At 32.9% G+C, this 65,742-nt stretch overlaps 3 protein-coding genes across 3 annotated transcripts; all 3 read left to right on the forward strand.

Moving 5' to 3' along the window:
- Nucleotides 1–24,277: 24,277 nt before the first annotated feature.
- On the forward strand, nucleotides 24,278–27,342 carry LOC106422172 (pectin acetylesterase 8-like). Its single transcript, XM_048773745.1, has 13 exons — nucleotides 24,278–24,369; nucleotides 24,798–24,913; nucleotides 25,006–25,088; nucleotides 25,549–25,678; nucleotides 25,773–25,852; nucleotides 25,923–26,009; nucleotides 26,099–26,223; nucleotides 26,334–26,394; nucleotides 26,491–26,544; nucleotides 26,619–26,696; nucleotides 26,762–26,867; nucleotides 26,961–27,106; nucleotides 27,214–27,342. Exons 2-13 carry the CDS (start codon nucleotides 24,799–24,801, stop codon nucleotides 27,340–27,342), a joined length of 1,194 nt encoding a protein of 397 aa, XP_048629702.1. The 5' UTR covers nucleotides 24,278–24,369; nucleotide 24,798.
- A 3,117-nt stretch (nucleotides 27,343–30,459) lies between these two features.
- On the forward strand, nucleotides 30,460–31,117 carry LOC125601697 (cytidine deaminase 1-like). The gene has a single exon (XM_048773741.1). It carries the CDS (start codon nucleotides 30,674–30,676, stop codon nucleotides 31,115–31,117), a length of 444 nt encoding a protein of 147 aa, XP_048629698.1. The 5' UTR covers nucleotides 30,460–30,673.
- A 12,800-nt stretch (nucleotides 31,118–43,917) lies between these two features.
- LOC106422256 (pectin acetylesterase 7) lies at nucleotides 43,918–49,310 on the forward strand. Its single transcript, XM_013863069.3, has 13 exons — nucleotides 43,918–44,046; nucleotides 46,419–46,531; nucleotides 46,656–46,738; nucleotides 46,982–47,111; nucleotides 47,221–47,300; nucleotides 47,422–47,508; nucleotides 47,592–47,716; nucleotides 47,898–47,958; nucleotides 48,060–48,113; nucleotides 48,216–48,293; nucleotides 48,374–48,479; nucleotides 48,728–48,873; nucleotides 49,000–49,310. The coding sequence occupies exons 2-13, from the start codon at nucleotides 46,420–46,422 to the stop codon at nucleotides 49,111–49,113; spliced, it is 1,176 nt and encodes a 391-aa protein (XP_013718523.3). The 5' UTR covers nucleotides 43,918–44,046; nucleotide 46,419; the 3' UTR covers nucleotides 49,114–49,310.
- Nucleotides 49,311–65,742: the final 16,432 nt, after the last annotated feature.

Consider the following 65,742-nt stretch of genomic DNA (forward strand, 5'->3'; position numbering starts at 1 on the left):
TACTATGTAGTCTCTGCTCTGATGTTTTCCTCTACATAAGAGTTATTATTCAGCATCAAAATCAGGTTCTGGAGGCTTTTGCAGATTCAACAACCTCTTTGAACTCTCTGTGCTCCTTAGTCTAGGAGAAGACTATGTTCTTGTAAAGACTGGAGTCATGTCGTCTTCCTCTTCAGCATCATCATACTCATTTTCATAACCCATCTTGTCTTCCTCTTCTTTAATTCGTCTCAGCTCAGCGTTTTTCCTTTTTAAATGTTCCAAGCAGCTTGGATGAAGGAAGAAGCCCAAGTTCTCCATTGCTGAGAGTAAAACCTAAAAGTATGTTCAACCTGTCGGCTATGAAGTCTCCTAAACTGACTTGCTACAAACTTGAGCTCTTCAGCTTCAAGGGCAAAAGCCTCTACTTCAGACAAAGCCTTGACTGTTCTTGTGGAAAAAGGTAATTTTGAGCCTGCTTTGCGTCTCCAATTTGCTTCTCATGAACTTGATCACTATGGAAACTCGTCAAAACCTTGAGAGATTGATACGCCATTAGAAAACTCGTACTCGTTTTTTTTAATATGCAAACTTGGAAAGTCTTTTTCTTTTAAAAGCCGGTTTTAGGTGATGGTGCGCGTCATCTTTCGCGCGACACATATCATAAAAACAGAGAGAACGAACGAATCTCAAGTAGTTACTTATAAGATTTTGTCTCTTCTTCTTCCTCCATGGCTCTGCTTTTCACTTTCACTATCTTCTTTAGCTCACCATCTCCATGATCCTCTGCTCCATCGCCGCATCCAATTCCCAAACTGCCGAGTTCTCATCGCCGGAAACTACTGCCATGACGTCCTGATCCAAAACGGATCCATCGTAGCTGAAACCCTCGGCGGAGCCGCCTCTTTCATCTCCAACGTCCTGGACTCCTCCACCATCTCCTGCCATCTCATTTCCAAAGTTTTAACCGACTTCAGATACGACATAACCCACTCCCCGATCGTGTCTCCGGAGAGAAAGACCACATCTTTCGAGAAGGGATGATGAGTTCACGTAATGTCCTAAAGTGATTTTAAGTAATGTCCTAAGTTGTAAGAATAAAAGGAAACAAATTTTTTAGAAGCTATATGAAAGCGACAGGTCAGCGAATTTTTTTTTTTAAGTTATTGTGAGAACGCCACGTGGCAAAGATAGTGTGAATGCATTAAAGCTAATGCTTCTCTTTTAATATATAGGGGATAATTAATTAATATCTCCAAGTATGCGTGATTAAGTTGGATTAGCAGCTTCGTTGTGTTGTAATGTGTTAAAAGTCCACATATGTGTATTTGGAAACGTCCATTTATTTATGTGGTGATTGGAAAAAAGAAATTTGTTGAATCCTAAATCCAGTAATGGAAGTTTAGAATACTTAAACAAGTGTTTAGAAGAGATTAAAGGGGCCAAATGTTTCTTTTATTGAAAAGTAAGCAAAAGACCGAACATAGATACAAAGAAAGAACTCGTCGTCTTAAAGACAAACTCGTTAGCTAAATGATTTCTCTCTCTCTAGTCTCTCGTGGTATGATTTTCTATCCCTTTTCTTCATTGACGGCTCTTCTATTTATACTCTCGGAGATGTGCTTCGCTGATTTCGTAGTTGTTGTGTGTCAGAGAGTTGGTTCGGCCATCATCATTGCAGTATTGCTTATTTGCTTACGTAGGTTTACATCTATCATCGGTGGTCGGTACAGCCTACGTCCTTAGGTATATGTTCCTTGCGTGCGCTGAGGGTTCATCGATTCGGTTGGGCCGTTCATCTGCTTTGGGCTTTTTCCTCTCATGTCTGACTCGCGAGTGGGCCGAAGGCCATCCTCCAACAAATTTGTTCAAAAAAATAACATCCATTTATGTAACTAATGTTGTATTAAATTAATTCCACATAGTTTTTAACCCAAAGCGGATTTAATCCCGCAAAGTGTTGTGTTTCCAATAGAAACTAGATAAATTAATACTCGATAAATTAATGAACATGCTAAATTAATTAAAAAAATTTGGTCCCGAATTGTGCCGGTTCAGAATAAGAGTTAAATCAATAAAATAATAAGATAATATTTTTGAGAAAATTCTATGTACATATATAGTCCCATTAAAATGATAAATTAATAATTTATATAAAGGTTTATATAAGTACAAACAAAATATTATACTATTATTTTTATATTCATAATGAAGTTCATTTCTATTTTTCTGAACACTTCAATATATTTTGATAATATTTAGTAAAATTATATCTATAACTATGATTAAATTCTATGAAACATATTTTGTATACACCAAATAGTATAACAAAAATAATATAAGAGTCGAGTTTCTAAAATTTAATTAATATATATATATATATGTGACAAGATTAACTATTTTCTTATTTTATAAAAATACAGAAATCTATAAACATTTTTTTTAAATAATAACTATATAAATTAATAAAAACTTATAGTGTCAACATTATTAATTTATAGAGTTTTTACAGTATCAAATAAACTAGAGCTAATTACCAAAAAAAAAAGAATTATAATATTAACATATATTGTGATCATCTAATTTACAGTATTTTATCATAACACATTACATTAAATCTGATTATTGACCAAAAACATTGACAAATACATATGGAATTCTGAAATACTACTGAGCCTTGTATATAGAAGTTTTCCAGTATATTCTACTATCATAGTTTAAAACCAAGCTCTGTAACTATTATCGTTGCAGGTTGTTAATTACTGTTGCATACTGAAAGATAAAGAGAGAGGCCAGTTAATTATGTTGTACACTGAGTGTGTATTAGTTTATATAATACGTATCAATAGTAGCAGAACTGTCCATGCATGCAGAATCACATCATATGCAGAACGTTGTCACTATATTTTTAAAATTTCATGAGGACCACAAATTACGAATTCTTTAGAGCATGATTAATGGAGGATTCTTAGGATGGGGTTCTTAGCGGAATATACACTACAAGAAAACAGAGGGATTCTGATGGCCGAAATCGTCAGAAATTCGTCGGAATAGACCGATTCCAACGAATTCCAACGAATTTCCGACGAACCAATTCGTCGGTATCTTTTTGTCGGAAAAAAAGTATTCGTCGGAATTTCGTCAGACCTTCCGACGACTTTCTGACGAATACCGAGAAACGTCATTCTCACGAACTTCCGACGATATTCCGATGCGGACACACGAGACCAGAGTTCATCGGAAAAACTATATACCGACAGAGAACGTTCCTCGGACTATTCCGACGAACGTAGTCCTCGGAAAATACCGACAGACAATGGTTCGTCGGAAAATACAGACGGACAATGGTTCGTCGGAATTTTTCGAGGAATCCTCTCCGTCGGTATTTTCCGACGAACCATAGTCCGTCGGTATATTCCGACGCCCACAATTCGTCGGAAAATATCAATTTTAAAAACGAATTAATTTTGTATTTTTATATATTTTTTATATTAAAAATTAATTAATAAATAAATAAAATCTGAAATTTAAATTTAATAATATTATAGAATTTAAATTCATACAAACCGAAATAGAAAAAAAACATTCAGAAAGTTTAAAATTCATACAAACCGAAATAGAAAAAAAACATTCAGAAAGTTTTAAAAAGCAGAAAAAAGTAAGAACTCGAAGACATCAAACGATCTAGCTTCTGCATTATCTCGGTGTTGAACTTCTTCTGGGATGCCAGCTCAGCAAGGATAGTGGCATTCTCCGAACGGATAGTGGCATTCTCAGAAAGGATAGTGGTGTTCTGCTCCTCCAATGCCCCAATCCGTTCAGCTTTGTCATGTAGCTCCTCGAGAATCATGGGATCGGCATACGGAGCTTGCGAAGAAGATGCCGGATATGAAGAAGCACGGCGGGCCAACCCAACTAAACGGCCTCCTTTCCTTTTAGGAACCGCCTACAAAAATATTTAAAGTTAGTAAATAGGGACAAGTTAGTAATCGAAATTATAAAAAAAAAATATTAATAAAAAAATTACCTTTTCAACCATCTCATTTATTTGCAATAGAGACAAGTTGGTTGAAGCTCCCGTAGAATCGACGTCATCAGAGAGAGGCTGAGATTGAGATGCTATTTCAGCTTCCACCAAATTAATGACACCTTTGATCACGAGGTCCTGAATTTGACATGTCTTCTTGTTAGTGTGAGCCACCTTAATGAGTTGGAGACGATCAACGGGATTACCGTCATTTGCTTCGATCTAAAAAATCGCCATTATTAGCCAAGGAATATATAAAATATTTATTTAAAAAATATAAAGATAAATAATAATAAAAAACTTACAAGTTCATCCTCCTTAGTAGACATAGAGCAAGCGCCGAGGTTGTGCACATACATACCTTTCCCGCCACGATCGCTCTTCCGGTTCTTGGAGTTCCTAGAAGACGTCTCTGTAGTTTCTTCCTTCTCCCAATGAGCTATCAACGACTCTCACACCGTCCCGTTGATGAACCATGGCCTCTTGTTCTTCTGCCAAACCGTCTTCCACGCGTTCATCTGCTTCGTATAAGAGTCCATGGCCTTTTCGTTCAATTTCTTACGGACTGTTTCCGTGAGATCGGAGTGCCAGTTGAACTCTTGCTACAAAACAAACATAATTTAATAAGTAAATATATTTTAAAAAATGTAAATACTTTACAAAATTGAAGAGTTACTACCGCAAACTGACGAAACCACAACTCTCGTTCGTTGGAAGGGATCACGCTCCACTTTGAATATCCAAAACGGAGCATGGAGTACATCATCTGGTTGATGCTCCTGCTAATGCCATTTCTCGACTTGGTGAACCTTTAAGAAAATACAAGTTAGCAAGTTAACTAATGGAAAAAAACATAATGCTACAAATAAAAAAAATACTAACCAAGTGCTATGTCCTCGTCGTGGGTTGGGTTGGAGAACCGGGAGATGCTCTCGACCTGGTTGTTGAACCAATAGTTCAACTGGCATGACCCCTGGATCCTGTTGAGCAGCAGCGGGAGGGGCAGCGGGAGCTGGAGCGGGAGCTGGAGCGGGAGCTGGAGCGGGAGCTGGAGCGGGAGCTGGAGTGGGAATATATGCGGGAACCGAGTTTTGTTCGTGAGACGATCCCGATGCACGGGAACTGCTCACCGAACTACGTCGAAGACGGGCTGCGGGGCGGGGTTCATCCTCGGACCTAAAAAAAAATTAATACATCAAAAATCTTTTCAAATCATTTCTATTTTTAATGCTTTCATTTATATATTTACAAAAGGTTTTATAAACGTTTTAAAAAAAAAACTATTAGACCTTTTATTATACATAGTTTATTACTGGAAACTTATAAAATATATATATATATATATATATGTATACACAATTATAAAAAATTTATAAATGTAGAAAAATGTTGTTAAATATTTTTAAAATTTTTTAAAAATGTTTTATTATCCATAGTTTATTGCTGGAAACTTATAAAAAAATTATTAAAAATTTAGAAAATTCTATTATACATGATTTATATATATGTATATATGTGTATACAAAATTATAAAAAAATTATAAATATAGAAAAATGTTGTTAAATATTTTTAAAAAATTTTAAAAACGTTTTATTATACATAGTTTATTACTGGAAACTTGAAAAATGTTTTTAAAAATCAAAAAACGTTTTAAAAATAGTAAAACGTTTTGAATTTTAACAAAAACAAAAAATAATTCCAAAAAAAACAAAAACAACAATCCTAACTTATATATCCTAAACTATCCATTCAATCCTAAAATTTTCAATCAAACAACCTAAAATCCGAGATCTAACTTCCAAAACCCTAAACAATTGAGATAAAACAATGTTTGGGATGATTCTTACATGATTTGGGGTTTGGGGAAGAGATATGAGGGTGAGAAGAGGATTCGCCGGTGATGGGAGCTCGAGAATGGCCGGAATCGCCGTGAGAGAGAGAGAAATCGCAGAGAGGATTGAGAGAGAGGCGGAAATAACGAAGAAAGAAGAAGAATGGTTATTATATTTAACGTTTCCGACGGACACGGGTTCGTCAGTATTCCGTCGGTATAATTAAATATATACCAATTGGCATTTCGCGAAAATTTTCACGCGGTTTGGTTCTCCCGGGCAAATTGAAATTCCGACGGAATTGGTGTCCGTCAGTATATTCCGACGGAATACTGACGACCTTTTCCGGCGGAATTCCGATGACTTAGTGTTTAGGGTGTTGATTACAAGTTTCTAAATGCAAAATCCAAATCTTTGATAATATATATAGTATTTGCATAAAGATTTAACAATAAAAATGTTTTTATAACACGATTTTACACAACAACATTTTTTGTAGTGTAAGATTAGATGAATATGATTGTATAAGTATATGAGTGTTAAGATGAGATGTTATGAAAACAATGATATGCATACATAAATATTTTAATGAGTTGTTATATTTGAACGGTTGTGATCTAATACTATACTAAACACTTATTATGTGTTATTTTCATAGTTTTGGCATCTAAATTTATAGATTTTCATGTTTGAAATTTTTTAGAAACACATGTCGTCGGTATATTCCGACGAATTACCGACGACATTTCCAAACTTCAATGAAACCCTTGGTCGTCGCTACGTCGTCGGTATGTTGCGAGGGATTTCCGACGGACCAATAAAAAAAAAACTAATCAGAATCTTCTGAATCTTCATCAAACTCCCCAACCTTAGCTTCTGGCTCTGAATGTACAACAGCATCAAGTCCAAACACAGTCAAATTCTCAACGAGTTCAACATTTGCCAAATCTTCAACTGCCTGGGCGTTGCTGGTAGACTCTGGTTGCAATGGTTCATCATCATCAGAAGTTTCATCCACTCGTCCTCTTGGGTTGATTTGCGTTACAGTCACTCATGGATCGTCTCTGTACGTCACCCGAGGGTAACTGATGTAGCACACCTATACAAATCAATTATACAAGTATTAGTAAAATATATAACATTAATTAATTATATTGGTAAAAAATTATGAATAGATTGACATACCTGATCAGCTTGCGAACCAAGAATGAAGGGATCATAATATTGAAGTTTCCGCCGCGAATGAACTGATGTAACACCAAACGCATCAATCTTCACTCCTCTATCTGGGGTGGTGTCATACCAATCACAATAGAATACTACACAACGCAATCCAACAATTCCAGGAAATTGGATTTCCAATATTTCTTTTATGTTGCCGTAGTAGACATCGTCACCGGAAGAAGATGAAACACCAGCATCATATGTTGTCTTAGAATGACCTTTCCTTGTGAATGCATATCCTCGCGTACAAAATTTTGGATATGATTTGACCACATAGTTTGGTTCCTGCACAAATTCGCGTATCCAATCATCGAACACAAGACCTCTGGCCAAACCATCATTCACCTATAAATTAAAAACATATATGATTGAAAAGTTAATTAGTTTATATTAAATTTAAACTACCCATTTGCATAGGGTAATATGATATATGACTCACATAACTACGAAGCCACGTAGCAAATCCGTTATCTCTAAGTTGTTGAAGCTCATCTTCTGTTGCATGCCTGTGAGTCATACGCAACTCCGCCATATATACACTATATACAAAAATATTATCAATATGAAATAAATTTATTGAATATTAATCTAACAATAAATGAATAAATATTTTTACCTCTCATATTGTAGAACATCTTTACAGTTGGTGAGCAAATATGTTTGCAAATGAGCGTGCTCAGTGTCCGTAAGTCTCCGCTTCATGAATTTTTCACTAAGTAGTCCTATTTCCTTGAACATGCTTGGGACAGTAACATGATATGTTGCTCTCTCCCCTCTGTCATCATGCCGAGCAGGTCTTCGGTGTTTTGTATGCACTTCTGGTGGAAAATAATTTTCAGCAAAGATTGCAGTTTCTTCATTGATCACCTGTGCCACTATAGATCCTTCCACCCTGCTTTGATTTTTGACCATCTTCTTCAGATGATGCATATAACGCTCAAAAATATACATCCATCTGTATTGCACAGGACCACCAAGTTCCAATTCTCTTGCGAGATGAATAGCAAGATGTTCCATTACATCAAAGAATGATGGAGGAAATATCTTCTCAAGGTTGCACATGCTGACTGGTGCGTTTGTCTTCAAATTATTAATACCCTCTACAGTCACTACTCTGCTGCATAAGTCGCGGAAGAAAACACTTATCCCTACATAGATAAAAGACATAATTTTCATAAGTATTAAGTTTATATAAGCATAATTGTTAAATATAAAAATAAATTAAATTGTAAAAATATAAGATACCTGCAATTGCTTCATGAACATTACGTGCCAATAATTCTGAAAAAGCAAACGGAAGGAGGCGCTGCATAATTACATGACAATCATGACTCTTCAAGCCAGTAAACTTTCCTTCGCTTCTATCAACGCAGTTCCCCAAATTTGATGCATATCCGTCAGAAAATTTCACTTTATCTGTAATCCAATCAAAGAACTCTTCTTTTCTAGCACCATCCAGCCGATAAATGGGAAAATGGGCCGTACCGTTCTCATCAACGTGAAGTTCAGAACGATCACAGATATGGACTAAATTCAACATTGACTTCAAATTATCCTTCGTTTTGCCTTGGATGTTAAGGACTGTGTTCATCAGATTGTCGAAGAAGTTCTTCTCAATATGCATGACATCTAAAGTATGCCGCAATAGATGACTCTCCCAATATGGCAGATCCCAGAAAATACTCTTTTTGTGCCAGTTATGTAGCTCTCCAACCGCACTGACTCGAATGTTTTCATGTCCACCTACATCTGGCGTCCTTTCTGCATCAAAATACCTAAACTGCTTCAACAAATCTTTCCCACTAACTTCCTCAGGTGGACCATCAAACACCTGCTTGTTCTTCGTAAACGAAGTCTTACTCATGCGGTATGGATGATCAGGTGGTAGAAATCGTCTGTGACAATCAAACCAACACGTTTTCTTTCCGTTCTTTAGTTGGAAAGCATATGTGTCATCTTGACAATATGGACATGATAGCCTCCCATGTGTTGTCCATCCAGATAACATACCATATGCTGGAAAGTCACTTATTGTCCACATAAGTACTGTCCGCATCTGAAAGTTTTCTTTGCACGAAACATCGTATGTCTCAAAACCATGCGCCCATAGTTGTTGCAACTCATATATCAGTGGTTGAAGAAACACATCTAGTGATCTTTGGTTCTTCCCCTTTATAATGATCATGTACCATCTGCTCAGTACCTACACCATAATCTATATCCGTTCTAGATTCTTCTAACCTAATATCAGGCTGAATTTCACTAACAGGCTGAGGTTCGCTAGTACTACCATATTCATAACTAGTTTCCCCATGAAGGTACCAAACTTTATAATTACGTGAAAACCCTTTCATATACAAATGAGTCCAAACATCAAATTCTTTTATAACCTTATTATTATTGCAAGTAGAGCAGAGACATCTTAACATACCACTTTTTGCTTCCGGTTGCTGTTGAACAAGCCTCATGAATTCTCCAATCCCTTGAACGTATTCTTTCGTAAGAAAATTGGTGTTGGGATTCAAATGAGGTTTATCCATCCACGAACGATAATAAACTCCTGAAAACATGATTTTCACGGAATTGTTATGACTAAAGAGAATGAAGTGTGAATGAGTTGAATGAGGAAGGGTTGTATTTATAGAAAATTGCTTACGGCCATCCGACGACTTTTCGACGAAATTCCGACGGATGTAAAGCAGTCCGTCGGAATACCGTCGGTATTTTCCAATCTCAAACGGCTATACAACGGTCATATATATTTGTCGGCAACGGTCACATGGTTTGTCGGAAATTCGTCAGAAAATTCCGACGGAATACCGACGACGGTAACAGTTATATCTGTTAATCGGAATGTCGTCGGAAGTTCGTCGGTATATTCCGACGAGTTTCTGACGACTACAATGGTTACATGTTTTATCGTAATGTCGTCGAAAAGTCGTCGGAAAATTCCGACGAGCCATGTTACGTCGGAATTCAGTCGGAAATGGCCGACGGAATTCCGACGACTTCAAATTTTTGGTTTTCGTCGGAAATTGGTTGGAAATCCGTCACAAACGTCCGACGACATTGAATTCCGTCGGAACCTCCGTTGGAATTCGGCGTGTTTTCTTGTAGTGATAAGAAACTGTCTCTTAACTTTTAACTAAAAAAGCTAAGAACCGGCTCTTGAATATCTTATTTAAGAGCCGGTTCTTAGCTTTTTTAGTTAAAAATTAAGAGACGGCTTTTTATATTCCGCTAAGAACCCCACCTTAATAATCCCCCATTAATCATGCTCTTACGTATGGTCCTCCGCACGAGTCATAAATGATATTGCGGTAACTGTTGACTCTTACAGTCTTACATGTCTCTTTTTTTTATTATTATCACGATGAGATACAAAGATAAATTTTACGAATCTTACGAATCAGCGAAAGCCGAGTTGCGAATGTCAATCCACCGTGGCACACACGTGTTAACATATGAGAAAACACGCTTTCTTGTTCGAATTTGTTTTGCCAAGAAGTCTGCTTGGGTGTTACTGGATCTTTCCTTATAAACCACTTGTCTATCTTGATAGTACGCCCGTAAAGTTTTAAACTCATTAAGTTCAGCTGTAAAAACTGGCTAGTCTTGGTGTAGCGATCATTTTGACTAACTCTTACCTGTCTCATTCAATGCGAATTATATATGGTCTTATTTGATACTTCTAGAACGATAAACGATGATGTTGATAGACTGATAATGGGTGACAAAGAAACTGATATAATGATGGTCGGAAAATGATCATATGATCTCTCTTTTTTTGGTCTAAGATCATATATTGCTCACCAGAGTTTAGCTACTAATCTACTAGCTAATAATTGTTATACGGTGCTGTAAATGATGATGAGTCAGAGTCTTGGTCATGTTGTTAAATTTTTATTCGATGATAACGATTATAAAATGATGATCAGTCTTCGTCATGTTGTTGTTATTGCGAGAACGATATTTGGTTGTTATTACCAAATCAACTACTACGGCTAAAAAGAAAAATAATACTATGTCTAGTTATGTGTGATTTGATTTCACAAATTTATGCTGAATTTTTCTATGTTATAACTTTAAGTAAGAAACTGACCTTTAAAGTAAAGTTTGTACGTATATAATTTTTTTTTCAATACTTGATAAAACATTACATCATCATATAATCTCTAATTTTATTACATATGATGATTAACTATCTGTAACATATGCGATACTGACAAATAACTCTACGGATAAAGATTCCATAATAAAGTTTTTCCTGAAACACTTAGATCGACAGACAATTCTGCGTGTATGAAATTCTCGATGGACAGGTTCTCTCCGTAACAGACGTCCACAACGAACGACTTTGCCTATAGTATTCTGAAACCCTCTATAAACTTCACATCATATAATCTGCAAGAAATTGCATAGTCTGAGAATCAAATTCCAGACCTGGGTATAGAAACTTTTAAACATTAACCAAAAAGTAGGCTATGGTGTTTCCACCGAGTACAATAAAGTGGAGATTCAAGAAAACGAACATAGTTATTAACCGAATTGAAAAATGGCTGTTTAACTTTTGATGTAAAAGCATTTAATGGACTTGAAAATGGGAAGAAGGAGATAATTTATTAGAACAGAAAAGAGTATTTTCCTAAAGCCCAATCGGAATTTTCTTTTACAAACTTTTAAACCGGGCTCATCAGCCCATGTTCAAGTTAACAGATAAATCAAAAGAGTGGAAACTCAAGAGTAGGACTGCAAAAAATCTGGAACCAAAGATCCAAATCAGAAATTCAACAAAAAAACATCTGAAAACATCCTTATCGTCTTCTCTCCCAAGCCCACAAATCGAGGCAACCGCTTCATCCATGGATTCCGACGTCGGCAGTTCCTTAGCTCTCCGGCGTCACCGTCCCTTCTCTCCGTTTCTCTATCTTAGCTCTCCCTTTGTCCCTTTTATAGATTTGCTCCAAGTTTGTCTCTTGTTCTTAGGTTTCTTAAGTTCTTCTTTTGTTCATGGTTGTGCAAGCTGTCATTACTGCCATATCCAAACCTGTTGGCTCTTGTTTCTCACTTGTAGTCCAGCTCCGTCCGTCACAGCTGCACTGGTACCAGATCTGACTTTTGAGGGTTGCGTTTGTATTGCATTATCTCGTTCTCCAAAGACCGCCGTACTGTCAGATCTGTTCTTCTCTTCGTCCTCGTGGGCGAAGATCTTTCTCCCTATGGGGAAGACATGTTCTAATTTATCTTGTTGTGAACGAAGCTTCTGTGTTGGTGTTTTCTGATGTTCATTCGCCAGATCTACAAGCCTTGGTTGCTCTGAGCTCTACTCCGCATCCTCCGAAGCGAATCGACTCTTGTCAGAAGACCCAAAGACCAATCACCTTTCAACGCCATTACCGTTCACAGTTGCTAAGCCCGATGCTTGCTCTCCTTTCCATAGCAAGACAGATTCAGGTGACAAAAGGCTTAACTTTGGTTTCATCGATACTCTTTGGCTCCGATACGGTAATATTGGTGTCCAGAGTCTTTTGTTGGGCACAGCTTCCGCCATTCCGCCAAATCTCGTCAAGCGTTTTTATTGTTACGCCGGTGTAAAGGTGGCTCGTGCTTCATCGTCAAATTCACTCTCCACCGTCAATTATTCAGTGAGGCACTATATCCAAGCGCTTTAGTTCATATGTCTTGAGCTTGTCAACCGAAGCTTGCTAGTTTGAGCTCAAGTCAATGCTCAGTATCATCTTCTAACTTGAGACTTCTAAAGCTTCAATCAAGCAGTCTTATAAATTTATCTTTTGTGGGTAAGTTTATTAAAACTTCCTCTTGACAGGGCCGAGAGAGATCGTCATCCCCTTCCTCCTTCTCACAGGAGAGAATCTTTCCACCACAGTCCCTCCTGTTAAGAGGTGATCTTCTTCCAGTGTTGAAAATCCGGAAAATTTACCTTTATCCTAGCCGTTTGCTATCTTATGTGAAGGTCCGCTTGGGACCGGTAGATGCAACGATCCTCATCGGATTAAGAGTCGAGGTTTTGGGATAGTGTTGTGACGTCACATGTTACTGTGACTAATCGTTCGTTATTTGCAGAGTTTGAAGTGCGGTATCAGTCTCTTATAGATCGGATCTCAAGTGGCAACTTTGATATCTTGCATAACGCCTTATCAAACTTTCACAAGTTTGTGTCTGTATCCTTGTTCTATGTTGGTTTATATGCTTGGAAGTTAGCCTGTTGGCTTGCACATCGTGTCTTGTACGATGATGCTTTTAATCTTGTAATCACTTAAACTATGAATGAAGAATTTGGTGCACAAAAAAAAGATCCAAATCAGAACAAAACCAAAATATCTGAAACCAGAACGGGAGTAATATCTTTACATACTAAATGGTTCTTATATTTCTATATTAGGAATAACTGAATCGAAGCGGAACCGAATGGATACTCGAATATATAAAGATATTAATTATATATACATATAACATAACTAAATATATATATATATATATATATATTTAAATTTAAAATTTTATTAAAAGTATTCAAATTTTTTGAAAAACTAAATTATTATAAAGTATCTGAAAGTATCCGAATGTTTTTATCCAAAATAATTCGAAATATTCGAGATTTTATCTAAATCATCAAAGTTATTTGATATTTTACCCAAATTAAAATACCCTATTTAACTCAAATTACCTAAATGGGAACAAAACAATTTCCAGGTCTTTCATGTTCCTATCAGATACTCGAGATACCCAAACCAATCTGAGCTAGTGCCCGAAATGTCCATACTTATTTAAGAGAGAAAGGAAAAGGGAAAGTACATTATTTGAGGTGTAATTTAAATTCAAAGTAATTGTTAATACTGGATAATGCCCTACATATTATGATCTAATAATGCTTGATCTTTTAAGTCCTAAGCCCTATAAACTTGCAAGTTGCCACACGACTGCCTAATATTCCTCCCTAAACATGATTAATACCTATAGGTGCAACCATGATTAAAAATATATATATGTATAACTTGTCTTTAAGTCAAACCTATCTATGATTAGGAATTTACTCTATGGAATAACTCAATTGCTAATCAATAGAACATAATAATCGTTATGCAACTCTAACTTTTTATCAGTTTTGCAACCAATAAAAATATGTTTTTCTAACCACTGAAATTAAAATTCAGACACCATCTAGAGGAAACAGCTTCTTTTTCTTTAGGTGTCTAGAATCTTAATTTGGTAAAACCATAATTTATCATTATATGAGTTAATCCTATATAATTGAATAAATGGCCCGGGGGGCGGGTGGAGGGAGAAAATAATCAAACTCGTGTAACAGTTGGATCATAAAGTATATGTTTTGGTTAATTATGTAATAATCATGTGATTAGCTTAACTGGCTTTTACATAATAATTTAGTTGACGGTGTTTCTTGGAACAACCCTAATGGAATGTTTATATATATTCACAGATTTTTACCTGTTGCGGATATCTTTGGAACAACGATTAATTATTGTTTTTGTTAGATTTCCATATATATAAATATATATTGTATTCTCAGTTAACCCTTAAAGTTTTGATTTAAACCACAAGCTCTATAAAGCATAAGTTACTCTTCAATCTTCCTTGCTCCATTAATCACCGCCATCAACAAATTTCTTACTCTTTTTAACTAAGTTATGGTAGAGTTAGAGTTAGTCGCCTTCAAATTAAAATTTTGATATATATATATATATATATAACAACCCAAAATTATTAATTTAAGATCGATGCTTATAACTAATTGGATAATCATCCATTCATGAGAGGCTGATTAATAACAACCAATCGCTGTTGAGCATGGACCAATCTACTAGAAAAAAATTAATTTCCATGTATAATAAACCCAATCAATTAGCAAAACATGTCTAATTCTTTTGTTGAACATTATTAAACTAATAGTGTAACGATTAAACATTGGTTTATAGTTCGCCAGCTAATGTCTGGTAAATGCGAACATGGTCTTGTTCATATTAATGCTAATGCTATTGTATTTACATGTTTTTAATGCTCCATAGTTTTTAAAAACTCGGCAAACTATATACGACTAAAATTTCAAATATTCCTCTTTAATAAGGTTCGAACTCTCGATTATGATATTGTATTTGTTTCAACTTAAATTTACTATTCTATTATAGTATAACATTATTGAATAAATCATAAATTATACTTAAGAAACTGTACTTTATGTCTATGATAATTTAAATCGACCAACTACAAGTGTTGTTTATTTTGCTTAAAACGACAGGTTGTTGCAAATTTGCTACACATTAATACATTATACCGATATGTAGAGATAATACAATTAACATTATTTGTCAACCTATTACGCTCGATAGTGGGTTTATAAATTATAACCAGTCATTGGAGTTAGAAGTATCATCAATATAGACTAGTTAATATTTTATAAAACAATAATCATGCAGGTGGAACCAAAATAACTAGTAAACTATAAGATCACTATTTGTCATAATACCCCCAATTAAGCTCAAACAAGTATAATGTATCCAACCATGTCGAATTTTAGAATTTATTTTAAAAATAAGAATTTAGAAAAGTTACTTTCAGATTCTAACTGAGTAGGACTTGGCTCAATAGCTGTGTGGGACACATGGACGAAGAATCCCACCGTCAATTACGTGTTTCATAAATTCATTTACAACGCTTATTCTCCAATCATATGCGTCGGTCCTCCCCCCAAATAAATTATAAAATGGTAATTAATATGTTAGTCTCAGGCTTCGAATGCTTTAATCCGTTCGCACCGCACCGCAGTTAACAATAACAAAAATCTTTACATATACGATATATCTATACGTTTTTATAACGGTTAGAATCGCACCGCAGTTGAACCGCTTGTCCCGTACCGTTCAATCCGATGTTACCATTCAGTGCCTCAATTGATTAATGTTTTTTGGGTTCTTGACAATTTGAGCAACATTTACAAGTCAGTGGAATCTTGTTTTAGGGGAAACAAAACTGAAAATGCTACAGTTACTACCGTGCTCTATCTGAAATGGCAAACTTAGTAAAAACATAACTGTTGTCCCCAGAAAAACATAACAAATTCGTTACAAATTATATCCAGATAGTAGGGAACATTTTTGAATTTGGGCACATTGCTTCCACTAAATCATTGATAAATGATACATGAACCATACTCATATGGCATGTTACTGAGTTTACCTTCGTAATGTCAGCAGATATTATTAAGGTGTTGGTGTTCTACTAGTATGCAAAGCAGTGTTTTGAAACTCGAACTGAACTCTGCCGTCGAACAAGTAAACCCGATGATCCGATATGTAATCTGGTTTGGGTTTAAAAAAATAGAATTATTTAAAAACCTGATAAAATCCGCATATGGATTTTTTAGTCTTATATTTTCAATTAAAACAAAATTAATTAATTTATTTATTAACCTGCAGTTCGTCTGCGGTCAATCCAATAACTCATTTATCCGAGAATTTGTTTGGTTTAAACATTCGAGTCGGGTTTAAAAACGTTGATGCAAATAAGTTAGCACTTTTTTTATTGGGTTCAAACAACTTGTATTACAAAATATTAATTTATATCTGAATTTCTAGAGATTGAGTTCGAATCTGTGAAATAAAAGTATTATAACTCTTAACTCCAAAACTTCTATGATAATGAAAAATGTTATACTATATTAATTCTTGAGAAATTAGGCCCAATATACCTAGAAAAATCCATAATTAGGTAAATACCCTAAACACTATTGATATTTCGTATCCCCAATATTGTCCATGTTTTTGCCCGTGCCCTTGGCTATGCCCCTGCCCAAATTTCTTCCTTCTCCCTCTCGTATCTCCCTAAAATCTCTTACCAAATAATAATATTATTTTTCTCTTTCATCTTTCCTAATCCTTTATCAAAATATTTTTTTAGTAATATAATTTTCTTCTCTTTTTTCTTTCTACCGTTTTGGATCCAATAAAATTATCTCATCGACAAATTCATCTAGAATAGCCTCTTTGTCAGTTTTTTCCAATGTTGACCATGATTTTAAAGGTTCCAAGCGAGTCCATGGCACATACATGAGAGATCTCTTCAATTCACATGTTGACGCATACATGTTGGTAAAAGCACATGGCCGTATGGATGGACCGTAAAATCAAGAATGAGTTGGTTCTTCCTGAAATTATTGACGACGACATGAATTTCACATTTCAATTGCGATTACCCTTGTCGCTATATAATATGTTTTGCTAATTTTTCGATTAAGACTTGTCAGTAGATACACGTTGGGATAATTGTTACCAACCGATGGTCCATATAATTTAAAAATTATCCGACCGATGTTACAAAATAGGTGTGGTTATATATATGATTTGTAAACTTTTACATAATATATTTTCATTGGCTGATACATGTTTCTTTAACTTAGTTATATGATTTGTAAACTTTTACATAATATATTTTCATTAGCTGATACATGTTTCTTTAACTGTTACAAAAAATGTTGACGCTTTTTAAATTTATGGGTAAGATTTTATAAATAGCTTGTGTTAGCTGATACATATTTGGTTAAATGCTACAAGATTGGTTATTAGACTAACTTAATCACTATCTATTTAATTTCTATATTTTTTACGGTTAATCATTATAGTATTATATGCAAAACCAATGAATTACATCTAACCTATGGTTTACATTGTAAATAACATACTACATTGTGATTATTGGTTTCGGTACATGATAAGTGTTTTTCTAATAAACAAGTCATCCACTAACAATCTATATAACATTTTACAGTAAAATTTAGCGTAACTTATTTCGCTACAAAATAATTTTTTTTTTCATACGATACGTGGTTGTTAGATGGTACATAATAGGTTACCATGATAACTTAATCATTAACTTGTACAGGTCTGGTTAGTTGTTATCTAACTAGTAATACGCTTTTTACAATGGTTGGTGAGTTGTCGAGAGGTAACTGACGTTAGCTAGCTGATACATGATTTGTAAGTGCTACTAAATAGGCTATTGTTCTAAGTTAATCGCTATCTTTGTAACTGTTATCACAGTCCATAATTTAACCATCGATTTTCAGTTTTAAAAGTTTTACTCAAAGATACATAAACTGAGGAAAACGTTATAGTAGTTGCGTTTTGGAATTGATATCCAAGAGAACATGTTTGAATATTTGCTTTCTTTGAATCCATGATTCACTAGTATCCATGGCGTTCCAAACATCAATTTATTGATGTGATGGTGACACATACGGATTGAGGAAGAGGAAGAGGTTACCATATGATTTGGTGTCGAAAACAGAGTAAGTGATGATTTGAAGATTTTGGAAGAAGATCGATTGATTTAAGAAGAAACTTTAATCTTAATAGAAGTTGACAAAATTAAAAGAGAAATAGATAAATGAGAGAGATGTGAGTTTGGAAAAAAAAAAGAGAAACAAGATGAAATTTTAGGACAGGGATAAGACAAGAAACGAAGACGTAAATGTCTGCAACGGACATCAGTTTCTTTTTATGGTTTAAGGTAGTTTCTTAATTTCTCATTGATTTGTTTATATTGACCCAATTGTCTTTTAATTCTTTGTGTTTTAAACTTTTAATAGAATTATATACAAAAAAAAAAACAAATGAATGATTTACGTAGTATTTTTTTTTTACTGTGTCGACCATTTTCATTAGATCTATATTTGTAAGATAATCAAATATGAAAAATGAAATTTAACTTTCTTTTAGAAAAAGAAGAAAAATGAAATTTAACTTTGAACCTAAAGCGTCTTTATGAAAGTTACTATAGTTAGAAGTGGAATTATGTTTCATTATTGATCATTTCAAACGATTATATTTCATGATTGTTCATTTCAAACATTAATATGGCTGGCAGAGGACTCGGAACACATAGTCTCAGCTATATCAAGTTTCGGTTTAAAATGTTTTTATTGGTTTACTACCAATTAGTACACATAGTTTCAGTTATATATATACTTGTTTAATTAATTAAAGTATGTATTAAAATGTTTCAAAATTTAAAAAAAAATTCTAATTAAAACATGTCCACCAAATCTTATAACAATTTTCTAATAATTTTCATTCTCTAAAATTTGCTAACAGCTGTGTTTTCTTAAAGTCCACCTTTTACTAATCATTCATTGTATCGAATAACATTTTCGAACCAAACGAGATGCTTCTGCTTTCTTTTTCCCATTATCTTTTCTTGATTTGTTTTTTTATTCATTTTAGGGTATAAATCTTTTTCGGAACAAATAGTCAACCGTTGGTTGGCTGCGGAATGCGTAATTTGGAAGCTAATAAGATTCGTTACATTTCAACAACACCATTACTGGTTTAGCAAAAAATAATTCTTTGGTGTCATGAACCCAGTAGTTACAGGGGCGTATGTAAAACATATGGAGACATATTTTAACAAATATAAAATAATACAGACTACAATATAAATTTATGAAATTAAAGGACATGTTTAAAAAATCAGTGGCTGCACTAATGTTTTGGCTGAAACTTTGACAATTTTTCTCTAATATATATATATATATAAACGAAACTTCTTTATTTCTCATAATTGTAATATTATAATAAATCAGCGTTAAAAAAAAAAAAAATTTCTTATGAAAAGTTTTGGGTACACTACGGTTCAAAAAAAAAATTGGGTACACTTGTAGGCTGAGAGTGGGAGGCAGATAATTGACGGAGGAACTGCATTGTGTGTATCATCCACTATACTCTTACCATTCAGCAAAAATGTACACTTGTAGGCTGAGAATGGGAGGCAGATAATTGATGGAGGAACTGCATTGTGTATCATCCAATATACTCTTACCATTCAGCAAAAATGTGATCAATTTATGTGTAAAGTGGCTCGACCGCTTTAAAAAAACGTTTATTTTTTTGTTCTTGTTTTAAGAACCACAAGTCGTTCATTTCATCAACTCCCATCTAGGAGTAGTTCAAATTTTATCCACCTATAATAAATACACAGTATTGTTTTTTTTTTTTTTAACTTCAACATATTTTATTAACTTGATAAAGAAGTTACATAATCTCTATGCAGTAAGTCTGTTATTATTACAGGAGGATAAAAATGAAAGTGAAAAAGATTTCCATATGGAATCGTATCTTTAGCAAGCTTGTCTGCAACCTTGTTTCCTTCTCTTCCAATCCATATGATTCTTATAGCTTCAAATTGTCGACTCTACCATCTTATTTCTCTTATCCAATTATATGCTTGGAAAGTCAGACTTTGGTCATCCAATATGTTGATGAGTTTCTTGCAATCACTTTCAAAAACCATCTTCCTGTATCCCCGGCTCCAACAATGTTGCATGGAAATTATTAATGCTTGACACTCCGCTTCAAAAGAATTGTTGACCACCTCTCCTACTGCCTGTCCTGCTCCTCTAAAGCACCGTGATCATCTCTTACCACCCATCCTGCTTTACCTATTCTAGTAGAACTAGAAAAGGAACCATCAAGATTGCATTTTATCCATCCATCTCCTGGTTTCTTCCATTTGCGATTTGAACTATTAGTTGCATAGCTTCCTTCTCTGTGGGTCTGCATCTCTTTATTAGCTTCCACATTTCTCCATTCAGCCGCATCTGATTTCGTTTGACGTAGTAGAACCCACCATTGTTTGTGTTTTTGAGAGAACACCAACGTATTACGACTTTTCCATAGTCTCCAAAGTATACTTATGGGCAAATTCTTCAAATGCCGTAGGGTAGAAGATGTGTTATAGGTAATACAAGCGTCTAATTTTTCTTCCAGAGTAGCAATCGGATTGTTTATGATTGTATTTGACACTTCAAATACACAGTATTGTTTAATAAGTGATATATGCAACTTATTTTAACTAATGCCCTTTTTCAAAAAATCAAAACTTATTTTAACTATTAATTTCTAGAATTAGCTTTATTATATACATAGGATCATTATATTTCATAATATTATTTTGCCTATATATCTTATTATTTAAAATATTTTTTTTGATAATGTAATACTTACTTTGATTTAAAAAAAAGTATTTTTAAATTGATGAGTTGGTTAAATATTAATTTACAGTATACTACTTATTCATATCATATATAATTTATAGTTTATTAAATTGTATAGTATCAAATAAATAGCCCGTACATATTTATTTTAAAATTAATTAATTTATAAAAAATTAATTATACAAAATACATATTAATTTAAATCTTATATAGATTATCCACTTTCATAATTCAACCTATGTTTTGAACCACTACATCCGCTTGATCCACTTTTGTTTCGCTCGATCCGCTTGATCCGCAACATTGGATCCATTTTTTCCATTCAGAGTCTTAATTTAATTTAATTAAAAATAATAATTATTGTTTGTGTGTTTTTGGGATAACTTTATTTTTGTGCCTTTAGAGTTTATTTTAAGTACTATAAGTACTTTATATATAAATTATATTAAATGTGTACAGTATTTTGAACTGTTTTTTATTCACTTTCACCATTCAGACATATGTTTGGATCGCTAGATCCACACTTGATCCACTAGATCCGCTAGAACCACTTTTGTTTCATTTGATCCACTTGATCCGCCAGATCCGCAACGCTTGATCCGCTTTCTCCATTCAAAGCCATAGTTGTATCCATTGTTCATATACATAGCTTTGCCCTTGGCTGGCTATAACATTTTCAAACTGAAGTCTTCTTCAAAGCTCAACTCAAGACCCCATTTTGTGTCAAGCTTTGATAAACAACCCATTATATTTTATTTTATCTGAGTCAACCCCACAATCATGTTGTTCGAACACAAAAAAAATACCACAAAATCATCAAAGCCATTTTCCATTTTGACCAAGTATCAATAAAACCAGATGTCATAATCTGTCAGGATGTAAATTTGCCAATTTGAGTAATAAGTTAAATTCATAATATATGTATACAAGAATAATGTATATATATATATATATAGGAACCTTATATTAACTATTTTAAATTCATTGGAAAGCATATTATGTCCCTGACAAAAAGTTATTTTTTCAAAAAAAAAAAAAATTAAAAAATCTATATAAGCAACATAAATTTTTAAATTCTATAAATATATTCAAAAATTGCACTTTATAAATTATTATCGCTATTATTGTTTAATGTAAAATATTTTTCACAGTTACTACATGTGTGTTACAATTTGAAAATCCTATGGAAACAAACAAATCATGAAAATTTTCATAAAGTTATTTTGGTCTACAATTTTTTACATTGTCACTGTAGACAAAACTTTTGTCAGTTAAGCAGTTTTTTTTTTATCGAAAGACTATTCTATTACTCAAATTTGAGGCGGTCTGAGTAACCATACCGGAATAGAACAACCAATGAAATAAAATACTCTATGGAAAGACCTCGCAGTCCTAGTTAAGAAATCTGAAATCTGATTCTGCGCTCGTGGAATATAAGTAATCCTGAAATCCAAGAAGCATATCTTCAGAGTCTCTATCCTCTCCAATTTTGTCGCAAAGCTCGGCCAAACATGCGGCTCGTTGATCATTGCAATCAAATCCTTGCGTCTGTTCCAAAGCTTTGACAAGTCGAATGTTGGAGCATACTCTCCATCGCCCATCTCAGTGCTTTCATCTCTAAATGTATAAGGCAAACTCTCTTCGAATATGATTCCATGTCCCCATAAATTGAACCTTCCCCAAACTATCTAGCCACACCCATCCATATCCATTAAACTGTGCAGTAGATGTCCATGACCCATCTATCATGCAGATATTCTCCAAGCTTAAGACTCGAAGTTTTTCAATATTAAGGTCTTGTGGAGCTGTTGGTATTATCTCATTTGCGTTAAACCAGGCTTGAGATTCACTCTCCGCATAGCGAACTAGGTCCAAAGGATCTATGTCTATTCCCCTAAAGAGTTTATCATTTATGGCCTTCCAAAGTTACCAAATTATCCAGGGATATGGATCCTTGTCTAATTTTGGTTCAACAATGCTGTTCTTTCTCCAAAAGAGATAATCCATATTAGCATAGATGCTCGAAAGGGGGAAGACATCTTGACTCATTGGTGTCGCTGAGAGAGACCAAGCTTGTAAAGCTGGTGGACATTCAAAAATTGCATGAGTTACAGATTCTTCTGGCTCTCCACATTGTGGATAGTAGTTATCACATCTAATGTTACGCCGTACCAGATTCCTCGTCACTACCACATAACCAGCTATCAGTTGCCGTATAAGATGACAAATATTTTGTGGAGCTTTTATCTTCCAACAAAAGGCTTGACGCTTTGTTATACTAGGTTCCAGAACCTCATTCTCTTCATCAACCTCTAGTAAGTTCCGAGCTATCCAATATCCTGATTTGACTGTGTATTGTCCATTTTTAGTATAGTTTCAGCAGAATGTATCCCGGCGATGAGTGGTGCTTATAGCCTGACTCGTTACGTAGGGTATATCAGCATGGTCAACATAGTTCTCCAGTAGCCCAACATCCCATTCCTTCATATCCTGGTTAATGAGATCACTGACTCTCATGTTCGGATGCAGCGCTGGGCCAAGAGCCGTGCTGGTCTAGCTGATATTGTCGGGATCCAAGGATTTTTCTACACCTTAACCCCATATCGAATATACCTTATGTCTGATTTCCAATAATAGTAACTTTTGTGCTGCTAAGATACTGGCCCACATATATGATGGACTATTTACGGAGACTGTTCAAGCAGTTCTTCTTGTTTAATATCCATACAAAACCAAATTAAATATATTTGATATGAACTGAATTAATTATTTGCTTATGATACTTAATGAAGCACATCCGAAAATAATCGATCTGAAATCGAATAGGATCCAGAATGTCCAATATAGTAGATACTATATATATGTGAGTATATAAGAGAAAGTAAACAAAGGTTAAGTTTGTAATGAAGTAATAATTCAGGGTATAATCTGAAAACATATTATGTATATAAGCACATGATCTTCTCGACACACCACCAATTCTTTGTTTTATTATACTCTGTTTTTATCTAAAACCAAAAAGGAACGAATCAGTGTCGGCTCTTGGTTCTAAAACCAAAAAGGTACAGACCTGAATACACACCCAAAAAAGGTTATACGTTGGATCCAAAACGCGCGTTATACAAAGCTTTACTACTCCGTAACTCCTCCTCCCGCCATTTGCTTGGAAACTCTTCTTCGGGCAATGTGCTGAAACTGAGTCAACGTCCGAGTAAACGAAGTGAAACTTGGTGGTTTAGACTAATCGCAAGTTGGGTTTTGAAAGAAACCGCGTTTCCAAGTAAGTATGTTTGGGACAAAAACTTTCTTTCCAAGAAAGTCTGATTCTTTTCCCGGTATGCAAAACTAATTCTTCGTTGGTTTCTTCTAAGGAAAAGACTTGAATTTTTCTCTTCTTCACTTCCTGTCTGGAAAAATATGATCGGAAAAATTTCCGGGGATTTTTTTTTCTTTAGATTTAACAAACTGGAAAACATTCTTTGGATAGGAAATAATGTAAATAGATAGTTCGTATCCAAACTATGAGTTTTGTTTACTACGTATTGTTTTTTTTTTCTTTTAGCGGTACTATAATGCCACTTTTTGTTAGCTAGTCACTTTTTACATGTTACTTCTTTTTTTTTTTTTTTTTTTGTCAACACATGTTACTTCTATTTATATACTCTTGAATTTATTTTATTTTTTTCATTTCTTGTTTTCTTTCGCCAGAATGATCAACTTCAACCAATGGTTGGTTCTTGTGGTATGCTCATTAGCAATCTTGAAAGCAGAAGGATTGCTCGTCAATATTACATTTGTTCGAAACGCCGTCGCAAAAGGAGCCGGTGAGTTTATATTTATGCTTTTCCTTTTCTAAATGAATGTTTCAAAAAAAAAATTAATTCATGCTTTTTTCTATTTGAGATTTTTATTGCAGTATGTTTGGATGGTAGTCCACCAGCTTATCATTTAGACAGAGGTTCGGGAACTGGAATCAATAGCTGGTTGATACAGCTTGAGGTTTTGTTTTGCTTTTCTCCCTCTCTTATGTTCTGTTTATTCCTGGTTCTGCTCATATGGAATAATGTTGTGAACAAATGCTAAATCAAACTCAAAAATGTAAGAATACTAGAAAGTGAAACTCAATCGAAGCAAATATCCATTTTAGAGTATTTGTATACTGATTGTGTGAATAAATAATTTACAACCAATCGCACTTGTATTTGTACAACCTTAAAACCGAATCCATTTTTTCTTTTAGGAAACTACCTTTATTTGCTAAAAGTGGGTTTTTAATCCTAAAAACAATAATCCAGCCTGTATCATTTTACTAGTGCGCCTAGATTTAATCACTTTCAAAATCAACAAATAGTTTACCGCATTTATTGGTTACTATATGATCTATTGAAACTTGGGAGATGATTTTAAATGAAAATTTTGTGAAAGTCAACTGATTGTTTTCGGAAATGCTCGATTCTAGGGAGGAGGATGGTGTCATAATGTAACAAACTGCATTAGTCGGATGCATACTAAATTAGGTTCATCGAAGAAAATGGTGGAGAATCTTGCTTTCTCAGCTATTCTTAGCAACAAGGAACAACGTAATCCTGGTATGGATGCAACTACCATTTTTACTGACTGTTGATCAAACATAAGTTTGGTTTCCTTATGGGTTTTTTTGTGTGGTTTTGTTGGAAATGGCAGATTTTTACAATTGGAACAGAGTGAAAGTTAGATATTGTGATGGTTCATCATTCACAGGAGATGTGAAAACAGTGAACCCTGTGAGTATTAAAAAGAAAAAAATGAGTTTTATTTTAGTGTTATCAATGATTTTAACGGTGATTTGATCAGGCTACTAATCTTCACTTCAGAGGTGCTCGAGTTTGGCTAGCCGTTATGCGGGAGCTGCTAGCTAAAGGCATGAGAAACGCCGAGAATGTTAGCTTATTTTTTTCCTCCATTAAACTAAACTCTTGCAAATTAAGATCCTTAAAAGTGGTCTAAAAGCGTTGATGAAACTATGGCAGGCTGTTTTGTCTGGGTGTTCTGCTGGTGGGTTAGCTTCACTGATGCATTGTGACAGTTTCCGAGCTCTATTACCAATGGGTACCAATGTAAAATGTCTTTCAGATGCTGGTTTCTTTCTCAACACGTAAGACATTTGCTCCATTGTGAACATTTTTAAATTATACGGTTTAGCTGTATATAATATACTTCTATACGGTCTAACAAAAAAGACATTTTCGTCGGTATGTTTTTCAGAAGAGATGTTTCAGGAGCTCAATACATTAAATCATACTTCAACGATGTGGTTACACTACATGTAAGCGTTGTTTTATTTCCTTCTTCCTCTCTAGTGACAGTAGATAGAGTTTCTCATTCTTGTTATTGGAAGTTAATAAGTGAAATGCTTTTGCAGGGATCAGCAAAGAATTTACCGAGGTCATGCACGTCAAGATTGACCCCTGCAATGGTGAATTAGCATTCATGTATCCCTTTTGGTTTTTCTTCAGCTTTTCTCATATAATCATTTTTGAAAAATTGCAGTGTTTCTTTCCACAATACGTAGCTCGCCAGATTAGAACTCCTGTTTTCGTTCTTAATGCTGCCTACGACTCTTGGCAGGTACGTTATCTCTTTATACTATTTCTCTTAAAAACGGATCTTTAAATATCACATTTCTTTCTCAGATTAAGAACATTTTGGCTCCTCGTGCTGCTGATCCTGATGGTAAGTGGCAGAGTTGTCAGCTTGACATCAAGAATTGCCAACGAAGCCAGCTCAAAGTTATGCAAGGTTAGCCTCACAACCAAAAGCCATTCAAGAATATGATTTGCTGTTGGTCTTTTCTTAACATCATTTGCATAAACCGGGTTGTATGTTCTTTAGATTTCAGGTTAGAGTTCTTGAGCGCAGTGATAGGTTTAGGAAGATCTGCATCAAGAGGGATGTTTATAGACTCATGCTACACTCACTGCCAAACCGAGACACAAACTTCTTGGTTCTGGCAAGATTCTCCAATTCTAAACCGAACGGTAAACTCTTGTCCAAATTCTTGTGAAACAAAAGGTCATATTAAAAAGATCAGTATACATTTGTGTTGTCTGCTCACTTTTCCTCTTAATTTTGTTTATGGGAGCAGACAATAGCAAAAGCTGTTGGAGATTGGGTTTATGATAAAAATTTGTTTCGGAAGATAGATTGTCCTTACCCTTGTAACCCTACTTGCCACCACAGGGTTTTCACTCCTCAAGATGCTCCTCCAATTTAAGAGATTCTGCTATAGATTTGTTATTTTTTTTAAAAAAAAAATCTTATAAAATATTCATTTATCACACACATATAGTAAGATATTCTTACGGTTTAGCTATAGAAGAGAAAAAAAAGAGAATGTGAGTGATTCTTGAAGGTTGAGGATAAGCTTTATTCAGCACAAATGTTCAAAAAAAAAGCTTTGTTCAGCACCTGTTTTGTGTGCTGGTTGAGTTTCTCTGTTTCTCTTCCATTCTTATGTAAAATGGGAAATTGTTACTTTTTATTTTAATAAAATAAAGTATAGCTCTTTTCTTTAGGCCTGGAACGGATCTGGTATCCGGGCAATTTTAAGATATGTGGATTCTTATCCGGCGGATCCATTATTTTACAATCCTTATCTGGATCCGGGGTTCGCGGATATCCGGGTGTCGGATATCCTTCTAAAAATTATAATATCCGGATCCGGATTTGGATCTTTAAAATAAATAAAATATTACTAATATATATAAAATATTAACAATAATTTAAAAATTAAAAATATATAATGTTTTTAATTATTGCAATGTATAATATTACAAAATTTACATAAAATTTATATATACTATTATAAAAATAAAAATATATTAAATAAAATTAGTTTTTATATATAGATATTACTATTTTTGAAATAGTTATTAATAAAATTTACGGATCCAGATATCCGGACTAAAAAATCAAGATATCCGGATCCGGATTCGACTTTGACGGATCCAATATTTTACTATCCGGATCCGGATTCGGCCTCTCCGGATATCCGGATCCGGATTCGGCCTCTCCGGATATCCGGATTTTCGGATCGGATCACATATCGAATCCGGATCTCGGATAAAAGTCTCGGGCCTACTTTTCTTAACTCAAGTTTGACGCCATTTTATGTATAATCCAATCAATATGTACATATTCTTTTCAACTTTTAAATAATAGGAAATTGGACGGTATACCAATCAAAAAATTAATAATTTAACATTGATCGAATTTATCCAAATAGCTAAGATACACCAGGTTTATATATATAACTAGGATAAGACCCGCACTTTGCACATGATGAGTTTATTTGTATATATTATCGACAATTTTTTTATATATTTGATCATTTTATTTATACATATACAATGTTTGTTGTTGTTATTATATAATTTATTTCTGATGGATTGGATCAATTTTTATTAAAAATTCTGGAACTAAACTATAATTAATATATCATGGGTTGATCGGATTGGACATTAAACGAATTATGACACAAAAATATTTTTTTCCACCGAACACATTCTTGAAAAAAAGTGACAGGATTGTTTCCACAATTGAATTATTTTGACATTTATCTGCTATATGGTTTTGAAAGGTTTCAGATCAACCATCGAATTGATACATGTTATTTTAATTTTTTTAGTCGTATGCTTAAGGAAAACTTACATTTTTGTAATTTAAAGTCATTTAAAAAAAATTAAAATATAACATATAAGAAAAAATCTAACATATAAAAAAAATATAACATATAAGGTTTCCTTATTTTTGTAATTTAAAGTCGTTTTAAAAAATTTAAAATATACCATATAAGGTTTCTTCATTTTTGTAATTTAAAGTCATTTTAAAAAATTCAAAATATAACATATAAAAAAATCTAATTTTTTATTATATGGTTAACGTGATTGTTTAAAATTTTTAATAATATAAAATTAAACAAATATGAAGAAGGATGAAAAAATTGTTATCAAATTTTTATTATTTATATTTATTAATTGTCATATATATGTTAATCATATTAGGTAATTCAGTAGCTTTTATTTAAGGAAAGAATAAATGCTTCTTATATTTTGGGTTAATATAATGTTTCCTAATAATTGGATTTAGACCAACAATTTTTTCAATTGATTCTTAAGCTGCCACGTAAAGTAAATTGACAACCTAATTAAGTGACACTTAAGCATGATCTCTTTTTAATTAATACAAACTTAAGATTACAACTTTTTAAATGATCCTCAATTAATATATAGGGGATGGCGATTGTTCCTTAAGAAAGACCGACATGGCCGAATTAAGTGACACCTAAGCATGATCACATAGTATAACAATCAATAGTAAAGGGCAATCGATCTCTTCTCAAGGACATCTCTAACAATGACACCAAATTTGGTGTTTTGGTGTCATAATCTTTTTGTCATCTCCAACAATGACACCAAATTTTACACCAAATGTAATATTATATATTATTTAATATTTTCAATTTTTAAAGGTTTACATTTTTATTATTTATAATTGATAAATAACTATTTTGTCACAATTAGATTATTATTTATTATTTATTATTTGTAAATGATAAATAATAATAGTTATTTAGTGATTTATTTTGAAAATAAAAATAAAAATAAAAAGGTTATTTTTTTTAATTATGTAAAGATAAATTAAAAATACAAATAACATAATATATTTATTTTTTAATTACAAATTTAATAACAATGAAACTATATTATTAAATGAAACATAATAAAATATGTATTTTAAAAATTTGGTGTGATTACACTAAATTTGGTGGAATGGTGTTAAATTTGGTGTTTTGTTAGACAAATTTGGTGTTTTGGTATCTTGTTGGAGATGAAATTGGTGTCTTGTTGGAGATGGCGGGAGAAAAGCTTATGTTTTAGTTTAAAGAACAAGGGAGCGAAGAATCAACGTCAAAAAAAATACGAGGGAGACAAAGAAGGCAAAACAACAAACCATGAAATTGCAGACTCCCAAAGGAAGGAGACACAAATTGACATCAATGGTACAATATATAGGAGAAGAAACCTGACAACGACGTCGAGGTAAGAAGTGTTGTTCTGTTCAAAGATAATATGATTTACGAACACAATTTCGTAGTGATGACCACTACGGAATTGACGATCAGAATCTAATAGAGGCTTTTCAGTAGATATGGTGGTGTGGATTAACGAAAGTGGGCCAATGAATGTGTGTCGCCATCTGAGGTAAAAATAAGAGATGTGAACGATAACTCACTGATTATATTATAGAGTCAATTGGGTAGATACCCGAAAACAATATGAAAATTAACAAACTACCCAAAAAAAAAAAAAAGAGGTGTACAGTTTACAAAAAGAAGTTCAAATGACTTTTCTATCATTCAGTTTTATCTGTTTTCGAGGGGATCCAGTGGAAGAGAGCTTCAAGCGGCATGAGAGAGGACCAACGCGGCGGTGGATCGGGAGGATGACGGAAACGCGCCGGCGGACGAAGACGCGCCAGAGGCGAGTGCGGTGGAGACGCTCGGCGGTGGAGGCAGAGAATCCGGAGGCGAGTGCGGCAGAGGAATGGGGAGATGGTGGGTTCGTAGCCGTCGGACTCGGATCATCTCCGCCACTCCGCAGGTTCCGCGACGTCGCCGTATCCGCCGCACGGTGTGGCATTGCCTTCGATGCCTCCAAGAGATCTGCGACGCGTCGGAGATCAAACTCATAATCACCTATCCGAACGCTACCGCAGATTCCGACGCCGATTCAGACGGATTCCTCCGCCTCGGGAGCAACTTGCCGCACAGATTCAGTCCCGAGGATCTTCTCGATAAAGACTTCCCTCTCATCCTCGAGCATCGCGATAACAACCTCACGATCTCGGATCGCGATCCAATCTCCAACGGAAACACCGATTCCGCCGTGGAATTGAAACATGCGGCTCTAGCGGCGGCAAACAGATTGTGTCCGTCGGGTGCTTCGGTTGTGGTGGTGAAGAAGAAGATGGTTGTGGGATACGGGTAGGAGATAGGGGTTCTTAGAGTTAGGCCTGGGACGGGTGGGGGACGGATCGGGTATCCGGGCAATTTTAAAATATCCGGATCCGGATCCTTATCCGGCGGATCCATAATTTTACTATCCTTATCCGGATTCGGGGTTCGCGGATATCCGGGTGTCGGATATCCTTCTAAATATTATAATATCTGGTGGATATCCGGATCCGGATTTGGATCATTCAAATAAATAAAAAATAATATTAATATATATAAAATATTAACAATAATTTAAAAATAAAAATATATATAATGTTTTTAATTATTTCTATGTATAATATTACAAAATTTACATAAAATTTATATATACTATTATAAAAATAAAAATATATTAAATAAAATTAGTTTATATATATATATATATATTACTATTTTTGAAATAGTAATTAATAAAATTTACGAATCCGGATATCCGGACTAAAAAATCAAGATATCCGGATCCAGATTCGGCTTTGACGGATCCAACATTTTACTATCCGGATCCGGATTCGGTCTCTTCGGATATTCGGATTTTTGGATCGGATCCGGATCGGATCACGGATCGGATCACGGATCGAATCCGGATCTCGGATAAAAGTTCCATGCCTACTTAGAGTCATTAAATTTTAAGCATAGGGTCTAATGGTAAATCCTTAATTATGAGATATGTTTGTGTATACAATGCAAATACTCTATATTATATCCAGCAAAACAAATTTATAGTATAGTACTCCCTCCGTTTCTAAATGCAAGTAGTTTTAGCAAAAAAAGTTTGTTTCACAATATAAGTAGTTTACATATTTCAATGCATCTTTTTCATTTATTTGATATTGTTTGACCAATGAAATAATGTTAAGTTTTTAATAATTGGTTGAATTAATTGGTTAAATGATATATTCTTTTAAATAACAATTTTCTAAATATTCGTGCTTTTAAGCAAAACTACTTACAATTAGAAACGGAGGGAGTATATGTTAATTTTTTTTTTTTTGCAACAAACGGTTATTTTATTACTCAAACATGAAGTGGTCTGGGTAACCAGGCCGGAATAGAACAACCAATAAAACAAAGAGATCTATGAAAAGATCGAGCATTCCTAGTTAAAGAATCAGCAATTTCATTCTGCGTTCTTGGCACGTAGGTGATCTTGAAATCCGAATAACACATGAGGATGATTTGAATGACTTCCAGCTCCGTTGAAAAGTTTGGCCATGCTTGGGGGTTCTTTATCATCGCAATCAGGTCCTTGCAATCTGTTCCAAAGTGTTGGCAGTTTGAATGCTGAAGCATGCTTTCCAGTGCCCATTTCAATGCTTCCAGTTTCGAGTGTAATGTTGTCTCCCGCCTCTTTAAGTTCCGTGTTTCCATAAGTTGGATCTTCCCCATGTTATCCTTCCAAACCCATCCGATTCCACTGAATTGATCTGTGGATGTCTATGAACAATCAACCATCCACATATTATTCAAGATTAAAGCTTGTACCTCTTCAGTGATTGGTGTCTGTGGGGAAGTAGGTATAGACTCCTTAGCATTATACCAAGCCTGACATTCACTCTCTGCATACCTGACCAGTTCCAAAGAGTCCCTATCTATCTCCCTGAATAGCTTATCATTCCTCGCCTTCCATATGTACCAGATTATCCAGGGATAAGAGTTTCTATCATCTTCTGGCCTCCTAATTGTATTCTTCCTCGAGAAAAAATAATCCATATTGACGTACATACTTGATATAGGGAAAATTTGGGAACTTAACGGCGTTGATGATAGTATATGTTAATTAATGTAGCTATTTGTGTAAAATTAATAATATATTTAAGATATATATCATCTTTCTGTATACTATTTCCCTTATATGGAACAATATGTTGTGTTTTTGAAATTTAATACTTCTCTTTTTCGCGGTGTTCATTAGTATATACTACTATAGTTTGTAATTTTCTTATAAACTAATAATTGTTTCATGTTTATAAACATTAAAATTATAAAATGAAAGAAAGTTAAACATTAATATTCTTAGACTTTTCGGACCAGATTTGTGTGCTCGCTTGTAATAGCCTTTGTTCCCTTTGTATGTTAGAAAAAGTTCATTACATATTTATTTATTGAAATGAAGTTATCATTCTATCGTAACAATGTTCTAAATTAATACTCCCTCTGTTTCGACAGATAAGTAGTTTTAACAAAAAATATTTGTTTCACAATGTAAGATGTTTACATAATCCAAATCATCTTTTACATTTATTACATGTTGTGTGACCAATCAAATAATTCATACCTTTTTGTTATTGGTTGAATTTATGTATTAAATGCTATTTTTTCAAAAGTAAAAGTTTTCTTAATAATCACACTTTTAACTAAAACTACTTACAAATAAAAATAGAGGGAGTAATTTTTATACTATTTGTTTATCAATTCATTATCAGTTTCATATTATTTTTCATCTAATGCTCACCTTTTATACTATAATTTTTATACCAGATTTTTCCTATAGCTGCTATTGTCTTGTACATGGAAAACAACATCATCAATAGTGTTTTTATTGTTCCTCGTCTTTCTTTTCAGTGAATTGTGTCTGCATTTCATCTTCCTCGTAAAAGACGCCTCCTTTCATTCGAAGACATTTTTGTCTTTTTATTACACAGCAGGTCACATACAGCTACTGAGGTAGTTTTTTGCTGTCAATTACTTAGTTGTCCCTGAAAAAGTGAAACCAGAGAATACTTTCTAGTTACTTTCTTTGTTCAGTTGAATTTTTTTAAAATTTGAAATAATTTAAATTGGTGGACACGAAAAGGAAATTAGATTGAAATTTATCTTTTTACCTATTTGCTTCATTTATCCCATATAACTTGTAGGGTCCACTCAATAGTTTCCATTTCCTTAAACATTTTTTACTAGTAGAAATGATGATGACTTGTCCTTGCAAAAATCGTGCATGCGTTTTGGATTGCGGCAGAAGCGACAGTGTCGAGATCCCAGCTCACCGATTCTGTTTCCTTTACTATCAAATTGAACCCTAAAATCTTAACGAACCTTTTCTTCTGCCACAATAGCACCACTGCCATCCGCAGCCACGTCTCGTCATTATCTGCCGCCACTCCTCTCCGTCGCAACATGGTCAGATTGACGCAATCTTCCTCGCCGTGGTGGTCATGTTCGGGATCGGAGTTACAAGCTTTCACCGGTAACCAACTGGTCTGGCTATCGGGGATGGAGAGATTCAGTGGCCAATTTACTACATTTCACATCTGGTCCCTTATATTTGCAAGTTTTTAGTTTTGACCACAAAATTTTCAAATGTGCATAATTAACCTTTTGAATTTGCACCATATTTCTCATTGTGTAATCAAAATGTAATATTAGCAATTAAATGCAATCTAATAATTATTATAGACTAAAATCAGATGTTAAAAACCACTAAATAGTAACATATCAATGAATATTTAGCTAATCATCAATCCACCTATTTGTGTACAACTTCACCATTAAAAATTGATGGATTTGTCGGTTATAATATACAATCAATATTTTTTAGATTCAATTTTGATGTACATGTGTACGCGACACATGGTGTATACTTGGTTGTGTCATCATATTTTTATGTTTTTTTTGGACTTATGTTTTTGGTAAATCCCTTAAGTTTGGTAGTGGAAAAAATTGTTTTTGTAGACTTTTGTACAAGAGGTAAAACATTTTGGGAGATACTTAAGTAATAGACTGGACAAATCACTTAAGTAAACATACTTATACTGCTATGTTTTTGTGGACTTATGTACATATTCTTTTGTGTACATGATGGTGTGTACACAAGGTGTAAAAAGTGGTGTATGTACATAGCAGTATAAGTAAGTAGACAATGAAAAAATGTCAAATATGACGCAATATAAAATTTTGACTAGTGTAATCACCTAATAGATATAAATATAAGCTATAGTGTCTATAAATTTGAAACAAAATAAGCCAAAGGCAGGTGGTTATGTTGATGGTGTACATATGTACAAATGAAAATTTGTGTACACTTAAAAATTGGTGTACATATGGATAAAAAGAACACATGAACAGCGAAAACTTAATAGTGTAAAACATGTTAGTGCAATGTAAAGATGGTAACATATGCATTACAATATGACTACATGAGATGTAGGTGTGTAAGCACTTGTTATATTTATGTAAATGTGAAAGAGTCATAGAGCTACTCTAAAAAGAGCACATCAATAAACTAAAATGAGGTGTACAAATGTACATATGACTTTGAGAACACATAGACACATTATTGAAATAAAATTCATCTTAAAACACATGTACAGAGAAGTAAACTATCTACATGTACTCCAAAGTTCAATATCCACATGTACACCAAAAATCGTTAGTGCATTCCTTGACTTAAAACTCTTCCTCAGTCTCCTCTCAGATATCTTGGGAGAAATGTGGATTTTACAACTTAAAACATCGGCTTATGGGTCATACACACCTCAATAACATCTCTCTCATTCTTAATGCTTATAGATATCTATCCTCCCATGAGAATTTAAAAAAAGAAGAAAAGAATGTAAATCATAACGGAAAATGGTGACGGAGAAGCCATAGATCGATAGCATAAGCTCATAAGACGTCGGAGAACAGTGGTTTACGAGCTTAGCGGGCCAGCCCGAATTGACACCCCTTAGTAGAGAATGGCGATATGCCAAATCTGACACAATATATAAAAATTTGACTAGTGTAATCACATGTAAGGTAAATGTAAGCTATAGTGTCTATAAATTTGAAGCAAAATAAGCCAAAAGACATGTGCTTATGTTGATGGTGTACATATGTACAAATGAACATGTGTGTACACGTGAAAATTAGTGTACACATGGATAACAAGAACACATGAACAAACAACAAAAACTTAAATGGCGTAAAACAAGTTAGTGCTATTCAAAGTTGGTAACATATGCATTACAATATGACTACATGAGATTTCGGGGTGTAAGCTATTGTTATATTTATGTAAGTGTGAAGGAATCATAGAGCTACTCTTAAAAGGAGTACATCAATAAATTAAAATGAGGTGTATAAATGTACATATGAGTTTGAGCACACATAGAATTATTATAGAAATACATTTCATCTCAAAACACATGTACATTGAAGTACACTATCTACATGTACACGAAAGTTCAGTATCCACATGTACACCTGAAACCGATGGCCAAATGTACACCGGAATACTAGTATCCACATGTACATGAGACTCATCGTTAGTGCATTCCTTGACTTCAAACTCTTCCTCAGTCTCCTCTTCAGATATCTTAGGAGCAATGTGAATTTTACCACTTGAAACATCGATTTATCAGTCCATACACACCTCAACAACATCTCTCTCATTCTCACTGCTTAGAGATATCTATCATCCACACAAACACAAAGCAAAATCTCATCTTTACAAAGACCAAACTATTGAAAGATCTCAAAAATATATATGTGAGTACTTTAACCTCCTCTACACCTTTATCTCCTCCTTCAGATGACCCGTGAGAATTTAAAAAGGAACAAAAGGATGTAAATATAAAGGGAAATGGTGGCGGAGACGCCATAGAACGATTCCATAATCTTATAAGAGGTCAGAGAACAATGGTTGAGACCACAAAGAATGGTATTGGAGACTGCAACGAACGGTGGAGGAGATACTGGAAAGGATACCAGAGAAGAGAGCATAATATACATACGGAGGGGAAGGCGTATAGCATTTACTATATTTCTGATGCCGTCTACATCGATGTCGCCACCGTCTCCGGCGTCATACATCATCTTCGTTTATACTGTCATCTCCATCATGTTCGCCTACGTATACGTCACCGTTGTCGTTGTGAATGGAGTTGGTGTGCCACGACCAAAAGAAGCTTCACAATGGTGGCTATGAAGCATCACCACCATATTCATCACTCTCTCCGGAGGTAGATAGAGTTGGATATCCTTGTCGAGCCGGAGCCATCGCGAAATTTCGTCATCTTTAATGATTGTATCCGAGACTGCGGAGAAGAGACAATCATAACTTAAGTTGTGGTATTGCGTCCCCACACCATCACCATCACCGGCACAACTCTTCACCTCCGCTTTCACCAGCTACCACGGCTCACCACCCGGAGTTGTCGCAGTCCATTGGAATGAGAAAATAATGAAGACAATGTGAGATGAGAAAGAAATAAAATTAATTGATCTGAATTGTTGATTAAATCTGGGCCATCAGATCATTTTTATTTTAATATATCTAATGGTCACTATGTAGTAGTAGATATGTGTCATATCAAGTTTTGTCTGTAGAATCTTAGCCATTAGATAAGCAAATGTAATCAAGGGCTGTGCTTGAATCCCGCCAAAACTGATATCAATTGTAATTTAGTTAGCATAAAAGACAACTAGAAACCTATTTGTTGATTTGGTTTATGGGCTTCCCCGTAGTCTTAGTTAATAAAAGTGTCTGAGTAGCTATAAGTGTCTTATGATGTAATAACAAACATGAAAAGCGACTCATACTGTAAATCTTTCTAAACATTACTAGACCAACACATATATAGCCAATGACCCACTACACTTATTCCAACAATCTATTTTTATATTTCAGCGAGGTAAAACCTGAATCCGTTGTTTGTAGAAGAAGCGGTAGGAGAAAAAAGTCTAAAATTTATCAAAATTGGTATTAATTATGTTACTGATTTGGCTATCAAAAGTCCCACTTATATCCTGTCTATACGTGCTTCACCATCGACGTCATCTCTATCTCTTTTTTCTTTTCTTTTTTGACTAAAGGCTTATCTCTATCTCTTCTTTCACCGGCAATTTGTTAGCGCAAAAGGTAACACCAAAAGAATCTGCCCAATATGTCATAGATTTAAGGGTTTTCTGCAAAAAAACCCTCAATGTGATTTTTTTTTGCAAATTAATCCGCGAACTCAAAAACTCACGGGTCAACCCTCCAAGTGCCAGTCAAACCGCAATATAACCCTCGGCCATATTTATGTGTATTTGACTGTGTATAATTTTAACATTTTTTCAATACTAGGTCGTTTTGGCGCTAATTTTTTAATGAAAAAAATTTGTTGAACCCCACCTTCATTGTGCATTTACGCAAGCTCCCATGTCCGAGAAAAACAAGGTCATTTCGTTTTAGAAATCTATATAATTGCGTTTGTTAAGTAAACAAATATATTTGTTGGCCGAGATGGTTATATAGCATGCACATGGTATTTAAGGTTCAAATTTCAAACCACGAGTTCAACAAATTTTTTTCATTAAAAAATTAGCGCCAAAACGACCTAGTATTGAAAAAATGTTAAAATTATACACAGTCAAATACACATAAATACGGCCGAGGGTTATATTGCGGTTTGACTGGCACTTGGAGGGTTGACCCGTGGATTTTTGAGTTCGCGGATTAATTTGCAAAAAAAAACCACATTGAGGTTTTTTTGCAGAAAACCCTAGATTTAATTATGTAAAAAGGTTTTAGTGTTTATTGACAACTTGGTCATTTTACAAACTTTCCCTTTATAATATGTTTGTTTATTATGCATGTATTTTTTTTTTTGAACTGTTGCCATGACATGTTACACTAAACACCAAAAAGTAAAATCGTCCAAGATTTCTCTCAGTTTGCACATGCTCCAACTTGTTAAGTTCTTGACAAATTTTCTTGCTTCTTTTTGCAATCCTATCTCAAAATGATCGGTAAGTGTATAATTTTTCTTATTGCTACGAATTTCAGTTTTGTGTTGTTTATGCTTCATGCGAAACCCATATGCTATTATGGTGTTAGTTTGCACCTTGCACACAGTCTCGTTCGATCATTTTCCCAAAAACAGAAGAGAAGTACTCGATAACGAAGAGTTCAACAGAGATCTTAGGTAGGTTAATTAAAAACTATTTGGTGATGATTCTCGCCGTGCGCGGAATAATGGAGTACATGAAATTATAAATTTTAATCTATAGATATTGAAAAAATAAAAGAAAAAGTCACATATTATAATGGTATAGATTAGCAAAAGCAACGTTTGATATACAGATTAATGCAAAGAAAACCAGTTTGGAATTGGTGATTTACTTAAGTTTTTAATCAAAAAAAAGTTTACTGGAATATCTGGGTAACGATAATATTATTATGGTAAAAAATAGTAATTGTCTTATTATCGAAGTTGTATAGTTATATTTTATTGAAATTATACTGGTTCTGGAGTACATACAATTGTAAAAGAATAAAATGAATTGAAGTAAGTAATATTAGTTTGGAAAAAAGAAAATGAAGTAAATAATATGACTTTTCAAATTTAGTGGGCTGATTAGAATTCGAAATTGTAAAAAATGCTCATTATCGAACCTTAATATCCATTATGACTCAAAATACATAAGGACCTCTTTTAATTTATCTTTTATTTTAAAAATCGTGTATTTACTAAAAAGTCTCTAGGAGACAAAAGATAAGAGACTATGGTTCGGTTGTTGGATTTGATATCTCTTTTCATCACCTGAAATATTTAGAAAGTATTATATGCATATAGCAAAAATTAAGGAAGCTCACATTAAAAATGATATTCTCCTTAAACTTAATCGGAAAGAATTAGATAAATTTTCAAATTTTATGCATGTCACCATTTATGATAATTTCGTAATCAAAAATTCTTGTTTCGAAAATTAAGGAATTGCAAGAAATTTAATATGGTATTCCTTTTTGAATGTATTTTATAATTTTTCAAGAATGCTCATAAATTTCTTATATACGGCATTTTGAATTTACAATATAAAACAGTTTATATTGTCCAGTCCCAAAATAAATGTCACTTATCTAATAAAACATATAAAAAAATATTAAACAAAATAAATGTCATGTAATCAAATTTTTATAGAAAAACATAATTATGAATTGTTTATATTACCCACTAAAGATATATTATCTCACAACGCCAGAACCATGACCAGTATTTATTATATATAGGGAATAAACTATACCCTATAACGATCTTATATATGTGAGGTTGATATCAACAATTTTAACATATTATATATCATGTGTTGTCATAACCATGGCTTCCTATATATCATGTTCTATATGGGTTTTATTATATGGGTTAGCTTTATAATAAGTACAGTCACTAAAACCGACAAGTCAACTCGCGAAAAAATCTGTAATGTATGCCGCATGTGTGTAATCGATTATATAGATATGAATCATATAGTGCTAAAGGTCGAAACAACGCAGAGCCGCCGCCGTAAAGAAAAAAAAGAGCGATCTTGAAGAAGAAACATTGAGCACCGGCGTTCGGTCTTTCTGGTCGCCGCTGATCGCTTCTCTTCTCTTTTCTCCTTTTATTTTTGCTCTCTTCCTCCTCCTCTTAGTTGATGGCGTCACTATGTATGGTGTCTCTGGTTGGTGTCTGTTCGGCGTTGGATTCTAGATCTGGTCCGGGAGAGCTAGATTCGGCGGTTTGGGGCTCCTTGTTGGAGCATCGACGAGACGTCTTCGGTTTGAAGGGTAAGGGAGTCGGCTTTTAAGATGTATCTGTGTCAGATCTCGTTTTTCTCTTTATAGATGTGGGTTCTGTTTGTTTCGATGTCGGCGTGGATGATTTGGAAACAGGCTATATCCTATGTTTCTTCTCTGTGACAAGCAGCATTGGTCTTTGTGGAGGGGTTTGTAAGCTTTAGATGCGGTTGTGGGTTGGCGACTTACCTAGGCTTGGGAATGTCTCTCCTTTCTCTGGAGTTATCTCTGGTGGTTGTTGATCTTTATTGGCCAGAGCCTTGTTGCGAGCTCAGTTCTAGTTTTGTGAGGATAGGATGGAGATACCTGTGTTTTGGAGTTAATGCTTCTTTGCTGGTCGATTTCCGCCGTTCTGTTAGTAATAGTCCCGGTGTTGGAGTGGTTTTCATCCAGTTACCGGCTGTGTGAATAAGACGTGTGTTTGGAAAGCTTTTATAGGCTTCGCCATGGGATGTTGGTGCGTATGAGGCGCGTAGAGAACTTACTCAAGGTCCAATGGCAAGTCTTAGTTGGGATTGAAGGGTGTTTATAGCGACGGTTAAGGATTCAAACCTCTCTCGACCCAGTTTATGTTTTGGTGATGTTCGTGTGCTTCCAGGTTATCTCGCTGCTCTTCTTATCTTGAAGTTATTGTTGATGAGTTCTCGCTAGGTAACCTCGTCTTTGGGTACAAGGTTGAAGCCTCCTCTCCTGTTGTTCTGTTCTATTATTCTGCCTCTCGACATCTTTCTTTTTCTTTGTTGTTGTTAGCTTTGGGGGTTTGTGTTTTGTTCATCTGTTGGCTTTGGGAGGTATATATTACCTCGCCGGCTCTTGGGTTCAGACAATGTCTTTATTGTATGTGTGTAACCGAATGTTTGATCTAATCTTAATCTACCAGATGACAAAAAAAAAGAAAAAGATAAGAAGCATATAGTATATTAATAATAATATATGTAGGCTACATTGTAATGAATAATGACAATATATGTAATTAGTCTAGTGAAAAGAAGACTTTTAAATATAGGATGTGAGAATAATTCTAGTGTTGACACTTAAGAGTATCTCCAATAAGGAACTTAATTTTAAGGGCCAATGACCCTCAAAATGAGGGTTTGAGAGTGGATTACTCAAACAAAGATCCTCAAATTTATCTTTAAAGTTTTATGTAATTTGCATTTCAGTCCTCAACTTTAATATAAGTTAACTATCATCATTATATTTTTCATAGATAGATAGTACATACACATTGAAATTATTAAACACAATATTTATAAATACAATTTATTATAACACAAAGTTACATAAAATAATAATAAAACACACATTAATTCATAAAAATATATAAAAATACAAATTACTCATTATTGTCATTTCCATAGTATTCCCTTATATCATCAATCAGCGCATTTCGAAGTAAGAAATGAACCTCTTGATTTATTTATCTGAAGATTACGAGTTAAAAATTGTTGGAATCGAGCATTTTCGTTTATCACCATTTCAACGGTTGTTTGTGGTGCCGTTCTTGCATCTCTAACAGGTGCATTGATATCACGTTCATCTTCAATTATCATGTTATGCATTGCAAGCATGCTGTCATTATATCATGCAATACTTCTTTTTCCAATAACGTGATGATCCCACCACGATAGCAAATTTTGATCTTTAATCTTGTAATTCTGATCTTAAATTTGTAATATAATGTTCAATATGATATAATTGTTATGTGAAATAATAATTATATTTTATGTAATATTATTTTTATTAATTTTATTTTAGTTTTAACATCTTAATATATATATATATCAGTATATATAAGATATATTTGAAAATTTAAGTGAAATATAGTTATAAGGACTAAAGTGATAAGAAAAATTAATACTAGTACAAATATATGTGAATTACAAATTTATAAGGACTAAACTGAAAATTAGATAGTGTTTTGAAGGTATGAATACTGGAATCTCAAATTTCAGGTGTCACTGTTCAGGCCCTCAAAATTTAAGGGTTTGAGGGTCTGTTGGAGAGTCAAAAACTTTAAAATGTGAGGGTTTGAGGGTTTAAGAGCATCTCCAACCCACCTCAAATCCTCAAATTTTGAGGTTTTGTGTCATTCCAACCCAATCTCAAATTCTCAAATTTTGAGGTTGTGAATACTGAAACCTCAAATTTTAGGTTTTACTAGTCACAACCTCAAAACTATCTTGTATTTTATTTTTGGTCCTTTATAGCTATTTTTTTCATAAATATTAGTAACTTTTGTTAATATTAAGGATTATAATGCAAATAAATAATTTTTTAAAGATTTTTTTAAGTATTCATGGTTGGAGTAACCAACCCTCTGTATCCTTATTTTAAAGTCTTACTCTCTTTAAAATGAGGTCTTGAGTTGGAGATACTCTGAATAATAGCAATTTGGTTAATAACTGAGTTCAAAGTTAGTCTATAAAGAGGATTAATTCTTATACTTATCTTCACTACACTCGTTACTTTACATATGATACTCGTATATAATAGAGAAAGGTCTGACTTTTAAATTTTGTTACTTTACCAAAAAAGCTCTAAAGTATTTTGGCTGTTGCGCAGCTACTAGCTCGGTGCACCGACAGTTTTAGTAATAGTACCCGTGCCAAACCATATTTTCTATCTAATTTAATTGTGTTCAGCGATATATAACCTACAAAGTTAAAATATTTGTAATTAAATATGAAAAGTTTAGGTGAAAAAGACGCATACAATAATTACCTTACATAACTTTTACCCAACAATACAATTGATAATATACATTTTTGATATTTAAAATTGATACCTTAGAAAGCTGAATATCTAAATATGTATGAATAATAAGTATTTCAAGGTCTAACAAGAAATAAAATCGAGAACTGTCTCCTTTTCCTTGTTAGCTTGTTATTGTATCGAATTTAGAACAAACCAAATTTTCTACAAAATATAGTTGTAATAAAAAAACTATTCCAGATACAATTAAACTTAACAAGTTATGTAAGTGAATCTTCACATATTCTCTGAATTTACTTAGAAATTAAACTGATCTATCAATTCTGATAATATTAAAATAATAATAGTAAAAGATGATTAGCCATTAATTTTAATATACAAGGTAGTTTCTTGACGCTGGATTAACCTGGCGAATCTACTGACACGCACGCTATGCCATTCACAAGTGTATCATACAAAGAAAAACCTTTATGCAAATTAAAGCAAAAGTATAAAGAAAAGCAAATTAAAAAGTTGTAACATGTGGATCTACTTATATAATGAAAACGACAACAATGGCTGGCTTCCATGGACTTTTAAATCTATCTCTTTCATCCTCCTCTGTATCCATTCATAAACCAAAGAGCTTTTTTTTTATGAAAAAAACTCTCTCTAATCAAAGAAGAAGTTGAAGGACTCCATTTCATAAGGTAAGCTTCATATTTGTGGATTCCTTTTTTATTTGAATTTATTTTATCCTTCTTTGGTTTTATAGTGCTGCAATTTGATCTGTTCACAGACCATTATCATTTCATGGAATTAATTACGGTGTTATAAATATAAATAAAGTTGATATATTTGGTTCTAGTCTTGTTAGTTATCACATAACCCATTTATGCATCAAGAAGCCTGCAAATTAAACAAAGTTTCTTATCACTTGATGTGATCGGAAGTTATTTTGGTAGTTGATGTGATCGAGGTTCTCTAATGTTTAATTATCTTCCGCAGTGAGAGACAATATGGTTTGAAATCTCAAAATGACAACACGTAATAGGCTAATACTAGCAACAACAAAAGGGACTAAAGCAATACAATGGTCACCAATGGTTTATGTATAGTCTCTAGAATAAAATTTGAAATAATGGTTTAAACTCTGATCAAAGATAATAATTACCGATAACTACTATAAAGTTTTTCTGAGAAAAAAGGCAGAACGTCTATTTAATAAAATATGCACATGAATGTTGGATGTATAAAAGTGTGGATTAGTGGAATATTAAAACAAGTGGGATATATTATTGGTTTTTTCAAACAGAATTTTATTTTCTATGGTAAATGACAATGTAGTTTATTTCCATTTAGATTGTGGAATAGTAGAATAATTGAACACATATCGCATTACCACATAATATATATGATCAATACAAATTTATTGATTATATAAATCCAAATGTTTTTTCGAATGGAATGTAAAATTAATTCAAACCCAAAAAAAAAAATCCTTTTCTGTACAGCTAGTAGCTAATAATTGAATCAAATAAATATAAAACAGCGATTGAACTTGTCTTTTTGGTTTAAGCTGCTAGCTAACGGTCTAGTGGCAAACCATTCTGTGAGCACAAGATCATAGCTATAATCTATTTTTTTCTGATTGCACTGAGTTTGTTCCTTACTTCTTTGTCGATGATCCTGATCAGAGTTGTTCTTGGACGAGGAGGTTCATGTTTTATGTGGATCAATCCAAATGTTATACCATATTATAACCATAATCTTTTTTTTTGGGTATGAATGTGAAGATAATAACTATAATCTTCCGGTTGAAATATTTATGGTTGATGCAAATTTATTGATTATATCTAGGCATGTGCGAACCGAACCGAAATAGACAATATGGTGTAGTTTTGGTATATACCATATAAACTGAATGGATATGATTTTATAAAAACTATAGGATTTGGATATGGTTTGGTTTATAACCGATTAAACCGAATAAACCGATCAAAAGTAGAAACATGTAAATATGTACATATTTTATAACGTCACATGAAAATCTATTTGTTATATAAGTTAGTCTTTTGTTAATAATTATTACCATATTTTTTATAGTAATAAAGAATCCTAATTTGGAAAACACTTAATATAATTAAATAACAATTCATCGTAACTTTTTGCTTCTTATTTTCTTAGTCTTCTTCTTTTAATCATTTTGCTTTCTTTTAGCATTGATTAAATTGAAATGAAGGTTATAAATTTGATGGATAATAAATAGAAAAAAAATTTCATAACTTTTTTATTATTTATAAACAAACAGAGTTTCGCTCAAAGAAGCATGATTTTGATGAACACTAAATATGGAAGAGTGGAAAAAATTTTCTTTCATACTTTTCTTTTCTTTTGTTTTTTATTTTTACTTTCAAAATTTCGAGTTTTGATTTTAATTCTAGATTTGATTATTTCATCTGAAGGTATAAGCGTTTTTTTTTTTGTTCTTTTATTTAAAAATATAATTTTTTTTTAATAAATGGCTGCGATGAAAATATGACTCTAAAATTTATATAATATGATTCCAAACTAAATAATTATGTTTTGGTATAAAATCGAATAATCCGAAAACCGACGGTATACGAACTGAACCGAAGTAAATATTGATTTAGAATGGTAGTTATATTTTACTAACCGAAAACCCGAAAAACCGAAAAAAACCGAACCGAAACCGAACCGATATCCGGATTGAACACCCTTAAATTTAAATCAATCCAAATGCATATGATCGATACAAATTTTAGGTAATATTTTAATTTACCAATACTTGGAATGATTGGGGATCCGATTTATTGTAAGTAATGTCGATTGTGACAGCTTTGGGAAGTAGATGAGCTTGTTTCTACCATAAATTAAGTAGTACTCTATTTTGTTTTAGACCATTTACAGAAATCTAATCAATTTTCTCTGTCTCTCTGAAATTCTTCAGAAATCCACTATTAACTCGGCTAAATTCATATAAAAGAATAAAATACAAATTGTTATAAGAATTCTAACTGAATTGCAAGGTTGTCTATATATTTTTAAAATATTATTATAGAATGGAGAAGCTTAAGCAATGTTGGTCGAGTCTGTTAGTCTTGGCAGTGGTGGTGATTGGAACCGGAGCCGTTCCCATCACTTATCTTCAAAGCGCCGTCGCCAAGGGAGCAGGTACTATGTTTTTTTAATAACGAGTTAAGTATTTATTCATATAAATTTCATTGAATTGCCTTGGATAATTGATTAATCATGTTTTTGAGAATATATAGTTGTTGTTTTTCCGATGTTTTCGTAGTGTGTTTGGATGGGAGTGCTCCAGCTTATCATTTCGACAAAGGGTTTGGTTCGGGGGTTAACAACTGGATTGTTCATATGGAGGTAACTAAGAATAGGTTTCGATTAGTAGTAAGAATCATTACTATTTGTATTGTACTAATAATGTCTGGCTAATTAAATGATTGAATTATGTCGTAGTTCTGAATTGCTGCGAGATCGTTACTAATCAGATCCAACGCTTATTAATTTATTTCACTGGAAGTGGGAATTTTCAAATTATATAGATAAATTAATTTAAATTGAATCGATTAAAATTAGGTGTGTGTAAATGTTGTTATGCGATAGGGAGGCGGATGGTGTACGGACGTAGCTTCATGTAGTGCGCGTAAGAATACAATGAAGGGTTCGTCGAAATTCATGAACAAAGACTTTGGCTTCTCCGGTATCTTGGGCGGCAAACAAAACACTAATCCAGGTCTAAATTAGTTTCTTTTAAAAAAAAATTCAATTTTGAAACGATTATTTTTTCAGAGAGTTGATGAGTCTATGGTGTTGAAATCTGTACTTCATTTTTATTTCTTCAGATTTTTACAATTGGAATAGAATCAAAGTACGTTATTGCGATGGATCATCTTTCACCGGCAATGTAGAAGCCGTTAATCCGGTAATTTATCAACTAAATTAAGACATCTATAAAGATTATTATTTTTGTTTAATTTATCTTTTAATACTTTAAATTTTCATTGTCATAATCAATTTCATATTCAACATTAAATATTGATCAGGCGAATAAGCTATTCTTCCGAGGTGCACGAGTTTGGCGTGCAGTGATTGATGATCTTATGGTTAAAGGAATGAAAAACGCTCAAAATGTATTATATATTTTGACATATCCTTTTCTTTTAAATCAAATTAAAGATCTTATTAATTTAGTGAGTTTGATAAAACTTTTCAGGCGATACTCTCCGGTTGTTCAGCCGGAGCATTGGCTGCAATTCTACACTGTGACACTTTCCGAGCCATACTTCCCCCAACTGCTAGAGTCAAATGTGTTTCTGACGCCGGTTACTTTATCCACGGGTAGGTGAACTTACATTATATGGTTAAGGACCGCCACAAAAACCGTAAAATACAAACAAACCGAACCAAAGCCAAACTGCAAACCGGATAGCTCATCTTGTACACGTAGAGTCTAAAATCATAATCTAATCGACATCAACTAATGGAACTATGGATCATCTAATTTGATTTTATGAAACAGTACGGATATCTCAGGAGGATCATACATCCAAACGTATTACAGTAAAGTCGTCGCACTCCACGTACAATTTCTCTCTTATCTTTTAGTATCTCACAGTTGTAATAAATTAATAAATTATGAGGAGATATCATAAAGTCTGTCTAACTTAAAACCATTTTGTAGGGATCTGCAAAGAGTCTTCCTGTTTCATGCACATCAAAAATGAAACCAGAACTCGTACGTATGATAAATTATCATCATTGACCGGGCAGGCATTATCTTTTGCATACATCCATGGAACAGCCTATGTTAATGAGTTCTTTTTTATCGTGTTTGCAGTGTTTCTTCCCGCAAAACGTTGTTCCTTCCATGCGAACACCACTCTTTGTCATTAATGCCGCCTTCGATTCCTGGCAGGTCTGGTACATTACATTATATAATAAGCACAGATAAAGATCAAAACATATATTCCTTAATTAGTATGGTAAATATTTCAGATCAAGAATGTTTTGGCGCCAACTGCTGTTGATAAGCGTAAGGAGTGGAAGAACTGTAAGCTTGATCTTAAGAAATGTACGGCCGCTCAGCTCAAAACCGTCCAAGGTAATTTCCACAACCAAAACGAATTATTCATTTTCCGGTTTGTAATGGGTGAACAAGTACATTTGTTTAAACCAGATTTTAGCTTGGTTTCAGTTAAGTTGCTTTACAAAAATAGTTCATTGTTATAAACCGAATCTAGTTTGAACCGATATGGTATGGTTTAGGTTCAAAAGCTTCGGTTCAGTTTGAAACAAGTTGATTTGGCTTGGTGATAACTAGACTAAACCGGGTTGGTTTAAGCATCTCAGGGTTTAGGGATCAGATGATGCGTGCATTGTCTCCGGTTCACTCTACTCCGTCAAGAGGACTGTTCTTGGACTCGTGTCATGCTCATTGCCAAGGCGGAAGCGCCGCCTCTTGGTCCGGTGCCAAAGGTCCCCAAGTCGCCAATTCGGTAATAAAACATAATTAATAGTACTTGTAACCGTTTTTGTTCTAATCTTACGTATCATTTTAATTTCGTATTTTAATTTTTTTTTCTTTGATAAAGGGCTTATTTTAATGTTTTCTTTTTCTGCAGAAAATTTCACAGGCAGTGGGAAACTGGTTTTATGGCCGGAGTGCATTCCAGAAGATAGACTGCCCGTCGCCGATTTGCAACCCTACTTGTCCTGCAATCTCCACTGACGAATAGTTCTCAAACCATATGGCAAAAGTGTTCATTTTTTATTTTAATAAGAAAAATTACCACTGATGAGGAATAAGAGGTGGTTAATACAACTGCATTAAAACTGAATAAAAGAGTATATTTCTACATTCATTTTAAGATTATTATTTCCTGCATTAATGAAGTTTAATGTGAAAAGTCTACAACTTATCCGTTTTGGTGAACAACTCATCTCAGCATGTGTTCGTTTAATTCAGTTCCAGGTCTGGAAGAATTATAAGAGTTGTTGCTTTGTAATCTCTGAAACTGATCAAGTTACCTGTTACAACCATCAATAACTAAAAGACGGGAGACTGCTGATGTATTTCATTAAGAACCTAAATCAAAACATAGATGAACCTTCCAGGAGAACCTAGCTACGGAACATTAAATAGGAAAATGAAGAAAAAACAGAGCAATACGATCGGCTCAACTAACAAGATATCTATCTTCTTCTTGTCGATGAGTTAAGACTCAAGAGAATGGCGCAGTTTCTTTTATTTATATCCAAGACTAACTGTACAAAAAGTAAAAATCTCAGAAACTATTTCGTATCAGAAAATGGGAGAATTGGAAAAAAAAATAGACACTTTCAATTTTTATTTGTCCAAATAGAATTTTTGATACTTTTGGACATTTTGAACATGTTTTACCCTTCTTTAATAGAAAAAAAAAATAGTAAAATAAGTTTTAAAAATATAAAATATAAAAACCATTGGAAACATTAGTATAACTATTTATATGTTTAAATATTTAAAAAAAATAGTAGAATCATATTTTATTTTATGTTCTAGCTATGGATGTAATACTCATTGTAGCCATCTACTTACTATAGAAATGAGATTCTAAATATTATACATAGATCTATCTTGGATATAAAATACAAACAAAACTTTCTTCTATATTCTATCTTAGCTAGATTTCGTCAGGTAATATTATAACAAGATGTCGTTAGTATACATGTAGTTTTATTACGACTTATAACCACAGCTCTATGAAATACCTTTTCGTTTTTATGTGTCATAACTTGTTATGCCTTTTACCTTATCATACGCGTACCAAAGAATAAACATCTCATCCTCTCTTCAGTGCTCTGCTATACGTAGAATACATATTATAGGCAAATCACGAAAATATGGAAACTTTCATATTTTTCGTAAATATCTTTTTCTTAATTCTAAATTAAATCTACCCTAAATCTCTTATAGTATCTTCTCTCCCACGATTTTCTCTCCCACGATTTTCTCTCGTTCGTTCTTTGTCTTTCTCTCTCTTCTTCATTGACGTAACCATTTCTTCTATCTATCAATACAACATGGTTCTAATTTGTTAAATCTGGTGTATGGATGTCAAGTTGCAGTGATCACTGGAGCTTCTTGGCAGACAAAGAAAGGCGTGGTCGAATGGTAACATTAGAAACTACTGCTCTGTTAGAGCAGCTCAAGATCATGGTGTGTGAGGATTATGGAGTCGACCATATGCTCGTTAATGCCGAGTTCAGTCATGAGATGGTGAATCAAAGAGGGAATCCTTCCATTATTATCATCAATGAACGACAAGTAGAAGTAAATTTTTAAGATTTTTTGTGGTTAAAAGTTCCAGAACTCACTCGTGGCTTAACACCGAACTCAATGTTTGTTTTCATCCTTCCTTCTTTCAGTTTGAAAAAGGACAAATAAGCAGCTCACTTATATTCTTCATTCAACACTATCAAGAGAGAGAGAGAGAGAGCGACTCAACATAATCATAATAGCCAATTATTGGCTTTAAAGCATTGCAAGCTCTCAAAATGTCTCAATATAAAGCTCATGTACCCCAACCAACACATGGATTAAGATGATAGAACCAATAAAGCAACCAAGCAAATGCCACACTCAGTTTTTTTCAATCTTATTTCTCATATTCTTAAACAATGCGCAATGTACTGGTGCAATAATTATTGACCATCATCATCATCCCATTGCATACTTCTGGGTCCAGGATCGACAGTGCTCTCGTACTTGACACGGTCTGTCTTGTAGGTGTGAGAAATTTCTGGAACCAGAGGATCACCAGGGTTTGGATCTGTCAGCAATGAACATATCGACAGAAGAACCTGTGGAAAAACCAACATCAATCTCTTTTATCACTTTAACATATGCAAATTAAATAATCTATTAGTTTATCAATGAATATATCTTCAAGCAAGTCGCTAATGTATGATTATAAAACGGAAACCGGATGTCATGTCATCAATATTGATTATAAAAGCCTTGACCATAAGTAACTCCTAATAAAAGAGATGGCACCTAAAGAATTACTGAACTAGTACCATATCATGACTACTTAAGACCATGACACAAACCCAAGTGTCAAAGTGGTGCCCCTTTAGAAGCCAAAAAAGAAAGGTCACAGATTATAATAAAAGGTCAAAACAACATCATACTCACCGGCACTGCTTAACACTAGTTCAAACTGCAATCACAGTTTTTTACTTTCGTTAATTTTTTTCTCTACACGAATTTCGTTGTCAGAGAAGGCATACAAGCTTTAACGCAAGATCTGAATGAAGGTGTGGTTCCTGCAGTCATCAACCTCAAGAATCGAAGCCATGTTCCCACAACGGTAACAATAGTTTGGTGCACTGAAAATAGTCACCACTTTTTGCTCCTATATAAAGTATAATAGTGAGAAAATAAGCCTCGCAAGGAACAGATAACCGATGAGTTGAATAATCAAATGCATATCTATGTAGAGGTTAATAAGCTTCAAACTCAGATGTGTCAGATAATACAATATAAGAACAATGTTACAAGCAGGTAATCATAAGCTTGAAGGATTAGTAGGCACAGCAAGGACAGGAAGGAAGGGAAAATATAAGAAAATTTTGACATATTACCACACTCGCACACATGTAGCAACCAAAAAATAAGGACAAGAGTAATTCTAATGATGATACAAATTACTTGCACGAAGTTACCAGTATCTACAAAATAAGGATCTTTTTCAGAAGATTCACTTTCGTAGACATTCATCGTAAAATCCATAGACCTGAATGATCTGCCAGAAAAAATAAAAATAAGGAAAGCATGCGTCAGATAACAAGTAAGATGACAGAAAGTACTAACCAAATCCACAAAAAATGTATGTTGTAGCAAAGAACAAAATTTGTTAAGAAAAAATTTGTGCCAACCAAAGAACCAAGATCTAAACGATGGAAAATGGTCAGGAGAAACAATGTTGTATAGTACTTAACCTCAAAGGGTGAATGTTGAAGTGGAAACAGAGCAATAAGATGATAAAGCAATTTACCTGACGAATTTCATGGTTTGCTCTAAGAATGGTGATTTTCTGAGGATAACACATCTTTAAGACGACTAACAGCTGGAAAGAGGACAAAAAGGAGAAACAATATCAACATACTTCTCTTAAGTGGGGAGGGGGGGGGGGAAGAAGAAGTTTTCATATATAATCCTCATACCGTAACAGTTTCAACATAATAATAACCACGATCAACGTAATCTCCCATAAACAAGTAGTAGGTATCAGGGCAAAAACAAAAGAAAACAAGTAGAGACGAAAAAATCAATGATTTCGGATGAAGAAACAAGGATTCTCCACTCACCCTTAATCGCCATTGATACTGGTTAAAGGTTTGGTGGAGAAAAAGATTAGAGTGAAGCCCGAAATTAGGGTAAAAAGCGCCACTTTGCTTTACCTTTTTCATGATTTCTCTTTTGTTTTTTACTTTCTGTTTTTTTTTTTTGAAAACTTAAAAAAATTACAAAATATTAACATTAATTTGGTTAATTTAAGGGTATAATGGTATTAAAGGAAACATAAATCCTAAATACCTAAATAATCATCTACAAGTCCTACTGGAACAAATCTAAGTTGAGAATGTCTCTTAAAAAAAATCCAACGGAGTAAACTATATTGGGATCAGCTCAAATAAAATAAAATAAACTATATTGGGCTGTAAAAATGTAATACCGTATGTTCCTAAAAGAATATAGAGGTTTAGGTTGAGCTTGAAAGTGAAACTTCATGGCTTAACAAGAAAACGCTTGAATCACATGATGCTTTCTTTGTTTTTTTTTTGTTTGCAAAAATCCCAACACTTATATGATAATTGATCACCAATGTAAAAACCAAAAATCCAACATTACTCACTATAAATAAAAAAAAAATTTAAAAGGGGGGAATCTTGTCCCATCAGTCAATAATAAGATCTTCCAAAATTGATTTGCATTCATTATTATTAAATAACGTTTAAAATACATTTTACAACTAAGGAGTGGCAACTGAAAATAAGAAACATGTCCATTGACAAAAAAAAATGAGCTTTTTGACCAAATTGCTCAAATCCAGTTAACATTAGCGATGTTGTACACACAGTAACACAGATCTAACTAAAAAGTTTATAAAGAAACCATAAGATATATAAGATAAGTAGTATGAATCTGCAGATGAAATGCATCGTCAAACAACTAACCAGTTTAGCTATTAAATGCATGATCAAAGCAACCAACAAAGTTTACAAGTCATATTTAAATCCATTTTTTTGTTTCTGTTAAGTTTGTTTTCCACTAACATGATTTACTAACTGCATTTATTCCAGCACGAACGGTACTAATTGTATTGATTATGTTACTTCAGCTGAAATTCACAACTCTAGCAACAAAAAAAAATCACAACTCTAAATTCAAAATTATACATATATCCAAAATAAATTGTTCTTCGTTACACATGTCTGCAATAAAAACTCACTTTGTCGCTTCCCATATACGTACGGACATACGTGGATTATCAAATCAATTTCCATAATAATCAAGTGTATATAACCAAAAATAAATGTGTTTGTAACGTTGCTTCTTCACTTCTCACGTGTTAAGGAACAAAATCGCCAAAAGATTGATCTCAACAAAACCTAACATAATTTAGTAAAATATAGTTAACTATTTAACTATTTACCTTTTACGAATTAAACAGGTCATCTTGAATCTTTATCGTCGCAACCATAAACTAAAACCAAATCATAAACCCTAGACATTCTCAAGAACAAATCTCTTTATCTTTATCTCTATCGGGCATGTAAGAACTAATTGAATCGAGAGGTAATTACACCAACAATCTCTAGTTTACAACGGTGATATCAGCATCTTGATTTCGGAAAAAAAAGTGTCTTGATTTGGGGAAACCTAAAAGCTTAAACTAAACAACATCAAAGACCCTTTTAGTGTTAAATCTAAGGAAATTTTGCAAACAAAAAGATTTAAGATTCAAAGAAAACAAAATTAAATATCAAAATAATAAGAAGAGAAAAAAAAAGAATATGGAGGAGAAGGAGAAGGAGAAAATAGTGCATATATACTTCCAAGATCTGATTGAATTCTTGGTTTTTGTTCATTTCACCATCAGGGCTCCGATTCAATTGATGCAAGGCGGGATCCAATCCCTTCTCACAAACCAGCAAGTAAAACTTCGTGGATGTGTTAGAAAATTGGTTCCCGGCCTGCACCAAGCGAATCCGAGCCAGACGGTGACCCTTATCATATTATCTCGAAGGAGAAAACTAAGACTTACTGTTATAGAAAACGAAAAGAAAAAGAATACGAAGAGAGAAGAAAAAGTTCTGGTTTGTAACGGCGAAATGAGGCAAAGAGAGCTTTGTTGTTTTTATACCCTATCAAAGACAGACAACCTTAGCATCATTTGTAGGGTATTTAATAAAGATAATAAACCACTCATCAACTGACACATGTTTCTTATAAAAGAATGTCTCCACTTTCACACCATTGACTTTTCACACCATTGACTGTTGACTATGGAGATATGAATTAGATTTTTTACCTTTTTAATAATGGAAATTACAGAATGCTATCCCCACTCTTACGTGGTTCAACAATTAATCCACGTGAGCGTTATCTATACATGTGACGTCGATTACTTTTTTGTCTTCCACATTTGACTTTTATCATCTAAATAATACTTGATTTTGATCTGTGATTTCAAATGTGGAATTATTTTTGTTTACAAAATTTTATTTAGTAAAAATTATAATTATATCAAGAATTTATGTATTTTTATTTTTAAATAATTTCATTTCAATTTAATTAAGTTTTAATTTTAAATATTTAAGTATTTAAAATGTTGAAGAAACTAATTTAGAAATTTTAATTTTATTACATCTGTATAAATTTATATTTCAGTTTTAAGATTATGAATTAAAGCGAAAACGTTAATTTGAAATATATATGTAATGTTGATTTATAGTATTTTTGTTTAACAAAATAACATATTTTTACATAAAATTTTATTTGTGATTTAGTATTATATAATCAATTACAATTTCATATAACTATATAATAATAAAAGATTAAAAAATATGATTTTTTATTTGGTGTCTAAACCTATTTTAACAAATTAAAATAAAACAGAGTAAAATATCTTTTAACATGTTTTGTACTAGTCAAATTTTATTTATATATTAAATGAGTGTAATAATTAAAATCATATAATCCTAATACAAGCGCTAGATAATTCATCCTTAATAATATGATTTTTCTAGACTATATATATGTACATTAGAATCACACGGAAGTGGTATACTGGTAGGCGACTTACATTTTTCCGGTTTGAAGTAAGCACGACATTAAATATGTGTAGTCACAAAAATATAAAGTCATGTTTTAGGTCTCATTTGAATATTTAGAGTGAGAGTTTATTAGAAGACTGCACTATCCTTCGGAAATTAGCCCGAATCTCTGCATGAATTAGAATACTCCAAAGATTAAACAAAAAAAATTGAAGAATTAAGCAACATGAAAGAAAATGCCGAAAGGGAATAGTGATGCTAACTACTTTCTCTAAAATGCTCCATAATTGAATTAATGATTACTGTCCCATTTTTAGATCAAATTTACTAATTTAGTAACCTTTAGTGCTCTTTAAATCTGCATATTCGGAAACATCGCCGCAAAGGATATTCAGAAGGTTTTTTATTATTATATTCGTAAGCACTTTTTTGTCAACTCAGGTATCATTGATTAAGGCCAATGGACATTGATACATTTGGTATCAGAATTTACAACATAGAGAAGAAGCCCACTAGATTTACAATTAATCAGCCCAATTAAAGAAACATCCAGAAAACTTTCAACGTAATAGCAAGTGGATATGCAGTGCATAACACTTTCAACGTAATACCTTAGTTAATTTTTTTCTCTACACTAATTTCGTTGTCAGAGAAGGCATACAAGCTTTAAGACAAGATCTGAATGAAGGTGTGGTTCCTGCAGTCATCAACCTCAGAATCGAAGCCATGTTCCCACAACGGTAACAATAGTTTGGTGCACTGAAAATAGTCACCACTTTTTGCTCCTATATAAAGTATAATAGTGAGAAAATAATCTTAAGCCTCGCAAGGAACAGAGAACGGATGAGATGAGGTGAATAATCAAATGCATATCTATGTAGAGGTTAATAAGCTTCAAACTCAGATGTGTAAGATAATACAATATAAGAACAATGTTACAAGCAGGTAATCATAAGCTTGAAGGATTAATAGGCACAGCAAGGACTGGAAGGAAAGGAAAATATAAGATAATTTTGACATATTACCACACCCGCACACATGTAGCAACCGTAAAAATAAGGACAAGAGCAATTCCAATGATGATACAAATTACTTGCACGAAGTTACTAGTATCTACAAAATAAGGATCTTTTTCAGAAGATTCACTTTCACAGACATTCATCGTAAAATCCATAGACCTGAGTGATCTACCAGACAAAATAAAAAGAAGGAAAGCATGCGTCAGATAAAAAGTAAGATGACATAAAGTACTAACCAAATGCGCAAAAATGTATGTGGTAGCAAAGAACAAAATTTGTTAAAAATAACTTGTGCCAACCAATCAACCAAGATCTAAACGATGGAAAATGGTCAGGAGAGACGATGTTGTATAGTACTTAACCTCAGAAGGTGAATGTTGAAGTGGAAACAGAGCAATAAGATTATAAAACAATTTACTTGACAAATTTCATGGTTTCCTCTAAGAATGATGATTTTCTGAAGATAACGCATCTTTAAGACGACCAACAGCTGGAATGAGGACAAAAAGGAGAAACAGTATCAACATACTTCTCTTAAATGGGTGGGGGGGGGGGGAGAAGAAATCTTCATATATAATCCTCGTACCGTAACAGTTTCAACAGAATAATAACCACGATCAACTTAATCTCCCATAAAGAAGTAGTTGGTATCAGGGCAAAACAAAAGAAAACAAGTAGAGACTAAAATATCTATGATTTCGGATGAAGAAACAAGGATTCTCCACTTTCACCCTAAATCGCCATTGATACTAGTTGAAGGTTTGGTGGAGAAAATGATTCAATTGAAACCCGAAATTAGGGTAAAAAGCGCTACTTTGTTTACCTCTTTCACAATTTTTCTTTTGTTTTTTACTTTCTGTTTTCTTACTTTTTTTTTATGAAAACTTAAATAAATTACAAAATATTAAAATTAATCAGGTTAATTTAAGGGTATAATGGTATTAAAAGAAATATAAATCCTACATACCTAAATAATCATCTACAAGTCCTACTGGAACAAATCTAAATTGAGAATGTCTCTTAAAAAAATCCAAAGGAATACACTATATTGGAATCAGTTCAAATAAAATAAAATAAACTATATTAGGCTGTAAAAATGTAATACCGTATGTTTCTTAAGAGAATATAGAGATTTAGGTTGAGCTTGAAAGTGAAACTTCATGGCCTAACAAGAAAATGCTTGAATCACATGATGCTTTCTTTCTTTGTTTTTTTTTTTTGCAAAAATCCCAACACTTGTATGATCATTGATCACCAATGTAAAAACTAAAAATCCAACACTACTCACTATAAATAAATAAAAAAATTAAAAGGAGGAGAATCTTCTGCCACCAGGCAATAATAAGATCTTCCAAAATTGATTTACATTTATTATTATTAAATAACATTTATAATACAGTTTACAACTAGGGAGTGACAGCTGAAAATAAAGAACCTGTCCATTGACAAAAAAATGAGAAATTTTTGACCAAATTGCTCAAATCCAGTTAACATTAGCGAGGTTGTACACACAGTAACACAGATCTAACTAAAAAGTTTATAAAGAAACCAGAAGATATATAAGATAAATAGTATGAATCTACTGATGAAATGCATCTTCAAACAACTAACGAGTTTAGCTATTAAATGCATGATCAAAGCAGCCAACAAAGTTTACAAGTCATATTTAAATCCATTTTTTGTTTCCCTTAAGTTTGTTTTCCACTAACATGATTTACTAACTGCATTTATTCCCCACGAACGGTACTAATTGTATTGATTATGTTACTTCAGCTGAAATTCACAACTCTAGCAGCAAAAAAAAAATCACAACTCTAAATTCAAAATTATACATCCAAAATAAATTGTTCTTCGTTACACATGTATACGTATGGACATACGTGTATTATCAAATCAATTTCCTCAATAATCACGTGTATATGACAAAAATAAATGTGTTTGTAACTGTGCTTCTTCACTTCTCAGGTGTTAAGGAACAAAATCGCCAAATTATTTATCTTAACAAAACCTAACATAATTTAGTAAAATAAATTTAACTATTTAACTATTTACCTTTTACGAATTAAACATGTCATCTTGAATCTTTATCTTCGCAACCTTAAACTAAAACCAAATCATAAACCCTAGAAATTCTCAAGAACAAATCTCTTTATCTTTATCTCTATCGGGCATGAAAGAACTAGTTGAATCGAAAGGTAATTTCCCCAACAATCTCTAGTTTACAACGGTGATATCAGCATCTTGATTTCGGAAACAAACATCGTGTTTTGGGGAAACCTAATAGATTAAACCAAGCAAAATCAAAGACCCTTTTAGTGTTAAATCAAAGGAAATTTTGCGAACAAAAAGATTTAAGATTCAAAGAAAACAAAATTAAATATCAATAATAAGAAGAGAAAAAGAATATGGAAGAGAAGGAGAAGGAGAAAAGAGTGCATATATACTTCCAAAATCTGATTGAATTCTTGGCTTTTGTTCATTTCACCATCAGGACTCCGATTCAATTGATGCAAGGCGGGACCCAATCCCTGCTCACAAACCAGCAAGTAAAACTTTGTGGATGTGTTAGACAATTGGTTCCCGGCCTGCACCAAGCGAATCCGAGCCAGACGGTGACCCTTATCATATTATCTCGAAGGAGAAAACTAAAACTTACTGTTATAGAAAACGAAAAGAAAAAGAATACAAAGAGAGAGGAGAAAATGTTCTGGTTTGTAACGGCGAAATGAGGCAAAGAGAGCTTTGTTGTTTTTAGACCCCTATCAAAGAGAGACAACCTTAGCCTCACTTGTAGGGTATTTAATAAAGATAATAAACCACTCATGTAGTGACACATGTTTCTTATAAAAGAATGTCTTCACTTTCACACTATTGACTGTTGACTATGGACGTATGTATTAGATTTTTTACCTTTTTAAAAATGAAAATTACGAAATGCTATCCTTACGTGGTTCAACCATTAATCCACGTGAGCGTTATCTGTACATGTGACGTCGAATACTTTTGTGTCTTCCACATTTGACTTTTATCATCTAAATAATACTTGATCTTGATCTCTGATTTCAAAGGTGGAATTATTTCTGTTTACAAAATTTTATTTAATAAAAATTATAACTATATCAAAAATTTATGTATTTTTAGTTTTAAATAATATAATTTCAATTTAATTAAGTTTTAATTTTATAAACAATCTATATTCTATAAATTTTAATTTTAAATATTTAAAATTTTGAAGAAACTAATTTAGAAATTTTCATTTTTAATTTTATTACTTGTGTATAAATTTATATTTCAGTTTTAAGAATATGAATTAAAGCGAAAACGTTAATTTGAAATATATATAATGTTGATTTATGGTATTTTTTTGTTTAACAGAATAACATATGTTCACATAAAATTTTATTTATGATTTTGTATTATATAATCAATTAGAATTTCATATAACTATATGATAATAAAAGATTCAAAAAAATATGATTTTTTATTTGGTGTCTAAAAATATTTTAACAAACAGAGTAAAATATCTTTTAACATGTTTTGTACTAGTCAAATTTTATTTATATAATAAATGAGTGTAATTATTAAAATCATATAATCCTAATACAAGCGCTAGATAATTCATCCTTAATAATATGATTTTTCTAGACTATATATATATGTAAGTTAGAATCACACGGAAGTGGTATACTAGTAGGCGAATTACATTTTTCCGATTTGAAGTAACCAGGACATTAAATATGTGTAGTCACAAAAATATAAAGTCATGTTTTAGGTCTCATTTGAATATTTAGAGTGAGAGTTTATTAGAAGACTGCACTATCCTTTTGGCAATTAGCCTGAATCTCGCCATGAATATAGAATACTCCGAAGATTAAACAAAAAAAATTGAAGAATTAAGCAACATGAAAAAAAATGCCGAAAGAGAATAGTGATGCTAACTACTTTCTCTAAAATGCTCCATAATTGAATTAATGATTACTGTCTCATTTTTAGATCAAATTTACTAATTTAGTAACCTTTAGTGCTCTTTAAATCGGCATATTTGGAAACATTGCCGCATAAGATATTCAGAAGGTTTTTTTCTATTATATTCGTAAGCACTTTTTTGTCAACTCAGGTATCATTGATTAAGGCCAATGGACATTAATACATATGGTATCCGAATTTACAACATAGAGAAGAAACCCACTAGATTTACAATTAATCAGCCCAATTAAAGAAACATCCAGGAAACTTTCAACGTAATAGCAAGTGGATCTGCAGTGCTTAACACTGGTTCAAACTGCACTCACAGTTTTTTGCTTTAGTTAATTTTTTTCTCTACACTAATTTCGTTGTCAGAGCAAGCATACAAGCTTTAAGGCAAGATCCGAATGAAGGTGTGGTTCCTGCAGTCAACAACCTCAAGAATCGAAGCCATGTTCCCACAAAGGTAATAATAGTTTGCTGCACTGAAAATAGTCACCACTTTTTTCTACTATATAAAGTATAATAGTGAGAAAATAATCTTAAGCCTCGCAAGGAACAGAGAACGGAGATGAGTTGAATAATCAAATGCATATCTATGTAGAGGTTAATAAGCTTCAAACTCAAATGTGTCAGATAATACAATATAAGAACAATGTTACAAGCAGATAATCATAAGCTTGAAGGATTAATAGGCACAGCAAGGACAGGAAGGAAAGGAAAATATAAGATAATTTTGACATATTACCACACCCGCACACATGTAGCAACCGCAAAAATAAGGACAAGAGTAATTCTAATGATGATACAAATTACTTGCACGAAGTTACCAGTATCTACAAAATAAGGATTTTTTCAGAAGATTCACTTTCGCAGACATTCATAGAAAAATCCATAGACCTGATTGATCTGCCAGACAAAATAAAAAGAAGGAAAGCATGCGTCAGATAAAAAGTAAGATGACAGAAAGTACTAACCAAATGCGCAAAAAATGTATGTTGTAGCAAAGAACAAAATTTGTTAAGAAAAAACTTGTGCCAACCAATCAACCAAGATCTAAACGATGGAAAATGGTCAGGAGAGACGATGTTGTATAGTACTTAATCTCAGAAGGTGAATGTTGAAGTGGAAACAGAACAATAAGATTATAAAGCAATTTACCTGACGAATTTCATGGTTTCCTCTAAGAATGATGATTTTCTGAAGATAACGCATCTTTAAGGTGACCAACAGCTGGAAAGAAGACAAAAAGGAGAAACAGTATCAACATACTTCTCTTAAATAGAGGGGGGGGGGGGGAGAAGTCTTCATATATAATCCTCGTACCGTAACATTTTCAACAGAATAATAACAACGGTCAACGTAATCTCCCATAAACAAGTAGTTGGTATCAGGGTAAAACAAAAGAAAACAAGTAGAGACGAAAAAATCAATGATTTCGGATGAAGAAACAAGGATTCTCCACTCACCCTAAATCGCCACTGATACTGGTTGAAGGTTTGGTGGAGAAAAGTATTCAAGTGAAACCCGAAATTAGGGTAAAAAGCGCCACTTTGTTTTACCTCTTCACCATTTTTCTTTTGTTTTTTACTTTCTGTTTTCTTACTTTTTTTTTTATGAAAACTTAAATAAATTAAGAAATATTAAGATTAATTTGGTTAATTTAAGGGTATAATGGTATTAAAGGAAATATAAATCCTAGATAAAGGAAATATAAATCCTAGATACCTAAATAATCATCTACAAGTCCTACTGGAACAAATCTAAGTTGAGAATGTCTCTTAAAAAACCCAAAGGAATAAACTATATTGGAATCAGTTCAAATAAACTAAAATAAACTATATTGGGCTGTAAAAATGTAATACCGTATGGTTCTTAAAAGAATATAGAGGTTAAGCTTGAGCATGAAAGTGAAACTTCATGGCCTAACAAGAAAACGCTTGAATCACATGATGCTTTCTTTGTTTTTTTTTTTTTCCAAAAATCCCAACACTTGTATGATCATTGATCACCAATGTAAAAACTAAAAATCCAACACTATTCACTATAAATAAAATAAAATTTTTTTAAAGGAGTAGAATCTTCTGTCATCAGTCAATAATAAGATCTTCCAAAATTGATTTACATTTATTGTTATTAAATAATGTTTATTCTACATTTTACAACTAAGGAGTGGCAGCTGAAAATAAGGAACCTGTCCATTGACCAAAAATAAAGAGAAATTTTTGACCAAATTGCTCAAATCCAGTTAACATTAGCGAGGTTGTACACACAGTAATATAGATCTAACTAAAAAGTTTATAAAGAAAACAGAAGATATATAAGATAAATAGTATGAATCTTCAGATGAAATGCATTGTCAAACAACTAACAGTTTAGCTATTAAATGCATGATCAAAGCAACCAACAAAGCTTACAAGTCATATTTAAATCCATTTTTTGTTTCTGTTAAGTTTTTTTCCACTAAGATGATTTACGAACTGCATTTATTCTGCACAAACGGTACTAATTGTATTGATTATGTTACTTCAGCTGAAATTCACAACTCTAGCAACAACAAAAAAATCACAACTCTAAATTCAAAATTATACATCCAAAATAAATTGTTCCTCGTTACACATGTCTGCAATAAAAACTCACTTCGTCGCTTCCCATATACGTACGGACATACGTGGATTATCAAATCAATTTCCTCAATAATCAAGTGTATATAACAAAAATAAATGTGTTTGTAACGGTGCTTCTTCACTTCTCAGGTGTTAAGAAACAAAATCGCCAAAAAATTTATCTCAACAAAACCTAACATAATTTAGTAAAATAAATTTAACTATTTACCTTTTACGAAATAAACAGGTCATCTTGAATCTTTATCGTCGCAACCTTAAACTAAAACCAAATCATAAACCCTAGACATTCTCAAGAACAAATCTCTTTATCTTTATCTCTATCGGGCATGTAAGAACTAATTGAATCGAGAGGTAATTACACCAACAATCTCTAGTTTACAACGGTGATATCAGCATCTTGATTTTGGAAAAAAGCATCTTGATTTGGGGAAACCTAATAGCTTAAACCAAGCAAAATCAAAGACCATTTTAGTGTTAAATCAAAGGAAATTTTGCGAACAAAAGATTTAAGATTAAAAGAAAACAAAATGAAATATCAAAATAAGAAAAAAAAAAGAATATGGAGGAGAAGGAGAAGGAGAAAAGAGTGCATATATACTTCAAAAATCTGATTGAATTCTTGGTTTTTGTTCATTTCACCATCAGGACTCAGATTCAATTGATGCAAGGCGGGATCCAATCCCTTCTCACAAACCATCAAGTTAAACTTCGTGGATGTGTTAAACAATTGGTTCCCGGCCTGCACCAAGCGAATCCGAGCCAGACGGTGACCCTTATCATATTATCTTGAAGGAGAAAACTAAGACTTACTGTTACAGAAAACGAAAAGAAAAAGAATACGAAGAGAGAGAAGAAAAAGTTCTGGCTTGTAACGGCGAAATGAGGCAAAGAGAGCTTTGTTATTTTTAGACCCTATCAAAGAGAGACAATCTTAGCCTCATTTGTAGGATATTTAATTAAGATAATAAACCACTCATGTACTGACACATGTTTCTTATAGAAGAATGTCTTCACTTTCACACCATTGACTGTTGACAATGGAGATATGAATTAGATTTTTTACCTTTTTAATAATAAAAATTATGGAATGCTATCACCACTCTTACGTGGTTCAACAATTAATCCATGTGAGCGTTTTCTGTACATGTGACGTCGACTACTTTTGTGTCTTCCACATGTGACTTTTATCATCTAAATAATATTTGATCTTGATCTGTGATTTCAAAGGTGGAATTATTTCTGTTTACCAAATTTTATTTAATAAAAATCATAATTATATATAGAATTTATGTATTTTTAGTTTTAAATAATTTAATTTAAATGTAATTAATTTTTAATTTTAAAAAAAAAATCTATATTCAATATTTTATTAATTTTTAATTTTTAATATTTAAAATTTTGATGAAAGTAATTTAGAAAATTTTCATTTTTAATTTTATTACATATGTATAAATTTTTATTTCAGCTTTAAGATTATGAATTAAAGCGAAAACGTTAATTTGAAATATATATAAGGTTGATTTATGGTATTTTTGTTTAACAGAATAACATATGTTCACATAAAATTTTATTTGTGATTTAGTATTATATAATCAATTAGAATTTCATATATTTATATAATAATAAAATATTCAAAAACTATACTTTTTTATTTGGTGTCTAAACCTATTTTAACAAATTAAAATAAAAACAGGGTAAAATATCTTTTAACATGTTTCGTACTAGTGAAATTTTATTTATATAATAAATGGGTGTATTTATTAAAATCATAAAATCCTAATACAAGTGCTAGATAATTCATCTTTAATAATATGATTTTTCTAGACTTTATATATGTAAGTTAGAATCACACGGAAGTGGTGTATTGGTAGGCTAATTACTTTTTTCCGGTTTGAAGTAACCATGTCATTAAATATGTGTAGTCACAAAAATATAAAGTCATGTTTTAGGTCTCATTTGAATATTTAGAGTGAGAGTTTATTAGGAAACTGCGCTATCCTTTGAAATTAGCTTGAGTCTCTGCATGAATATAGAATACTCTGAAGATTAAACAAAAACAAATTGAAGAATTAAGCAACATGAAAGAAAATGCCGAAAGAGAATAGTGATGCTAACTACTTTCTTTAAAATGTTCATAGTTGAATTAATAATTACTGTCTCATTTTTAGATCAAATTTACTAATTGAGTAACCTTTAGTGCTCTTTAAATCGGCATATTCAGAAACAATGCCGACAGAAAGTTTTTTAATTATATTCGTAAGCATTTTTTTTTGTCAACTCAAGTAGGGGTGGGCGTTCGGGTACTCATTCGGGTTCGGTTCGGATCTAATCGGGTTTTGGGTTTTTGGGTTTAAAGATTTCAGCTCCATTCGGGTATTTCTAAATTTTGGTTCGGGTTCGGTTCAGATCTTTACGGGTTCGGTTCGGG

This window comes from Brassica napus, unplaced genomic scaffold, assembly GCF_020379485.1.
Source record: "Brassica napus cultivar Da-Ae unplaced genomic scaffold, Da-Ae ScsIHWf_2632;HRSCAF=3384, whole genome shotgun sequence".
Classification (NCBI taxonomy): Eukaryota; Viridiplantae; Streptophyta; class Magnoliopsida; order Brassicales; family Brassicaceae; genus Brassica; species Brassica napus.

Excerpts from the sequence above, each read along its gene's own strand:
- LOC106422256 (XM_013863069.3), top strand. The coding sequence starts at position 46,420 with ATGGAGAAGCTTAAGCAATGTTGGTCGAGTCTGTTAGTCTTGGCAGTG. Across the intron at positions 47,112-47,220 it reads CAAACAAAACACTAATCCAG|ATTTTTACAATTGGAATAGA; the intron begins GTCTAAATTAGT and ends TTATTTCTTCAG. Across the intron at positions 47,509-47,591 it reads GAATGAAAAACGCTCAAAAT|GCGATACTCTCCGGTTGTTC; the intron begins GTATTATATATT and ends AAAACTTTTCAG.
- LOC106422172 (XM_048773745.1), top strand. The coding sequence starts at position 24,799 with ATGATCAACTTCAACCAATGGTTGGTTCTTGTGGTATGCTCATTAGCA. Across the intron at positions 26,697-26,761 it reads CTGCCTACGACTCTTGGCAG|ATTAAGAACATTTTGGCTCC; the intron begins GTACGTTATCTC and ends TTTCTTTCTCAG. Across the intron at positions 26,868-26,960 it reads CCAGCTCAAAGTTATGCAAG|ATTTCAGGTTAGAGTTCTTG; the intron begins GTTAGCCTCACA and ends TATGTTCTTTAG.
- LOC125601697 (XM_048773741.1), top strand. The coding sequence starts at position 30,674 with ATGGGGAGATGGTGGGTTCGTAGCCGTCGGACTCGGATCATCTCCGCC.